The sequence below is a fragment of the Loxodonta africana genome, chromosome 7, assembly GCF_030014295.1.
Source record: "Loxodonta africana isolate mLoxAfr1 chromosome 7, mLoxAfr1.hap2, whole genome shotgun sequence".
Classification (NCBI taxonomy): domain Eukaryota; kingdom Metazoa; phylum Chordata; class Mammalia; order Proboscidea; family Elephantidae; genus Loxodonta; species Loxodonta africana.
Genome location: NC_087348.1, coordinates 25,920,491 through 25,992,579, shown reverse-complemented (window position 1 = coordinate 25,992,579; position 72,089 = coordinate 25,920,491). Strand labels below are relative to the sequence as shown.

Genomic DNA, 72,089 nt, shown 5'->3' with positions numbered 1-72,089 from the left:
TAGTAATTTTAAAGAATTCTATTTGACTCGATGGCACTGGGTTGGATGGGTTTTATTGGAAACATATTGAACAACACAGGAAGCATCAAAATAAGATGGAAGGAATATACAGAGTTATTATACCAAACTGGTCTTAGTTCAACCATTTCAAGAGGTAGCATATGATCAAGAACTGATGATATTCTTGATCATAAGCTGCACTGAAGGCATTAGTGAAAAACAAGACTCCAGGAATTGACCAAATACCAACAGAGATGTTTCAACAAATTGATACAATACTGGAAGCCCTTACTCATCTCTGACAAGAAATTTGGAAGACAGCTAGCTACCTGGCTCACAAACCTAAAGAGATCCATATTTGTGTCCATTCCAAAGAAAGGTGACCTAACAGAATGTGGAAATTATTGAGCAATATAATTAATAAAACAACAAAGTAAAATTTTGGGTGAAGTTAACTCAAAAGTATTTGCAGCAGTACAACAAGGAGAAACTGCCAAAAATTCAAGCAGGATTCAGAAGAGAGCATGTGAGGGCAGATATCATTGCTGATGTCAGAGGGAACTTGGCTGAAAGTGGAGGATATCAGAAAGATGTTTACCTGTGTTGTATTGACTATGTAAAGGCATTTGACTGTGTGGATCATAACAAATTATGGATAAAATTGCTAAGAATGTGAATTTCAGAAAACTTAATTGTGCTCATGAGGAACCTGTACACAGATCAAGAGGCAATCATTCAAACAGAACATGGGGATACTATAATGTGTGGTTTAAAATCAGGAGAGGTGAGTGTTCGGGTTGTATCTTCTCACCATACTTATTCAATCTGTATGTTGAGCAAATAATCGGAGAAGCTAGACTATACAAAGATGAAAGCAGGGTCAGGATTAGAAAGACAAATTAACAACCTGTGATATGCACCTTGCTTGATGAAAGTGAAGATGACTTAAGTGCTTACTGATGAAGATCAAGGAAATCCTGGTGGTGTGGTGGTTAACAGATACAGCTGCTAATGAAAAGGCTGGCAGTTCAAATCCACCAGGCACTCCTTGGAAACACCATGGGGCAATTCTAATCTGTCCTACGGGGTTGCTATGAATAAGAATCAAATTGGTGGTAATTTTTTTTTTTTTCTTGATGAAGATCAAAGACTACAGCCTTCAATATGGATTTCACCTCAACACAAAGAAAAACAAAACAAAACTCCTCACAACTGGACAAATGAGCAATATCGTGATAAACCGAGATAATATTGAAGTTGTTAAGGATTTAATTTCACTTGGATGCACAATCAAAGCCCATGGAAGCAGCAGTCAAGAAACCAAACTACTTATTGCAATGGGCAAAACTTTTGAAAAAGACCTCTTTAGAGAGTTCAATAGTAAAGATGTCACTTTGAGGACTAAGATGCACCTGACCAAAGTCAAGGTATTTTCAAATGGCTCATATGCATTCAAAACCTGGAGAATGAATAAGAAAGGCTGAAGAAGAATTGATGCTCCTGAATTATGGTGTTGGCAAAGAATATTGAATATACCATGGACTGCCAGAAGAATGAACAAATTTGTCCTGGAAGTAGTATAGCCAGAATGCTCCTTTTAAGTGAGGATGGTGAGATTTCTTTTCATATAATTTGGACATGTCCCTAAAGAAGGACATCCTGTTCGGTAAAGTAGAGGGTCAGCAAAAAAGAGAAAGATTTTCAAGGAGATAGATTGACACAGTGGCTGCAACAATGAGCTCAAATACAGCAACCAGTGTGAGAATGGTGTAGGACTGGGCAGTATTACAGTCTGTTGTACATATGGTCACTATGAGTCAGAATTGACTTGAGGGCACCTAACAACAACAATAATATTATAATAGAGTTGGTTATTATAACTGAGGTTGGAACAAATTCTTATAGCCTAAGGTTCTTATTGCCATGCATGATTGTCATATATATTTTAAATTGGTCCATGTTCGTATCACATGTGTTTAAAAAATTGTTAAAACAATCACTTTTACAATTATATATATGTATATATATAGGAATAGCTAAAAGCTGTTTTTTTCCATTTTAAATCTAAATATTTTTGCTGGCGAGTTGAATGAGCCCATCCTGTCAATTGTAAAACAGCAATTATAATGTCATTTGAGAATTTCTTCAACTCATTGATTTAGGAAATTCATGTTGCTGATTCTAATCTTGGTAGAAATTGGAAGATCAAAAATACAGAAAAATAATACAAATTCAAATTAATTTAATGTTAATTCAAATATATTTCTCAAAGAAGTCTTGTTAATGGTACAGGTTGACATTATAGAATACAGTGCATAGAATCATAGAATTAATAATAACAAAATTGAGCCAATACGTGTTAGCCTACAGAGCCTGAGCTGAAGTGTATTCTATAAAAGGTATATTTTCAGAATGTGACATATTTTCCTGGAAATGTTTTAAAACATCTTGAATGAAAAGTAATGAGATTTCTAAAAGAGGAGATAGAATGGGACCTGAATTTTAACTACTCCAAAACACTCTTTAAGTGAGTCACACTACACATGTAACAAAAATTAAAAAAAAAAAAAAATTGAAGTTGAAATCAAATGAGGCTTCTGTTACAATCTCAGAAGTAATTATACAAGGTAGATGCCAAAAGAAAGTCACCAAGATATAATCAAACTGAGCAAAACCAAAGATAAAGAATTTTAAGAGAGCCTAAGATAAACAAAAAGTCACCTACAAAGGAGAATAAACTCAGACTACTCAGCAGAAACCATGCAGGCAAGAAGGCAATGGCATGACATATATAAAGCCTTGAAAGAAAAAAAAAAAAAATGCCAGCAAAGAATGATCTGTCCAGCCAAACTGTCTCTAAGATATGAAGGGGAAATTTGGATGTTTCCAGATAAACAGAATTTTAAGGAATTTGCAAAAACTAATCCAAAACTATAAGAAATGCTAAAGGAAGTTCTCTGGTTAGAAAATCCATAACATCAGATAAAAATCTGACTAAAACACAGGACACAGCAACCAGATATCAACCCAGATAAGGAAATCACAAAAATAAATCAAGATAAAAAAAGATGATCAAAACAGGGAAACAGTGATACAATTATGTAAAAGATGACATTAAATCAATAAAGAGGGACTAAAAAATGTAATCACAGATCTTTCATATGGAGAGAGAATCAAGGCAATATAAAGAGTTGAAAGTGTGGTATAAACTTTGAAAAATAGGGATAAATATGAAAGAAACCACAAAGGAGACTAATAATCCTATACATCAAAATAAAATACAAGGAAAACATAAAGACTCAGCAAAAACAAAATAGACAACAATGAAAAAAAGGAAAAGAAAATGTATAGACAAGAACTACTCAGCCCCCTAAAATTAGTGGAGAAAAGAAACTGTCAACAACATACAAAAAAAAAGACATCAAAACGACAGTGCTAAACTCATACCTATGCATAATCATGGTGAATGTAAACGGACTAAATGGACCAATTAAAGAGACAGAGAGTGGCAGAATGGATAAAAAACCGTGATCCCTCTATATGGTGCCTACAAGAGACACATCTTAGACTTAAAGACAGAAACAAACTAAAACTCAAAGGATGGAAAAAAAAAAAAAATATATATATATATATATACACACACACAAAGAAACAACAATCAAAAAGAGCAGGACTGGCAATATTAATTTCTGACAAAATAGACTTTAAAGTTAAGTCAACCACAAAGCATAAGGAAGGACACTATATAATGATCACAGGAACAATATACCAGGAGGATATACCTATATTAAGTATTTATGCACCCAACCACAGGGCTTTAAGATACATAAAATAAACTCTAACAGCATTGAAAAGTGAGATAGGCAGCTCCAAAATAATAGTAAGAGACTTCAACACACCACTTTCAGTGAAGGCAGAACATCCACAAAGAAGCTCAAAAAAGACAGGGAAGATTTAAATGCCACTATCAACAAATCAGACTTCATAGATATATACAGAACACTCCACCCAGCAGCATCCAAGTATGTTTCTTTTCCAACACACATGGAACATTCTCTAGAATAGACCATATATTAGGTAATAAAGCAAGCCTTAACAGAATCCAAAGCACTGAAATATTACAAATCATCTTCTCTGATTATCAAGCCATAAAATTAGAAATCAATAACAGAAAAATTGAGGAAAAGAAATCAAACACTTGGAAACTGAACAACACCTTGCTCAAAACTAATGGGTTACAGAAGAAATTAAGGACAGAATAAAGAAATGAATAGAATCCAAAGAGAATGAAAACACTTCCTATGAGAACATTTGGGACACAGCTAAAGCAGTGCTCAGAGGTCAAGTTATATAAAAATATGCACACATCCAAAAAGAAGAAATGGCCAAAATCAAAGATATATATATATATATGATCTAATAGAGAGCAACAAAAGAAACTTTCAGGCACCAGAAGAAAGCAAATAATAAAAATTAGAGCAGAAGTAAATGAAATAGAGAACAGAAAAACAATTGAAAGAGTTAACAAAACCAAAAGCTGGTTCTTTGAAAAGATTAACAAAATTGATAACCAGTGGCCAAACTGACAAAAGAAAAAAAGAAAAGGAAGCAAATAACCCAAATAATAAATGAGATGGGCTATATCACAACAGAACCAACTGAAATTAAAAGAATCATATGAGATTACTATGAAAAATTGTACTCTAAACAAATTTGAAAACCTAGAAAAAAGGACAAATTTCTAGAAACACTCTACCTACTAAACTAACACAAACAGAGATAGAACAACTAAATAAACCAATAACAAAGAAGAGATTGATAAGGTAATTAAAAAAACTCCCAACAAAAAAGAGCCCTAGCCTGACAGCTTTGTAGGAGAATTCTACCAAACTTTCAGAGAAGAGTCAGCACCACTACTACTGAGGGTACTACAGAGCATAGAAAAGGTTGGAATACTCCCAAACTCATTTTATGAAGCCAGCATTTCCCTGATACCAAAACCAGTTAAAGCCACCACAAAAAAAGAAAATTACAGAACTATATCCCTCATGAATTTAGATGCAAAAATCCTCAACAAAATTCAAGCCAATAGAATTCAACAACATATCAAAAAAGTAATTTACCATGTCCAAATGGGATTCATACCAAGTATGTAGGGATGGTTCAATATTAGAAAAACAATCAGTGCTATCAATCACACAAATAAAAGACAAGAACCACATGATTTTATCAGTTGATGGAGAAGAAGCGTTTAAAAAGTCCAACACACATTCATGAAAAAAATTCTCAGCAAAATAGGAATAGAAGGAAAATTCCTCAGCATAATAAATGGCATTTAGAAAAAGCCATCATCCAACATCATCCTTAATGGAGAGAGTCTGAAAGCATACCCCCTGAGATGCAGAAGCAGACAAGTATGTCCTTTATCACCACTCTTATTCAACATTGTGGAAGAGGTCCTGGCCAGAGCAATTAGGCTAGAAAAAGAAGTAAAGTGGATCTAAATTGGTAAGGAAGAAGTAAAAGTATCTCTATTTGCAGATGTCATGATCTTATACACAGAAAACCCTAAAGAATCCTCAAGAAAATTACTGAAATGAATAAATGAGTTCAGCAGAGTATCAGGATACAAGACAAACATGCAAAAATCAGTTGGATTCCTCTACACCAACAAAGACAACATCGAAGAAGAAATTACCAAATCAATTTACCATTTACCATAGCCCCCAAGAAGATAAAATACTTAGGAACAAATCTAACAAGAGACCTAAAAAACCTATATAAAGAAAACTACAAGACACTACTGCAAGAAACCAAAAGAGACCTACATAAATGGAAACACATACCTTACTCGTGGATAGGAAGACTCAACATTGTAAAAATGTCTATTTTACCCAAAACGAGCTATAGTTACAATGCAATTCCAACCCAAATTCCAACAACATTTTTTAATGAGGTGGAGAAAGAAATCACCAAATTCATATGGAAAGGAAAGAGGCCCCAGATAAGAAAAACATTACTGAAAAAGAAGAATAAAGTGGGAAGCCTCACACTACCTGATTTCAGAATGTATTATACTGCCACAGTAGTCAAAACAGCCTGGTACTGGTACAACAACAGATACATAGACCAAAGAAACAGAATTGAGAATCCAGACATAAATCCATCCACATATGAGCAGCTGGTATATAACAAAGTTCTGAAGTCTATTAGGTGTGGAAAAAATAGTCTCTTTAACAAACTGTGCTGGCATAACTGGATATCCATCTGCAAAAAAATCAAACAAGGCCCATACCTCACAACATGCACAAAAAATCACTAAAAATGGATCAAAAACCTAAATAAAAGATCTAGAACAATGAAGATCATGGAAGGAAAAATAGGGACTATGCTAGGGCCCTTATAAAGGGCATAAACAGTATACAAAACATTACTAACAATGCATAAATATCAGAAGAGAAACTAGAAAACTGGGAGCTCCTAAAAATGAAATATCTATGCTCATCCAAAGACTTCACCGAAAGAATAAAAAGAGTATCTACCGACTGGGAAAGAGTTTTTGCCTATGACAATTTCGATCAGTGTCTGATCTCTAAAATCTACATGATACTGCAAAAACTCAACAAAAAGACAAATAACCCAATTAAAAAATGGGCAAAGGATAGGAACAAGCACTTCACCAAAGAAGACATTCAGGAGTCTAACAGATACATGAGGAAATGCTCACAATCATTAGCCATTACAGAAATGCAAATCAAAACTACAAGGAGATACCATCTTACCCCAACAAGGCTGGCATTAATTCAAAAAACACAAACTAACAAATGTTGGAGAGGTTGTGGAGAGACTGGAACACTTATACACTGCTGGTACAACCATTTTAGTAATTGATTAGGCACTTCCTTAGAAAGCTAGGAATAGAACTACCATACTATCCAGAAATTCCATTCCTTGGAATATATCCTAGAGAAGTCAGAGCCTTCACACGAACACCCATGTTCATTGCAGCACTGTTTGCAATAGCAAAAAGATGGAAGCAACCAAGGTGCCCATCAAGAGATGAGTGCATAAATAAATTATGGTACATTCACATAATGGAATACTATGCAGTGATTAAAAACAATGATGAATCCATGAAACATCCTATAGCATGGAGCAATCTGGAAGCCATTTATGCTGAGTGAAATTACTCAGTTGTAAAAGAACAAATATTGTTTGAGACCATTATTATAAGAACTCAAGAAAAAGTTTAAACACAGAAGAAAATATTATTTGATGGTTATGAGAGTGCGGGGGAGGGAAGAGGGGTATTCACTGATTAGGAGTATTGACTTAATTCGCTAATTAAGAACTATTTTAGGTGAAAGGAAAGACAAAAAATACAGGGGAGGTCAGCACAACTTGACTAAACCAAAAGCAAAGACGTTTCCTGAGTACAACCAAACACTTCAAAGGCCAGAGTAGCAGGGACGGGGGTATGGAGACCACGGTTTCAAGGGACATCTAGGTCAATTGGCATAATAAAATCTATTAAGAAAACAGTCTGCATCCCACTTTCGAGAGTGGCATCCGGGATCTTAAATGTTAGCAAGCGGCCATCTAAGATGCATCAATTTGTCTCAACCCCCCTGGAGCAAAGGAGAATGAAGAACTGCAAAGACACGAGGTAAATATGAGTGCAAGAGACAGAAAAGGCCACATAAACAGGAGACTACATCGGCCAGAGACTGGAAGGACTACATGGTGCCCTGCTACCCCCCATGACTGCCCTGACAGGAAACACAACAGAGAATCCCTGACGGGGCAGGAGAACAGTGGGATGCAGACCTTAAATTCTCATAAAAAGACCAGATTTAATGGTCTGACTGAGACTGGAGGGACCCCAGAGGTCTTGGTCCCAGGACCCTCTGTTAGCACATGACTGGAACCATTCCCGAAGACAACTCTTCAGACAGGGATTGGATTGGACTATAAGACAGAAAATGATAGTGCTGAGGAGTGAGCTTCTTGACTCAAGCAGACATATGAGACTATGGGGGCATCTCCTGTCTGGAGGACAGATGAGAAGACAGAGGGGGACAGAAGCTGGCTGAATGGACAAGGGCAATATAGGGTGGAGAGGAGGAGTGTGCTGTCTCATCTAGGGGGAAAGCAGCTAGAAGTACACAGCAAGGTATGCATGAGTTTTTGTATGAGAGACTGGCTTGATTCGCAAACTCTCATTTAAAGAAAAGTTTTTTTAAAAGCAAGCAAACAGAAAATGTGATGAAAATAAGATTCAGAGGACCCTCATCGTCCTTATAAAAACACTTACAAATGTACAACATAATGACTGATGTAGAGTGTAATACGTTTTCCATTGGATGAAGTCTGCTCTTCAACAGAATCACACAAGAAAACATTGAAAGAGAAACAAGGAAACTTAGGAATGCTATACCGTTTAACTTGACATCTAAAATATGATGATTGAAATATATTTGGATGAACATAATGAAAACAATCCATTTGTATGTGTTTTATAATTTGCCTTTAGTCTGGAACTAAAGAGAATGTAATTATATACACCAAAAATATTAAGCAGCATTTGCCTTTTTCAAAATTTATTAAAACAATATTATGTATTGAATATCAAATACAAAATTTTCATCGCTTCTTGAAGACCCTATTAATGGCATGTTTTATTTCTTTGTTCCTTAAACTGTAAATGAAAGGGTTCAGCATGGGGATGACTAAAGTGTAAAACACGGACGCCATTTTGTCAGTATCAGAGGAACGAGCAGATTTAGGCTGAAGATACATAAATAACAGAGTTCCATAGAACACAACCACCACTGTCAGATGAGAACCACACGTGGAGAAAGCTTTTTTCCTGCTCTCGGCAGAATTCATTAGAAATACAGCTGTCAGAATCAGCACATAGGAGACCAGGACCACCAGAAGGGAGGAAATTGAATTAACTGCCGCAAATATTATGATCAACAATTCTATTTCTCGTGCATTTGAGCAGAGCAAAGGTATCAAGAGAGCATCATCACAGTAGAAATGACTGATGATGTTAGAGCCACAGAAGGTCGATATAAAAATCTTACTGGTGACCATCAGGGACAGAAAGGTGCTGTAGAGATATGGAATGCCCAAGAGTGCATAGCAAAGTTTCTGGGACATGATAACATTGTAGAGCAGAGGGTTACAGATGGCTGCATAGCGGTCATAGGCCATGGCTGATAGGATGAAGAGCTCACTGATAATGAACAGAATGAAAAAAGCCATTTTTGTGGCACATGCATAATAGGATATGGTATTTTGATCCACAACAAAACCTGCTAGTATCTTGGGATAAATAGCAGTAGAATTACCAAGATCAATGAAGGCCAGGTGTCTGATAAAAAAATACATAGGTGTCTGTAGGTGGGAGTCTGCCTTGGTCAAGATGATCAGGCCCATGTTTCCAACCACTGTGATCAAGTAGATGACAAGGAAGGCTGCCAATAGTGGGAGACGCAGCTCAGGGCGCCTGTGACTCCCACTAGAATGAATTCAGTCAGTACTGTTAGATTCTGTGAGCCCATTTAATCCAGTTCTCTCTTCTAGAAAGAAACAGAGGCATTGGTATTAGCCTTCACGAAGTATTATCTAAACAAATTATACTTGTTACAGATGGAATGGACACGTTTTCTTCCTACTAGAGGATGGGAAAGTAATTGCTACATCTGATTTTACCTAAAATAAACTGCAGAAGGTCCCACTTCCCATGATTGGAGGATACTTCTGAAACATTATAGTCTGGTAAAACAAACCAAGCCCACTGCTGCTGAGTCGATTCTGACTCATCGCAACTCTAGAGGACAGAGTAGAGATTCCAAGGAGTGCCTGGTAGATTTGAACCATCAACCTTTTGGAGAGCAGCCATAGTTCTTAACCACTACACCTCCAGGGTTTCTGATATAACGTAGATTACACTTGAAACTGATTCAGCAATGTTTGCAGAGTACGCATTTATAATAAAACCATGCAGTTGTTAATACTGAGAAAATAATCTTAATTTTATCTACACAATGACACCATGGTTTTCTTTAGTGTACTTCCATTTTCGATTCAGAAACCTTATGAGATTTTCCTATTCTTGTAGAGAGAGGCAGAGATAATGTGAAGTTAATGAAGCTTCAGTTTGAGCTTCTTTAAAGGCCTTGGGTGGGGACTTAGCAATGCAGTCACATAGTGATGTATCTTGTAAAACCTGGGAAGGAACACGTTTCTTCTTTTGTTGGTGTTTGTGATTTTAGCACAATGTTTGTAATTTTAAAAGGTTTTATTACTTCTTCCAACTAAATAATCATGTTTATGGTCAGTTTAAATTTATAATTTTATTAACGTATTCTTATATTGTTTTTTGTTGCTAGCTACCATTGAGTCTATTTTAGGCTCATAGTAACCCATGTGACAGAGTAAAAGTGCCTTGTAGGTTTTCTCGGCTTTAACCATTATGGGAGCAGCTCATGAGGTGTTTTTCCCTCGGAGCTGCTAGATGGGTTCGAACCATCAAAATTTTGGTTAGCAGCTGAGCACTTAACTATCGTGCCATCAGGACTCCTTAAAAAAAAAATTATAATTTTCATAAGCTTCAAGACCCACAAGATCCAGCTCAATATCCACTAGAATCTAGGTTTATATCAGTATTCAAAGATTTTGAGTATTTCATTTTATGTGCTTTATTTAGTTTAATATAACATTGAGGTGATGATGGAATCTATATGGCATTTAAAATATATGTGCATTTATTGTATCATATATTGCCTTTTTTTTCCCCTGGAAACTGTATAATAGAGAAATGAAAGAGAACACCACTGTGATTTTCAAGTATATCACTGGTAAGTCTCATCCCTGTCATCTCTTCTGGTTATATAAGAAAGTCAGTAAAAAAAGGGAAAGTGTCCTGAATGGAGCTAGTGAAGGTGCCATAGTCCAAACCACCTGGATTCCCTTTTAACCATCTCTGACATTCAGGGAGGAGGCCTGGTGGATAACACAGGGGTTAAGCTCTGGGCTGCTAACTGAGAGGTTAGCAGCTAGCTGCTCCTTAGGAGAAAGATGTGGCTGTCTGCTTCCATAAAAATTACAGCCTTAGAAACCCTATGGGGCAGTTCTACTCCAGAGTCACTTTGCAGCAGTTTTCTGGTAAGGATGATTCTCAGTCCCATGACACCCAGAGTGGCAGCCATCAAGGAATCCGATAAATCTTGGTGTCAATTTCGGTGGCTTGATCCAGAAAATTGGGGGGCAGGGGCAAGACAAGACTGGAGTTTGTTAGCCACCTCCACCCTTTCTTCCTAGGTAAACTTGTCTGCTGTTTCTCCACTGAGTCCCACTCTTCTTTCCGGCTCTCTATTCACCACTACATAAGAATGATAAGCCTACGTCTGGACAATTTTACCTGGAATTTACTAATCTCAGGACCTGCTATCATAGGATTTTGCTGTAGGATAGGAGACGCACTGCACTGAGCAAAGGGATTCAGAACTCAGTACCAAGGCTACCACTTTGAGATTTTCAACGTTTTCCTAAATATCATACTAGTGTGTATTGAGTCAATCCCCTTTTTCACTGTCAGTTACTACCTCTCTCTAAGATATCTGGATTCTTTTACTCCTTCCATTCTTCTTGGGTGAAGAAGAGTATCTATGACTTGCTCTGAACATCTTAATGTATACATTTGAGACACCTCCATTCTAAGCAGAGAAGAAACGGAAGTATGGACAGGTGGTGATATAATGTAGGACTGATTTTGGGTTTAGTGTATTCTCCACATTTCTGTAACTTTAAAAAAAACATGCAAAGTACTTTTCAGTCTACTCGGTATGTAATGCCTACTTTGAAAAATCAGACCTATTTGTAGACAATCTACTAAGGAAAACACACAACATACAAACCATACAACAATAGCACTGAACATGACAAAAGGCCATGTTTTTGCATTGTTAACGATTATCTTAAAAGTATTTCTGGTTTATCAATTATTGCATGGTTCATATTTATACTAAGTATATTTATTTCTTAGCAAATATTTGTACACAAAGAACATTTGGTATTAACCAAATATTGCATAGGACATATTTATACTCTAAAAATAATTATCTTTTGATACATAAAATTCAAATTAACTAGATGCTCAGGAAGTTCTAACTTTACCAAGTTCATTTAGGTGAGGTTGATGATGAGTCATTCAGATATTCTCAACTCTTTCTTCACTTGTATGTGAAATATCTCAATAGTACCCAAATGCCACAAGCAGCTCATACAAATCAAAGAGATTTGGGGCACACACTCAGGTAAAAGAACATAATGGCCACCACAAGGACCCAGGAAGCCCCAATTAATAAAGGAGGTAATGAATATCTGTGGTATACTTGAAGGGATGAGCTATACGCTGCCATAAGAGTGTCTACAGTCAGAAGTCATGGGTTATGGGAAATTACCAGGACACAGATGGTAATCCCAGTGAAGGACAATTTTTACCCACTCACCTTTAATAAAAAATTGGATTTTCTTCTTCCAAGATATTGCTTCTTTTTCTTTGGTAGGAAGGATTTATGGCTGTTCTCCCCTTTTGCAATGTTCCCTGAGGAAGCAGGGTATAATTGGTTGATTATGTCAAATTATCTGAGAGACTTAAAAAAAAATATCGACTTTATGTGCTTTCTAATTGACTAGGACACCCTACATATTCCCCAGTCGGAAAAGGTAAGAGGCAATTGCAGGTAAGGAAAAAAAAATGCAAATGATCTGTACTATACCATGGAGACCTGCACATTGGAAAGGTACCTCACTCTTACCATTGAAGTTACAATGGGGGAAAAACAGTTCAATTCCATTAAAACTGGAGAAGTCGCAAAGTCCTGCAGAAATAGTGACTTACATTATCATCATTTCTGTGTGCATGTAGATTCTTTTTAGGGTCTTTGACCTTCTTGGATCAGGATTAACATATTTCATCAGATTTGGAAAATGATTTGCTGATTTTTTTTTTTTTCTCAAATAGATTTTCTGTCTGCTATGTTTGTCTTCTTGTGGAGTTCTAATCATATGTATTTTACATCACATAGTATCGTACCATGGATATAACAAATTTCTCATTTTTCATCTATTTTTTCTTTTATTATTAATACTTAAGTGTAGATCGTTCATATTGCTCTGTATTCAAATTCATTGATGTTCTTTCTCTTCAATGTCCAATCTTCTTTTAAGCCTATCCATTAAAAATTTCATTCCAATATATCTTCGCTCACATACCCAGTCCTGTGCTGCCAGTGAGTTGTGTGTGGTGAAAACATACATAACAGAACATCCACCATTTCAAAAATTTCAACATGTACAATTTAGTGACGTTGATTACATTCTTGAAATTGTGCAACTATTCTCATTAGTTATCCTTTCCCAAATTGTTGCACCACCCTTCACATAAATTCAGTGCCTCCTAAGCAAACCCTCCCCCTTTCCTTCCACCCCTGTTAACCACTAATAATTTTTCAGTTCTGTATGTTCACTGGAAACCCCGGTGGCATAGGGGTTAAGTGCTGCTGCTGCTAACCAAAAGGTCAGCCGTTCGAACCCACCAGGTGCTCCTTGGAAACTCTATGGGGCAGTTCTACTCTGTCCTATAGGGTTGCTATGAGTCAGAATCAACTTGACGGCAGTGGGTTTGGTTTTGGTTTTATACGTTTACTTATTTCACATAAATTAATTCATACAACATATGTCCTTTTGCAACTCACTTGCTTCACTCAGCATGTTTTTAAGGTTCATCCATGAAGTGGCATGCATCAGGATTTCACTTTTCTTTATGGTGGAGTAGTATTCCATTGTGTGTATGTGTATACTCCATTTTGTTTATCCATTCATCTGCTGATGGACATCTCAGTTGTTTCCATCTTTTGGTTATTGTGAAAGGTGCTGCAATGAACATTGGTGTTGAGGTTTCTATTTGCATTCCTGCTTTCACTTCTTCTGAGTATGTGTCTAAAATTTGGATTGTTGGGTCATATAGTAGCTCTGTGTTGACAGTGTCTGTACTAATTTACATTCCCGCAAGCAGTAGAAGAGGGTTTATGTTTCTCCACAACCTCGCCAATACCTGTTGTTTTCTTTTCTTTTTTTGATCATTGCCATTGCAATGGGAGTGAGGAGGTATCTCGTTATAGTTTTGATTTGCATCTCTCTAATGGCTAAAGAGGAAACTCTGGTGGCATAGTGGTTAAGTGCTATGGCTGCTAACCAAAAGATCAGCGGTTCAAATACCAGGCACTCCTTGGGAACTATATGCTGTAGTCCTACTCTGTCCTTTAGGACCGCTATGAATCAGAATCGACTCAATGGCAGTGGATTTTTTTTTTTTTTTGGTTTTAATGGCTAAAGAAAGCAGCCCTGGTGGTGTAGTGGTTAAAGTGCTCTGCCGCCAACCTAAAAGTCAATGATTTGAACCTACCAGCAGCTCCGAGGGAGAAGCATGTGGCAGTCTGCTTCTGTTAAGATTTCGGCCTTAGAAACACAATAGAACAGTTCTATTCTGTCATGTAGTGTCAACGTAAGTCAGAATCGACTCCATGACAATGGGTTTAATAGCTAATGAAGCTGAGCATCTTATCACTATTGGCCATTTGACTGTCTGTTCAAATCCTTTGCCCATTTTTTGATTGGGTCGTTTTTTCTTTTTATTGTTAAGTAGTAGAATTTCTCTTTTTTTACTATATTTTGGATATCAGGCCCTCATCAGATATGTTTCCTGAATATTTTCTCCTAATCAGAAGCAGAGTCATTAAAATCCAAAAATCTCGTTGTATAATAGACAAAAAAAAAAAAAAAGCCTTCAAGAAATGCACATCAGCCTGTTTTTAGCATACTCTTCATTTTTTTTGCCTCCCACAAAGCATCTTCCATTATTTACTATGATTTAACTATCAATTTATCAATTTAAAAGTAAGCTCCATACTTTTAAAGCACCCATTTAGATATTGTCATATATGTGTTCTGGGAGGTATATTTTTTCTAAAAATAAACCTCCAGACATATTTGGTAACCCCTTTGTCTTTTATGTGTAATGTAATGCAAAAAAAAAAAGTATGCAAAGAGTATTAATTTAAATTAAATTAATAAATTAAATATTAATTTAATGAGTGTAAAAATTGAATTTAAACCAAACTTCTAACAGGATTCTTCCAAAATCCATGCTGCATATTAAACTGAAATAGAGCTATGCGACTTGCAGAAATTTCTTTGCATGTTCTGTGTGTGTGTTGCTTCTAAAATTTTTTTTTTTAATAGTAGCTCTTGTCATGCCTTATCTTGCACATTTGCATAAAGGAAAGGTTTGGCCGCAACATAGTAATATAGTTAACCATGTATTATTTAAAAGACTCACTATTTTGTTGAAGACAATTATTTCTGATTACTGTTTCTATTATATTTTACTGAAAGCAACAATTCTCCCACCTATTGCTTGATGTTTTCCTCAACTTTTTAGAACATTTTCTTTAATTGTATGCTTTAGGGAGCTACCTCAGCCATGGGCAAATGTGAAATCCCTTAAGAAACAGAGTATTTCCCAAGGCTTCATTTGTCACTGTGTAATGGCTGCTCAGTGATACTTCACTGGAGGCTGCTGTAGAGAGTATATATTACTCTCCCTTCCTTCCAAATTCGTCCTCTTAGAGAGAATAATGAAATGTGCTAATTTTTTTATTTGTTATTATGTTGTTCTGTAAGTTATGTATTAATGACTAAGATTTACTTTCTAGTATTTTACCTGGAATTATATTTAACTATTTCGAAGGCACTGGGATCGGGACTGGGATTTACTATTTAAAAATATAACGACTGTTTCAGCTAATCTGAAACTGAAATTATTTTTGAGTAAAAGATAAACAAAACAAAATTGGAAATGGACATGAAGTTTCTAAAGCTGAAATTTTAAAACCTTTTGGTAAGTTATTTATTCTGTTAAAATGTTTCCCTTTTTATTAAATGTCTTCAGATTGGTAATAAAGTTTACATATTAAATCAGATAAAGTCACATGAAGGTAAAGGATATGGGGGTTATTTAATGCAACTCCACATCCCACCATTCATTTCTCCTTTGCAACATCACCTCAAACGTGCAGCTTCTGAATAAATAATACAATTGAATTTTTAAATTCCATTCAGAAATACCATTTCCTTCATAATCTTCATAATAAAAACTTTAAAATTGATACACTTTTCTTGGGAAATGTCACTCAATTGATTCTTTAAAAACACAACTATAGGAATGCTTCCAGTCGATGTTAATATATACCAGATTTGCCTGTATCCATAGTAACACACTTTCCTTTTTTTACACTAGATTTCAGGAAAAAAGAATTAACAAATGGCTGAAGAGAATTTGACAGTTGTTACTGAGTTTATTCTTTTAGGACTGACAGATCAGGCTGTATTGAAAATTGTGCTTTTTGGGTTGTTTCTGGTGATTTATGCCATTACCTTGGTGGGGAACCTGGGCATGATCTTCTTAATCCACGTCACTCCCAAGCTCCACACGCCCATGTATTTTTTCCTCAGCTGCCTTTCATTTGTAGACGCCTGCTATTCATCAGTTATTGCACCTAAAATGCTGATCAACTTCTTGGTTGTGAGGGAAACCATTTCGTTCTCCGCCTGTATAGTGCAGCACTTGTTTTTTGGGGTGTTCATTACCACAGAAGGATTCTTACTTTCAGTGATGGCCTATGACCGTCACGTGGCCATTGCGAATCCTTTGCTTTATACAACAGCCATGTCTAAGAGAAAGTGTGTAGGGCTGGTCACTGGGTCTTGCATAGGTGGGATGATTAACTCACTGACACATACAATAAGTTTGGGGAGACTGTCTTTCTGTGGACCAAACGTTGTCAGCCACTTCTTCAGTGATGTTCCTCCACTGCTAAAGCTGTCATGCTCTGATACCTCCATGAATGAGTTGTTGCTGTTAATCTTCTCTGGAGTCATTGCCATGGCCACCTTCTTGATTGTGATCATTTCCTACACCTTCATCCTTGTTGCTATACTGAGGATCCACTCAGCATCAGGCAGACAGAAAGCCTTCTCCACTTGCGCCTCTCACCTGACTGCTGTGACCATATTCTATGGTACCTTGGGCTTTAATTACATTCAGCCAAGTTCCCAGTATTCTGTAGAACAAGAGAAGATAGTTTCTGTGTTCTATACACTAGTGATTCCCATGTTAAACCCATTGATTTATAGTCTGAGAAACAAGGAAGTGAAGGATGCTGTGAAAAGAGTCATAGAAATGAAATACTGCCCCTGTTAATTTCAAGTCACTAGGAACAGTATGAGGGCTCTGGTGACACAATGATTAAGCACTGGGATGCTAACCAAAAGGTCTGTGGTTCAAACCTAGCAGCTGCTCCATAGAAGAAAAGACCTGATTATCTGCTCCCACAGAGGTCACAGCCTTGGAAACATTATAGGGCAGTTCTACTCTGCCCTGTAGGGTCGCTATGAAAAGATATCAACTGGATGTCATGCAACAACAAGAACAACATTAATAGTGTAACATTCCGCAAGCCAGTTCTCCATTTACTAACATTCAAATGATTTCAACGAATTCTAGAGTTTCTAATTATTATACAAATCATTTTTTTCTAAAAGTGACTTTTTAACCCAGAAAAACTAACCTAGAAAGTGGGAGTGACTTTCTGCATAGCTGTGTTTTAGAAAATGGTAGCTTAAAATTCAGCTCTCCTAAGACTGTAGGCCATTAATATTTGAATCTACCAGTCAATCCGCAGAATTGAGTATATCATTTCTGATATGTGAAGAACTGAATACAGACACACTAACATTTAGAAATGTATATAGTTAGATCTTTTCTAAAAGGTATATTTTTTATTTACTCAGAAAATTAAAATAATTTTATAGCTGATATTTGTCTTTGTTTTTAAAACTTGCATTAAAGTTTAAGTATTGGTAAATCTTCGTGTTAGCTAAAAAGGGCAATTTGACTCCAAACAATTTTCCTACTGTCCTAAATCTTCTTAAAACTCAGTGCCTTCAGCAACAAAAGTGGTATTGTCGGAAAATCATTGTATTGTAATTCTCAGCTGGCAATAATGTACTCTTACTAATAAATCCACTTAGAAAATTTAGATACATGTATGGAATGACTCCTAATTATGGAGCAGGTAGAATTCAAAGCCCTTCTTATCTTTTCTTTTAAGAATCTCCTTCACCTTCTTTCAAGACCAAAAATCATATGCCTATCTGGCAATCTTTAAATCAGATGCTGCTTGCTAATACCTGCCTAAAGCATCAATTCTGTGATGATGGATTTCTTGACTTCCTAACTTTCTACCATTTTAGAACTGCTATTCTGTTACCAGAAATGTGCCGTAGATATTATTATTTCAAATAAAAATAACTAATAACAAAGGAACATTTGTATGAATTTTAAAGACATTCATATCTTGGAGACTGATGTCTTGGAGACAATCTGAGGGATTTCAAACTAATTAGAAAGCTCTTGAAATGGACAATTTTATATTTGCTTGTTCATAGTTAACAATGAAGGTACAATCAATGTGCTAGGAAGGATGACAATACTTAGAAAAGGAAAGCTAATTTTTATCTTTCATATTAACAAAAAAATCTTTTCTAAAAGTGGTTGCCTTTATAGGTACATGTTGGAACACAGGACAGGGATATAGGATGATTTAACAGAAATAAGGCATTTATTAACATAAAATATGAATCTCAATCCATACAAATGTATTTCCAAATGAAATTATCTTTGTATTCATCATTGTAATGCTAAATATAGTTAATAAACTAATATATTTAAGTATAACACTTCAACTTTATGAAAAATATTCATATGTATGCATATATATTTTCATGTATATTCATATGTATGGTGGTTAATATGAATAAATTAATGATAAGTGAAAGAAAATCAACTAGTCACAGCTCTTTAAGTAACTGATATTATTTCTGGTTCTGACATGGATTGATCAGGATTATTTCCCATCTGTGTTCTGATAAATGTATGTTATATACATAACAGGTAAAAGCAGTATTCCCTCTGCAAAGAAGGATATGTCAATGTATCTTATTAAATGTATATTCATACTTGGAAGTGTGTTTCTTTTTGTATTCCATAGAAACAATAATTCAGTGGGAAAATCATACTCATGATCTTGGCTATATTTAAGCAAACAGTAGCCTGATGGAGCATTGGTTACACACACACACATACACAGCACACACATATACACACACGCATAAGTGTACAAATAATTATATTTTCAAAACCCCATCTTTGCATCTGTCATATACAAATTCCACTTTTCCATAAATTTTCAAAATACTGGGGAAGATAGGCTAAGAAGACGAGAGCTCTAGAAAGCGAGTAAGAATTCCTTTTGGCAACTAAAATATGCCTTACTCTAAGAATTGCTGAAACTTAATTAAATGGATCACAAAATCAACCAAAAGAAAAATCAAAGAGGTTCTCAACAATGTGGATAATGGTGAAAATGAAACTTTAGACATAAATAAATAATTATTATCAAGGCCCTAGCTCCATGCTGGATACTCTGGTGGCGTACTGGTTAAGAGGTGTGACTGCTAGCCAAAAAGGCCTGAAGTTCGCATCCACCAGGTGCTCCTTGGAAATTTCTGGGGCAGTTCTGCTCTGACCTACAGGGTTGCCATGAATCTGCATTAACTCAATGGCAACAAGATTGGCTTTTGGTTTTTTAGTTCCATGCTGCCCCCCTTAGTCTATACAAGAAATTAGAATGAAAATAACAATAACACCAGGAGAAAATTAACAATGAATTGATAATTCATTAGGAAAACATTTTCCAAACTCTGTGTGGATCTCCATCAAATATATTTTAATTTTATATTTTGCATATAAATATATTTGACATTGAGTTTAACCACAACTACACAAAGACTAGTATAATTGTCCGGGAAGAACAATGTCTCCAGTACTCCTCCTACCATTTGCCTTGTGGCTCCACTGACCAGAAATTAGGAAAGCCAGAAGCAGTGTTGGCCAGCTCACCCACCAAAATCCAGATCAACATTTTTTTACTCTTTAAACTTAAATAATTAGATTTTGGCTCACCCTATGGAAGGCTTTCTAATAGCACTACCATCCTCTCTTACAGGATGTAGAATTAAAGGAGTGATTCTCTTTAGGTGCCTAGTTATTGTCAGTGTTGAACTCATATTCCTCTAGGGAATTCTGTCCTTTGACCAGTTATGGCTACCCACGGCTAAAGAGCAAAACCTCATAACTCAGTTTGGCAAGTTATAGAAAGCACTTAAGCACTGCATCCATTTGTTGAAACATCTCAGTTGGTATCCCGCCAATTCCCAGAACTTTGTGTTTTGCCAACTCCTTCAGTGCAGCTTCGACTTCTTTCTTCAGTACAATCAGTTCCTGATCATATGTTACCTCCTAAAATGGTTGAACTTCGACCATCTCTTTTTGGTACAGTGATTCTGTGCATTCCTTCCGTCTTCTTTTGATGCTTCTTGCATCCTTTAACATTTTCCCAGTAGAATCCTTCAGTACTGCAATTTGAGGTTTGAATTTTTTCTTCAGTTCCTTCATCTTGAGAAATGCTACAAGTGTTCTTCCCTTTTGATTTTCTATCTCCAGATCTTTGCACATGTCATCATAATACTTTACTTTGTCTTCTCGATCTGCCCTTTGAAACCTTCTGTTTCGCTCTTTTACTTCATCATTTTTTCCTTCTGCTTCAGCTATTCAGTGTTCAAGGGCAAGTTTCAGAGTCTCTTCTAACATCCAGTTAGGTCTTTTCTTTCTCTTTTGTCTTTTTAAAGATCTTTAGCTTTCTTCATGAAAAAGATGCCATTCCACAATGTGTCTGGTCTTTGTCCATTAGCATTCAATGGGTCAAATATATTCTTCAGATGGTCTCTAAATTCAGCTCACTAATGCCTAAGATATCAATGTTTATGAGTTTCCTTTCATGTTTGACTATTTCCAATTTTCCTAGATTCATACTCTGTACATTCCAGGCTCCAATTTTTAATAGATGTTTGCAGCTATTTCTTCTTATTTTGAGTCATACCACATCAGCAAATGTAGGTCCTGAAAGCTTGATTCCATTCATGTGATTAAGGTCAACTCTACTTTGAGGAGACAGCTCTTCCCCAGTTGAATTTTGAGTATCTTCCAACCTGAGGGGCTCATCTTTGGGCACTATATCATATAATGTTCTGCTGCTATTCATAAGGTTTTCACTGGCTAATTCTTTTCAGAAGTAGACCACCAGCCCCTTCTTCCTAGTCTGTTTTAGTCTGGAAGCTCAGCTGAAACCTGTTCCCTATGGGTGACCCTACTGGCATTGAATACCAGTAGCATAGCTTCCAGCAACATACCAACACAAGCCCCCACAATATGAAAATCTGACATACACAGTAGGGGAAGAATAACTAGAGGGCATCTATTGCTCTAAAGAACCCATGGGATGGTACATCAGCTGAGACACAAGAAAGAAGAGTAATGGAGGCCATGAAAAGTAACTAAGTTGATTATAGTCACAGTTCTCGTAGATAGAGTGGCATATCACGTCATAACTGGGGAAAAGGTAGCAGCAAATTGGAATTGTAGGAGTAGGTTTATGAATGGCAAGTAGAGTAGGGTTAGCTAGCCTTCTCAAGTTCCCTGGATATGTGGCATTTTGAATAATTCTGCTGGCTTAGGTAGTATAAGCCCTATCACTAATTACTGGGTACCTAGGCCCTGTGGTGATTAAGATAGGTACATAGTTGCCAAGGAGGGTGAAGACCTAATAAGAGGAGTGGGTAGATAGTGGACAAAATCAGCTACTCAAGAAGGGGAGTAGTAGACTTGCATTCAGCCAGAGCCTCAAAACAGTCAACACAGCATTTAATGAAAATGGTATTGCAACTGATCTCTGGATATATATTTTTATTGTACTTTAGACAAAGTTTTATGGAAGAAATTAGTTTCTCATTAAATAATTAATACACATTTTTTTTTATGACATTGGTTGCCAACTCCACGACATGTCAAAACTCTCCCTTTCTCGACCTTGGGTTCCCAATTACCAGTTTTCTTGTCCTCTCCTGCCTTTTTGTCCTTGCCCCTGGGCTAGAGTGCCCATTTAGTCTCCTATGTTTTATAGAACCCAGGAGCAACTTCAGTACTGAGTCAAAAGTGTGTCAGCGGCCATACTCTCGGGGTTTCTCCAGTCTCTGTCAGACCAGTAAGTCTGGTCTTTTTTTGTAAGTTAGATTTTTGTTTTACATTTTTCTCAGGCTCTGTTCAGGACACTCTATTGTGATCCCTGACAGAAAAGTCGGTGGTGGTAGACAGGCACCATCTAATTGTGTTGGGCTCAGTCTGGTAGAAGCTGTGATAGTTGTTCATTAGTCCTTTGGACTAATCTTTCCCTTGTGTCTTTGGCTTTCTCCAATGACCCTTGTTCATGATCGGGTGGGACTAATGGAGTGTCTTAGATGGCTGCTCACAAGCTTTTAAGACCACAGACTTTATGCACCAATTTAAGATTAGAACATTTTCTTTATAAATTGTGTTATGCCAATTGAGGTAGATGTCCCCCAAGACCATGGTCCCCAGCCCTCAGCCCAGTAATTCAGTCCCTCAGAGAGTTTGGATATGTCTATGAAGCTTCCATGACCTTGCCTTGGTCAAGTTGCTTTTACTTCCCCCAGTGACCTCTTGATATTTTGACCTCAATTTTGAGCTTGATTATTTGGGCAACCTGAATGGTCGAAAAGACTTTCAGGTATAGGGCATAAGTTGCCCTAAACATTGTAGAAAATATTTATTATGACAATAAAAATGGAGGAAAACAACTGGAATTATAAAAAGTTTTTTAGATGGGTCTACAATTAATTTTCTCCTTTAGTTGGTATTAGCTAAGCACTCAAATCTGAAGGTTTTGGAATTTCTAAGAATATTTTGGTAGAGTTAAAAGTAACAAGAAAAAAGTCCAATTTATCTAAGTTTCTAGTTCTGAAATAAGAGATTTTTTCATATATAAAGCACTTTAAAAGATGCAGAACCCACTCTTATTCCAGCAGGTACTAAATGTCTTTACGGTTAGAAAAAATCATGAAAATTTAATGACTTTGTAAAAAAATAAAGTCTGGAAAAAAATTCTTATACTTTATTTCTATAGCAATTATTTCAAAATAAGTTCATAAGTTCCATAGAATCAATTGGTTTGATGGTCAAAGAAAAAGTTCATGAAGAAGTGAGTTTTCAAAATGCTAATATTTTCTATGAGAGATTAAACATTGAATTTTTATTTTGCCTACTCTAGGGTCTACTTATTTCTATTGCTCCAAGTAATAAAATAATATTTTGAGCTAAGAATTATGTAAATAGATACATCTGATCTTATGCTTTGCTGTTATTTCATATATTATATTCTGCTTGTTTGCTGGGATTTAAGCAATATAGTATCATACTTAATATTTTTATTCTTCCGATCAAGGAGCCTACATAGGTTGTGGTTGTTAGTTGCTGTAGTATACAGGTAAGACCAGCTATAAATCAAGGTGAACTTATGCTAGAATATGACATAGTGGACCCAGGGAGAAACACCACATGATGTAGTGAAGGGCAAGCCCTTCACAGTTCTAGGATGTATCATTCACGTGTGCTGGAAATTAAAATATCACTCCTCCTATAACTTGACTTCTGAGACTTCCCTACATCACGGTATTTCTGTTCAGCTCTCCTCTTGTTTACTCCTTCTCCAGGGAATCCTGGAATATATGGGTAGCAATTTGTCAATTCCCTCAACTCCTTCTTCTCTGTGGTAAATTCCCTAACAGAAAAACTATGTGCAGATACTATTTGACACATGATAGGAGAGACCAGTCCCTGGAGAAGGACATGATCCTTGGTATAGTAGATGGTTGGCAAAAAAGAGAAAGACCTTATGAAATGGATTGATGCCATGGCTGCAAAAAATGGGGTCAGACATAACAATGATTATGAGGATGGTGCAGGACCAAGCACTGTTTCGTTCTGTTGTACATGAGCTCACTAGGAGTTGGAACAGACTGGATAGCACCTAACAACAACAGTAGTATTGACATTTGTGGGGACCATTAAATGTTTTAATGAACCACGGATCATTCTTATTCTAACTGTAACTATGTTTAATTTCTTTACTCAACCTCCTCAATTAATATTTTCTTGTTGTTTTCTCTCTGTATCTCTGTCTCTCTGCTTGTCTCTCTCTCTTATATTTTCAGTAGCTCCTTCAATGAAAAACTATCCAGGTGAATTCAAAAAAATTATTTTCTTTGGGTTAATGGGTATCCCTGAGTTGTGTGTTGTTCCTTTTGATCTGTATGATCACCATGGTGGGGAGCTCTTGTATGTTTACATTAATCGTGGCGATACCCAATATATTGCACATTTTCAGCCGGATCTTTTACTTCTTAGACTGTATGATTGGCGCAACTTAGAATTCCATGGTAGTCAGTATTTGCAGTTGCTTGTGGTATTCCTGGCTTCCCCCGTTCTATCATCTGGGAATGCTTTTCCTGTGCATGTAATGAAATCCTCAATAAATCAGTGGTTCACTAAATATAAGTATTAGCAAGAAAGAGGGTTTAATTTCTCATTTAAAAAGAAAAAGTCCAGTAGTGGAGTCTGATGTCTCTCATTGGTTCAGTAGCTCAGCACTATCAAGGTTAATATATTTACCAATATCTTGTTCTTAAATTCTCAAAAAATTGAAGTTCCGAAGGGGCAGAACCAACATGGAGCTATAGACAAAAACACCACACAATCTCTCCACAGAGAAGGCCCCCCAAATTATGTAAAACAGACATAAACATCAATCCTGGAACCCTGAGGATCAAATGGAGAAATAAAGAACTCAACCAAGTACTGAATGGAATATGAAACTAACAGAAAACCTAGCGTAAGGGGAGAAACAGAACAGAGGTCCCTTATCAGCTAAGGCAGTATGGATTTGCCATCTTGGACTCCTGTCAGAGATAAGCAGACAGGGAGTATGGGAAAGCAGCTTCACAGAACTCCCAGCAGGAGGCAGCAACTGGTAACCAGTGATACATGCTTTCCTACCCCACCCTTCCTCACAAGTGCTCAGCCTCCACCACTTCCCAGCAGGCTGTGGTCGCTGGGCTGGGAGGCACCACTTGGTGCCACTTGGATTCATTCTGCTCACACCTTCAGTGCCATTTCTTTCCTGCTGGTGTTGGTTTTGTCAGCTTCCTTTGGTTTCTTCCCTGTATCTCACCTCCTCCGCCTCCTTTCTCTCAAACATCTAGCTCCATATGCCACCTTTGCTTCTTCTTGACAGGATGTGAATCACCTGTTGGCTGGGGAACTGCTTCCCCAGACCAGTAGCCACCATGCTGGTGGGATCCCTGGGGCCTTTTTACTATATTTTTCCTTTTTGTTTATCTTCATTTCTAGGTTTCTCATCTCCCTCTTCTTTTCCTGTGTCCTGAATACCTGGTACTGTGTGCTATCTCCGCCCCTTCTAGCTGGGCCGGGAGCCATCTCCCTAGTCTGCATATCTGCCTCAGTGGGAACACTGGGAGCTTTTATTTTTCTTCTTTTTAGTTATTTTTTTTTCTTTTTACTTTTTTTTTCTTCATTTTTCAGTTTCTCATCTCTCTACTTACCTTTTTTTCCTATCTCTTGAATACCTGGTGCTGTGTGCTGTCTACGTCCCTTCTAGCAGGACTGAACAGCTTGGGAACCACTTCCCCATCTTTGCAGTTGCATCAGTGGGATCCCTGAGGATATTTCTTTTTATTTTCTTTAGACTTATTATTGTTTTTCCTCTTTTTCACTATTGTTTTTCTTCATTTCTCAGTTTCTCATTTCTCTCTACTTTCCTTCTTTTCCTGTCTTGTGAAAACCTGGTGCTGTGTACCATTTCTGCCATTTCTCAGGACTGGGATCCATTTCTCCAGTTGCCAGTGGGATCCCTGGGGGCATTTTTATTTTGTTTTCTCTTTTTTTCCTTTTGTTTTTTTCATTTCTAAGTTTCTCATCTGTCTCTATTTTCCTTCTTTCCCTGTCCTCTGAATACTTGGAATTGTGTGCCATCTCTACCCCTTTTAGATAGGATGTGTACCAAGGCCTGGGAGCCAAATCCCCGGTTACCAGTGGGATCCCTGGAGAAATTGTTTTTTCTCTTTTTATTTTCTTTAATTATTTTTCTCTTTTCCTTTTCGTTTTTCTTCATTTCTCAGTTTCTTATCTCTCTACTTCAACAGCAGGCTTCCTCAGAACTGTTTCTTGTTTGGTTTTATTTGGTTGCTATTTCTTCTCTCTTCTTTTCCATAGCCATCTTAGCTTCAGATATCACAACCTCTCAACTCCCTCCTGCCAATCTGTACTGTGTACTGAACATTGCACCCCCGAAAACACAGGCATGGCCTACCAGAACCTGCATTGCACTGATCCTTGGCCTGCCTTGTTCGCCCCAGTATGTGCCACAAACAACCCATCCCAGCCCCTTCCCTTCAGATGGACCTGCCTGGCTGCAACATAGATGAGCGACTGGCCCTGACTATTGAACAAGGAGGTGAAAAATATCATGCCCACAGACAAGCAAACAACAAAGAATGCACAGCTCACCTGCTCAGAAATAGCAAAATAAAACAAAAGCAAGGATGAAACAAACAAATCTACAGTCAATAAATAAAGACAATAACTGCTGAATGTCCCAAAGAAAGCAGACTATATCAAAACATTTAATAAAAAAAGGACAAGGTAGTTCCAATAGACACCCAAAATAAAAACCAGATGACTTTTCAGTAGAAAAAAAGGCACTGGAAGTACATGATGGGAATTCAAATCTCTAATATTCTGAGCTATCCAAGAGTTGAAGCAAAAACAAAGAAAATGAGGAATAAATACACAAATTCATGGAAAAGGTAGAGAAAATCATGGAAAACACAGGCAAAACAATGAAATAATCCAGAAAAACAATGCAAGAATAAAATGCCAAAATAAATGTACAACTAAAAATGAATCAAAAACAACAGTTAGAAATCCAAAGGACAAACAACTAGATTTCAGAAATCGACAGTGTCATAGAAGCTCTGAGGAGCAGATTTGAAACAATGGAAGGGAGAATCAGTGAAATTAAAGATAAATAGTTGGATACCACTTTGAGGAAAAATCAGAAAAAAAAAAGAATGAAGAAAACTGAAAAAAATCTGAGAATTATGTGCGGTACAATCAAAAGCAAAAATTTGTGAGTGGTCGCAGTTCCAGAATAGGGGAAGAAAACAGAAAACACAGAGAGGATCATTGAAGAACTGCTGACAGAAAACTTCCCTAAAATCGTGAAAGATGAAAAGCTGACCATTAAGAAGCTCAACAAATCCCATATAGGACAGACCCCAAGAGAAAAACGGCAAGGCATATGATAATCACACTTGCTAAAACCAAAGACAAAGAAAGACTCCTGAAAGCAACTCAAGAAAAAGGGAAAAGTCACACACAGAGAGGGAACAATAAGACTAAGCTCTGATTACTCTACAGAAATCATGCAAGCAAGAAGACAAATGATGACATATAAAAAACCTTGAAAGAAAAAAAAAAAATCCAACCAATAATAATACATACTACAAAACTCTTGATCAAATATGATGGTGAAATTAGTACATTTCCAGATAAACAGAGAATAAAGGAATGTATAAAAACCAGACTAAAATTACAAGAAGTAGTAAAGGGAGTCTGTCGGTCTAAGAACAAATAACATCTGACCACAGCCTGAATCTAGGGTGCAAGATGTCATCAGAGAGATAACAACCTAGGAAACGAACTCTCAAGAACTATCAAAACTAAAAGATTTACAACAGTGAACCAGAGAGGTTAATCTGCAAATGACAACTTCAGAAAAATAAAAGACAGAATAAATGGTGGAGAGGAAGGCAAGGTGGTACCAAGTAGTAAAAAGCTGGTTAAAACTTAGGAAGACAAGGATAAATTTCAAGGTAACCACAGGAAAGGTAAAAAAAAAAAAAAAAAATTCCCGTCAAAATAAAGAAGAATAACATAAAGTCTGAGTAAAAACAATCTGCAAAAAACAAAACAAATGAAAAAAAAAAAAAAATCCACAAACAAAAGGAATTCAACATAGGGGAGTAAGAAGAACAAAGAAAATGTCAGCACCACAAAAAAAGCATGAAAAAAATGACAGCAATAAACTCACAACTATCAATAATTACACTGAACATAAATGGCCTAAATACACCCAAAAGAGACAGAGAGTGAGAAAATGGATTAAAAAAAAAAAAAACAGAATCCATTAGGTTTTTTGGTTTTTACAAAAGGACACACCTTAGAAACAAAAATGTAAATTTATTAAAAATCAAAAGATGAAACAAAAATATATCAAGCAAGCAGCAACCAAAAAGGAGAAGGAATGGCAACACTAATCTCAGATGAAATGGATTTTAAAACAAAATCCATCATAAAAGACATTGAAGAGCACTCTATAATGATTAAAGGGACTGTCTATCACGAAGACATAACAATAACAAACATCTATGCACCTAATGACAGGGGTTCAAAAAACATTAAAAAACTCTAACAGGAGAAAAAAGAGAGATTGACAGTTCCACAATAATAGCAAGAGATTCAACAATCCTCTCTCAGTAAAGGATAAAATATCTAGAAAGAAACTCAACAAAGATACAGAAGATCTAAAGGTCACAATCAGAGAATTTGAACTCAGACACATATATTGCACCCTCCACCCCAAAACCATAAAGTATGCATTCTTTTCCAACGCACATGGAACTGTTGCCAGAATAGACCACATCTTAGGCCACAAAGTAAAGTTAACAAAATCCAAAAACACTGAGATAATACAAAGTATCTTCCCTGAGTACAACACCATCAAAGTAGAAATTAACAACAGGAAGAACAAGGAAAAAAAAAAAAATCAATTACATGGAAACAGAATAACACCCTGCTTAAAAACCACTGGGTAAAAGAAGAAATCAAAGAAGGAATAAAAAATTTCCTAGAATCAAATAAGAATGAAAACACACACCAAAACCTTTGGGACACAGCAAAGGCAGTGCTCAGAGGTCAATGTATAGCAATAGATACACACATCAGAAAAGAAGAAAGGGACATAATCAAAATATTAGTTACACCACTTGAACAAATAGAAAGAGAACAGCAAAAGAAGCCCGAAGCCACCAGAAGAAAGGATATAATAAACATCAGGGCAGAAATAGAGAATTGAAATAGAGAGCTGAAAAACAATAGAAAGAATCAACAAAACCAAAAGTTGGTTCTTTGAAAGTATCAACAAAATCGAAATGCCAGCAGCCAAATTGACAAAATAAAAACAGGAAAGGATGTAAGTAATCCAAAGAAATGAAATTGAGGACATTAAAACAGACCAAACTAAAATAATAAAAAATCATAACAGAGTATTATAAAAAATTATACACCAACAAATTTGAAAACCTGGAGGAAATTGACAAATTTCTAGAAGCACATTACCTACTGAAACTAACATAAAATGATATTTAAAATCAGAACCAAACCATCAGAGATCAAAAATGTAACAACAACAACAAAAAAAACTCCAACAAAAGAAAGCCCTGGCCCCGACTGCTTCACTGGAGAATTCTATCAGACATTCAGAGACGAGCTTAAACCAGTAGTACTCTAACTATATCAGAACATAGAAAAGGAAGTGATACTTCCAAAGTCATTCTGTGAAGCCAGCTTAACCCTGATACCAAAACCAGGCAAAGACACCGCAAAAATAGAAAATTGCAGACCAATATCTCTCATGAATATAGATGCAAAAATTCTCAACAAAATTCTAACCAACAGAATTCAGTGTCAGATCAAAAAGATAATACACCAAGACCGAGTAGGATTCATACCAGGTATGCAAGCATGGTTCAACAATAGAAAATCAATGAGCATAATTCACCACATAAATAAAAAAATCACATGGTCATCTCAATTGACATAGAAAAGGTACTTGACAAAGCCCAACACCCATTCCTGATTAAAACTCTCAATAAAATAAGTATAGAAGGGAAATTCCTCAACATAATAAAGGACATCTATACAAAACAAATAGCCAACGTCATTCTTAATGGAGAGAGGCTGAAAACCTTTCCCTTGAGAACACGAACAAGACAAGGATGCCTTTTATCACCACTCCTGTTTAACATTTTGCTGGAAGTCCTAGCTAGAGCATTAAGGCAAAAAAAAAAAAAAAAGGAAATAAAGGGGATCCAAATTGGCAATAAAGACATAAAACTTTCCCCTATTTGCAGATGATGTGCTGCTATACATAAAAAACCCAAGACACCATGAGAAAACTACTGGAACTAATAGAAATATTTTGCAGAGTACCAGGATACAAGGTAAACATAGAAAAATCAGTTGGATTCTTATGCACAAATAAAGAGAAGGATGAAAAGGAAATCAGGAAAAAAAATACCATTTATAATAGCCCCTAAAAAAAAAAAACACCTAGAAATAAATCTATCCAGGGATGTAAAAGACCAATACAAAGAAAACTACAAAACATGAGTTGAAGAAATCAAAAGAGATCTACGTATGTGGAAAAACATTCCATGATCATGGATAGGTAGACTTAAAAAAAGACTTAACATTGTGAAAACGACAATTCTGTTCAAAGCAATCTGCAAATACAATTCAATCCTGATTCAAATACTAACGACATTCTTTAAAGAGATGGGAAAACTAATCATGTACTTTATATGGAAAGGGAAGGGGCCCCAAAGAAGTAAAGTACTATTGAAGAAGAAGAATAAAGTAGAGGGACTTACACCACCTGACCTCAGAACCTCCTATACAGCTATGGCAGTCAAAACAGCCTGGTACTGGCACGCTGACAGATACATTGACCAATGGAACAGAATTGAGAACCCAGATGTAAATCCATCCACCAATGGTTAACTAATTTTTGACAAGGGCCCAAAGTCCATCAAATGCAGAAAAGACAGTCATTTTAACAAATGGTGCTGGCAAAATTGGATGTCCATCTGCAAAAAAAAGAAATAGGACCCATGCCTCACATGATATACAAAAACTAATTCAAAATGGATCAAAAGTCTAAATATAAAATGAAAAACTGTAAAGATCCTAGAAGAAAAATTAGGATCAACACTAGAGGCCCTAATACATGGCAGTAACAGAATACAAAACCATAACTAACAACATGAACTCCAGAAGATAATCTAGATGACTAAGATCTTCTAAAAACTAAAGACTTACGCTCATCAATAGACTTCACTAAAAGAGAAAAAGAGAACCTACAGACTGGGGAAAAAAAATTGGCTATTACAAATCAGACAAAGGTCTAATCTCTATGATCTACAAAAAATTCCAACACCTATACAACAAAAAGACAAATAATCCAATTAAAATATGGGCAAAGGAAATGAACAGATACTTTGCCAAAGAAGACATTCAAGTAGCTAACAGACACATGAGGAAATGCTCGCAATCACTAGCCATTAGTGAAATGCAAATCGAAACCACAGTGAGATACCATCTCACCCTGGGACTACTGGCACAAATCAAGAGAACAGAAAATAGCAAATATTGGAGAGGCTGTGATGTGATTGGAACTCTTAATGCACTGCTGGCGGGAATGCAAAATGGAACAACCATGTTGGAAAACAACATGGCACTACCTTAGAAAGCTAGAAATAGAAATACCATATGATCCAGCAATCCCGCTCCTGGGAATATAACCTAGAGAGTTAAGAACTGTCACATGAATAGACATATGCACACCCATGTTCATTGAAGCATTGTTCACAATTACAAAAAGATGGAAACAACCTAGATGTCCATCAATAGATGACTGGGTAAACAAACTATGGTACATACACACAATGGAGTACTATGCAACGGTAAAGGGCAGTGATGAATCTACAAAGCATCTGATAACATGAAGGGGTCTAGAGGGCATTATGCTGAAATGAAATAAGTCAACCACAAAAGGAAAAACATTCTATGAGACCACTACTATAAAAACTCATGACAAAGTTTGCACACAAAAAGAAACAATCTTTGATGCTTTGGGAGGGGAGGGGTGGAAATTGAAAAAACACTAAATAGATAACAATAAGTGGTAACTTTGTGAAGGGTAAAACAGTACACAGTCCTGGGGAAACAAACACAGCTTGTACAAGGCAAAATTATGGAAGCTTCATTGACACATCCAAACTCCCAGAGGGACTGAATTAGTAGGCTGAGGGCTGTGAGGACCATGTTCTCGGGAACATCTAGATCAGTTGGCATAGCATAACATAGTTTATAAAAAATGTTCTACATTTTACTTTGATGAGTGGAGTCTTGGTTGTTAAAAGCCTGTGAGTGGCCCTCTAAGATACTCCACTGGTCTCACCCTTTCCAAAGCAAGAGGAAATGAAAAGAATTAATGACACAAAGGAAGGATTAGTCTGAAAGACTAATGGAAGACAACTGCCATGACCTCCACCAGAATGAGTCCAGTACGACTAGACGGTACCTGGCTACGACCACTGAATGCTCTGACAGGGATCACAGTAGAGGGTCCTGGGGGTGAGAGCTGGAGAAAAATGTAGAATAAAATTCTAACTCACAAAAAAAGACCAGACTTACTGGCCTGACAGAGACCGGAGAAACTGAGAATATGGCCAGCAGACACCCTTTTAGCACAGTAATGAAGTCACTTCCGAGGTTTATTCTTTATCCAAACTTTAGACAGGCCCATAAAACAAAACAAGACTGAAGGGGCACACCAGCCCAGGGGCAGGGACTGGAAGGCAGAAGGGTACAGGAAAGCTGGTAATAGAGAACCCAAGGTATAGAAGGGGGAGTGTTGACATGTTGTGGGGTTGTTACCAATGTCCCCAAACAATATATGTACTGTTTAATAAGAAGCTGGTTTGTTCTGTAAACCTTCATCTAAAGTGCAATGAAAAAAAGAAATTACCTTTCTTCCTGTTCTTAATGCAAGGGTTATAAATACATTTATCGTTTTAAGCTAACAGAGAAATATCAATGTAATACTGTGTTTTGCATTGATTCAAAGATTAATGTGATGGTATCTTTTATATAATGTGGCTGTATGGATTAAATAACTCTCCCTTTCAGGTCAGCCTCCTGGTATGAAAAATAAGTGTACAGAATGAAAGGATCTATACAAACCCTAAAAGCTTTAACATTAATTCATAAAAATCTTGTGAATGTAAGTAACTGAAAACTGATAGAATATTGTAAGATCAAAAGGGAAAATCAACAAGGCAAATGTTTCATTTCTATGGCCCTTTTCACTGCAACATTTACCTCTTTGTTTCTCAGGCTGTAAATCAATGGATTTAACATGGGAATCACTAGTGTGTAGAACACAGCAACCACCTTCTCCTGTTCTACAGAATACTGGGAGCTTGGCTGAATGTAACTAAAGCTCAAGGTACCATAGAATATGGTCACAGCAGTCAGATGAGAGGCGCAGGTGGAGAAGGCTTTCCGTCTGCCTGATGCTGAGCGGATCCTCAGTAGAGCAACAAGGATGAGCATGTAGGAAATGATCACAATCAACAAGGTGGCCATGGCAATGACTCCAGAGAAGGTTAACAGCAACAACTCATTCAAGGAGGTATCCGAACACGACAGCTTTAGCAGTGAGGGGATATCACAGAAGAAGTGGCTGATGACATTTGGACCACAAAAGAACAGTCTGCCCAAACTTATTGTATGTATTAATGAGCTAACTGTTCCACATGCCCATGACCCAGTGACCAATACTATGCACTTTCTCTTAGACATGGCTAGAGTGTAAAGCAAAGGGTTCACAATGGCCACATAACGGTCATAGGCCATTACCGACAGCAAGAAAACTTCTGTGGTAACGAACACCCCGAAACACAAATGCTGCACCATGCAAGCAGGGAAAGAAATGGTTCCCTTCACAACCAGAAGGTTTATCAGCATTTGGGGTGCAATTGCAGATGAATAGCAGGCGTCTACAAATGAAAGGCAGCTGAGGAAAAAGTACATGAGCGTGTGGAGCTTGGGAGTGGTGTGGATTAAGAAGATCATGCCCAGATTCCCCACCAAGGTAATGGCATAAATCACCAGGAATAACCCAAAAAGCACAATTTTCATTTCAGCCTGATCTGTCAGTCCCAAAAGAATAAACTCAGTAACAACTGTCAAATTCTCTGCAGCCATGTGCTTGTTTGTTTTCACAAAATCTGCTGGGAAAAAAGATGCAGGGGTTATAATTTATCAGGCAAAGATGGTAAATACAGATTAAGATCAAGTGCAGAGAATGACTACATTGGTTTTTGAAATAATAATATGTATTTTTCCCATTCTGAGTTTTGTCACCAATAAAATTAATAGCTGGATTAGATGGTCTCAAATTTTCTTTCCAGAAGTCCCTGAGTGTTGCAAAGGGTTAACCTGCTCACTGCTAACTAAAAGGTTGGTGATTCGAGACCACCCAACAGCACCTTAGAAGAAAAGTGTGGTGATCTATTTAAAAAAAATCATCCGTTCAAAACCCTAATGAGCACTCTGACACTCTGACACACACGAGGTTGTCATGAGTTGGGGTCGATGTGATGGAAACTGGTTTGGATTTTGTATTAATTTTCTTCTGAGAAAAATTTTAATTATTATTATATTCCATAGAATCCAATGTGCCAAAAAAACAAAAGTGTCTCTCAAAGTTTTAGCCTGACTTTAAAATGTCTATCTCATTGACAGAGTGATGCTAGCACTAAGAAAACCCAGACAGTCATTGAAACTAGCGAGAGCATACATAATACATGCAGTTAAATAATTAAATCATCACTCAGTGTACCACGTTTCTTTGTTGCTGTTTTTTTGATATTAAATTATTTAGTAGGAAGTCTCCAAAATAATGTTTATTTTTGAAGTTGTATATGGAATTGATCCACAAATGCGTTATTATAGACACCACAGTACCACAAACTGAAAGACGAGTGGTAGATTATAGACATCAAAGAGGCCACCATTATGGCAACATAGCTCAGGTATCTATCAAGTGATGACATTTAAAAGTGTCCAGGAATCTAGCTTGTGGAGCCATCAAAGGCTTTTAGTGGCATTGGCTAACTCTGAAACTCACTACACAAAAGTCTGTCCCTCGTTTGCTACCTTTAAAAGTAGCCACCTTTCTGGTGTCTGGGGAATCCTCTCCAAGGCCATGGTAGAGGAACAGCCCTGCAGAGTTATTAACTCTGGGAATGGATTCAGAAACTTGTGACTTTCATGTCAGGACCAGAAGGAAACTCTGCTTTTCATGAAACCACACATAAATTTATAAAACTAAACAGACTAATTGAAAACACAAATATATATACTCACCAATTGATCTTTGGTACTCCTTCGTATTCTTCATCCTATAATAGATATATAAGAATATTTAAGACTTCCTAAAAAAAACACCATTTCCCTTATATGGCTGGTTACCTACACCTTATATTCAAAGCTGTCCTTATTAAGAACCAACTCTTTCTCCCTCTCTCTGTCTTTCCCTTATTGTCTATTAGAGTGTAGTTTTAGATGTGAGTAGATAACAAATAGTGATGAATTTAACGTGTCTGTATTTTATAGTACTTATTTATTTTGGAGTCCTTGGGAGGTGCAAGCAGAGAACGCACTGGATTGCTAACTTAAAGATTGGAGGCTCAAGTACACGAGAGATGTCTAGAAGAAAAGCCTGACAATCTATTTCTGAAAAATCGACAGTTGAAAACCCTATGGAGTACAGTTCTCTTCTGACACAAAAAGAGTTGCCATGAGTCAGAGTCAACTGGACTATAACTGCTTTTTTTTAATTTATTTCAATTAAAACCTTTTAATTGATACAACAGGAAGGGGGCTTGAATCCTTTAGACAAGTAGCAAATCATACTCCACCCAATAACTGGCTTTATTTTGTTGTAAAAGTTATTTCACTTTTTAGATTCTGGATATAATTATATTTACTTCTCTAACATTGCTGAGGAGTATTGAAGGAGGCAATTCTAACAAATATTTACTGTTGCACTGAGGTCAAATTAAGCACTTTATTAATTAGATAGTTACATAGTTATATGAATTCTAGCTACCTAGTTACCTAGATAGAACTGCTCTATACTTTTAGGGTGTGAAATCTTTGGCTTCAGGGTGATTGATATAAAAGTTTGAAAATATTGTATAATCATGCTGTTTTGTATTTTGGAGCATTCCCACAATAATTAAGTACAGTTTATGTAACTACTTTTATTTTTATTAATTAAATGGACATTCCAAATAATTGTTTACTTAATAGCCTTGTTAAGTGAAAGATAACTAAAATACATATCTGTGTTTTTTCATGATTACCCACAGGTCGGTTGGTTGGTTTGTTTTTAGAGACTATCAACAAATTTGACAATTTGGAAGAGTAAGGTCCACAAACAACTATAAGCCTGAATATTGAAGAACTGCATTTTTATAGATTGAATTTCCATCTGTTCTTTCTTCTGCCACTCTTCTAAGAGTATTGACTGAATATTTTTATCAGTGAAAGAGTAAGGCTTATACATATGAATTTAATTTCAAACTATAATTTAGGAAATAAAATTATTAAAAAATTAGAAATGGACTTATATTAATTACCCAATTATAACACTATATAACTTTGATAGCAAAAGTTGGTGGCAATGATGTAAAAGGTATTAAATAAGAAGATAAGGTGTTGGCTTACGTACTCTTTGATTCCAAAGTCTGATAGAATGCTACATAGTTGAAATTTTCAGTTATCTGAAGAATAATTGCTAAATATAAGAATATTCAAAGAAGTAGGAAGGCAATCAAATAAATAAGTTTAACTTACCAAAGATAGAAGAACGTTTTGGAAACAACTTATTGAGAATGTTCATGTCTATTATCATGGTTTCTTCAAATTTTTTCAGAAAGGGGAAGTGTTTTTTTTAATTTTTTTGAGAATCCAAATGTTCAAAGCTTAAGAGTAGAAAGCTGAAGATTATTTTAGACAAGTTTAGGCTTAATTACAAAATGTACAACCTAATTACAACAGTGGTTTTACATCTGTAATTATTTCCCCACAGAGGGCAAATTTGAAATAAGGGCCAGACAGGTATATACATGTAACTTTTGTTCTAACGAGGCCAGAGTCCCTGCTAATCAGTTCAGACACTGATTAAACTAATACAACCACAAAAACGAAAATTACCCTTTGGACTGAGTTCTGATTTCTCAAGGGACTTTCTCAAGTATCTCCATGGATCTGGTTTCCTCTAAGGTGTGTAATACACCAAATATTACAAAAAGTGGAGGGAATCATGGAGCCAAGGGTAAGAAAATATTAGAAACATCGGTTGTAAATAATTTGTCCGAAAGAAATAGCATTCCATTAAGATGTAATGTGGACTGGGCCTACCTTTGGTAAGGCAGAAATACATAAATGGAATCAGGCTTGATCGCAGCTATTTTCTTCTAATAACTTCTTATAAAGCAACACCCCACCACTCCTACACACACTTCTTTTGATAGCCTAAAGGTGCACTCTATAAATGGCAAAATGGCCACATGCCACGGCTATCAGATATTATATTTATCTTCAATATTATCATTCTTTTTAGAAGTATTGCTTAAGGGACAAATACAAAGTAGACACTGTGTTGCACACTATGAAGATAATGGTTATGAAAAATAAATAAACATACGTAGTTGGACTTCCACTTCTAACAAGATGAGAGACTAGATTTAACTAAAGTCTTCTCCAAAACGTAAATAAATAGATGATAGATAGATAATCAGACTGACAGATGGATAGATAGATAAATGGGAATACTTGAAATACTGCCTATAAGTGTAAAACAGTATAAAATTTATAGATTAACTTATTAAAAACAAAGACTAAATGTCATTGAACTCAAAATGAAGAAAAAGCAAAAACCTGAGGTAAAAACTGACAGTGGTACCGTGATTCTCCTAGAAATTTTGTTAAACTTCATGATTGAGCACATGGAGTTCAATATACGCAAAAAGATGCACATTTTGACCACAGCAGTCATAGAAGCTTCATAGACACATCCAAGTACTCTGAGGCACCGAGTTACTCAGGCTGAGAGCTGGGGACCACTGTCATGGGGGTCATCTAGGTCAACTGACATAACGTAGTTCGTGAAGAGAATGTTCTATGTCCAACTTTGGTGAGTAGCGTCTGAGGTATCGAAAGCCTGTGAGCAGCCATCTAAGATACGTAACGGAGGTCCAGAGGACTAATGGACCACATGAGCCACAGCCTCCACCAGCCTGAGCCTAGAAGATCCAGATGGTGCCTGGTGCCTGGCTACTACCAAGGAAGGGCTCTGACAGAGATCGCAACAGACAGAGCAGGAGAAAAATGGAGAGCAAAATTCAAATTCATACACATACACAAAAACAAACAAACAAAAAACAGACGTACTGGTCTGACAGTGACTGGAGGAACACCCAAGACTATGCCTCCCAGCACCCTTTTCACTCAGAACTGAAAACGCTCCTGTATGTAGCTCACCTCTCAGCCAAAGGTTAAATAGGTCTATAAAACAAATGATAAGACACCTGGGGAACATGCTTCTTAGTTCAGTCATATATAAAACCAAAAAGGGCAACACCTTCCCAAAAGCAAAGACAAGAAGGCAGGAAGGGAGAGGGAAAACACATGGATAGAAACTAGGAACCCAGGATGGGGAAGGGGAGAGTGTTGACACATCACAGGAATTGCAACCAGTGTCAGAATTGCTGAATGAGGAACTAATTTTCTCTAAAAACTTTCACCTAAAGCACAATTAAAAAAAAAAGAAAAAGACGTTAAGACTTTGGCACCACAAAAAAATAAGAAATCTCATTGTAACCCACATGTAAGTGTGTTACCTCTGAAAACATGACATTCTCTTTTCAAATGCTAGCTAAATAAAACTGCTTATAAGCAAAACTTTTCAGTGAGCTTGCCGATCATAACATGGCGCCTTGTTAGGGCAAAGAGCCGCCTCTGAGAACCTGTAACCACAGACTTGGCATCAGGCGAGCTAAAATGTGGATGTTGCTGACCACACAACTAAGGCAACTTCAACCTGGGAAATTAGCTTAGATGTGTTCAGGTTAGTAGCACTGTGGGAGCTCTCACAGGAGCAAATGGTAATCTTCTATGGAGGGATACAATCTCAAACAGCCTTCCAGGATTATCAAGAGGGAAAAATAAGCAAACAAAAAAATCAATAACTACAGTTGCCTTCAGTCAGTTCTCACTCACAGCGACCCCATGTATGTCAGAGGACAACTGGGCTCCATAGGTTACTCGGTGGGTGGTTTTCAGAAGTAGATCACCAGGCCTTTCTTCTGAGGCACTTCTGAATGGACTTGAATGTACAACTTTTAGGTTAGCAGCAGTGTTTTAACAATTTGAGTTGCCAGGGACCCTATCACAAAGAAGGCTCTGTTAAATGTGAACTCACCAAGCAATTGCAAAACAAAGGGAAAGCACATCTCCAAAAGCGAGAGTCCAGAAATTAATAAACATACTTTAAATGTTTAAAGAAGTCAAGGTTGTCAAAACACTTTTTAAAAAGTAAAAGGAATGACACCTTTTCCAAAAAAGACCAGGGTTGCAGAATGAACGAACTGGCTCTATTCTATGCAATGGTTCTGGAAGAGAACAAACAAATACCTACGAATAAACCTAGCTAGACAGAAAGGAGTTGTGTGTTTGTGTGGGAAAGAAATGGTAGCCTATTGCTTTGAGACAGATTAGATCATAGTAAGAAACTCTTCTGTGGAAAGGACGATAAATGGTTCATTTTTTTCTCCAAAATTGTCCTGGCAGGAATATTACCTCCCAATATCACTGCTTCTGACACCAGTCAAGGCCAACACAAATTTCCCCTTAGGTCAGTAGGAAACTTTAGATTATGACTAAAATAAAAATATATGAGGTACAGTGGATGACTACTGCATATACCCTCTTTCTGATGCTCCTTTCTACCTGCTCGTGAACTTAAGGTCTAAAAAAAAAAGGTCTAAAAGGCTTTGAAAAGTGAAGCATCCTGGGAAAAGTTAGAGAGGTTCTGTGCTGGTATGATTGCTTCATGAGGGACATAATGGGATGCGGTGAGAGACTGATGGGAGGTGTGATAATGACAACTGGTATTTTCTCATCTTGATAATGTCCTGCTTTCAATAACTCACCAACATGAGTTATGAGGCTCTGCCCTTTAGCCGTGGGTAACCAGAACTGGCCAAGGGACAGAATTCTCCAGAGGAATATGAGTTTAATACTGAAAATAACTAGGCACCTAAAGAGACTCACTTCTTTAAGTCCACATCCTATAAGAGAGGATGGTAGTGCTATTGGAAAGCCTTCCACGGGTGAGCCAAAATCTAATTATTTAAGTTTAAAGAATAAAAAAATGTTGACTTGGATGTTGGTGAGTGAGCTGGCTAACACTGATTTCTGGCTTATAAACTCAATGTCAAATATATTTACGTGCAAAATACAAAATTAAAATATATTTGATGGAGACCTACACAGAGTTTAGAAAATGTTTTCCTAATTTTCAATTCATTGTTAATTTTCTCCTGGTGTTATTGTTATTTTCATTCTAATTCCTTATATAGACTAAGCAGGGCAGCATGGAGCTAGGGCCCTGATAATAGTTATTTACTTATATCTAAAGTTTCATTTTCACTATTGCTCCCATTGTTGAAAACCTCTTTGATTTTTCTTTTTGATTGATTTTGTGATCCATTTAATTTTCAATAATTCTTAGAGTAAGGCATATATTAGTTGCCAAATGGAATTCTTACTTACTTTGTAAAACTCTCATTTTCTTAGCTTGTCTTCCCCATTGATTTGAAATTTTATGGAAAAGGTAGAATTTGTATATAACAGTTGTGAAGACAGGGTTTAAAAATGTAATTCTTTGTACACTTATGTGTGTGTGTATGTGTGTGTGTAACCGATGCTCCATCAAGCTACTGTTTGCTTAAATATAGCCAAGGTCATAAGTATTATTTTCCCACTGAATCATTGTTTCTATGGAATACAAAAACAAGCACAATGAATAAATATTTAAAAAGATATATTAGCATATCTTTCGTGGTAGAGGGAATACTGTTTTTACCCAACATGCATTTATCAGAACATAGTTGGAAAAAAATCCTGATCAGTCCATGGCAGAACCAGAAATAAAATCAGTTACCTAAAGAGCTGTGACAAGTTGGTTTTCTTTCACTTATCATTAATTTACTCATATTAACCACCATACGTATGAATACACACGAAAATGTAAACACATATATATGCACATATGTCATAAAGTTGAAGTGTTATACTTAAATATATTAGTTGAATAACTATAATTAGCATTACAATGACGTTTATGGTGATCATTCCCTTTGGAAATACATTCGTATAGACTGAGATTCATAGCTCACGTTAGTAAATGTCTTATTTCTTTAATCAACCATCCATATCCCCTGTATTCCAGCATGTACCTGTAAAGGCAATCAGTTTTAGAATAGCTTTTTTTGTTAATACGAAAGATAAAAATTACTTTTCCTTTTCTACAGATTGCCATTCTTGCTAGCACATTGATTGTGCCTTTATTGTTAACTATGAGCTAGCAAATATAAAATTGTTTAATTATTTCAAAAGTTTTCTTACTAGTTTGAAACCCCTCAGATTGTCTCCAAGGTATCAGTGATTAAGAGAGGTTTCAAAATACATACAAATGTTTCTGGTATTAGTCATTTTTATTTGAGATATAAATATTATCCATGGCACGTTTGGTAACAGAATAGCATTTCTAAAATGGTAGAAAGCTATACAATTAAGAAACCCATCATTACAAAATTGATGCTCTAGGCAGGTGTTAGCATGAAGCATCTGATTTAAAGATTGCTGGATAGGCATATATTATTTAATTGTTTGAAAGGAGGTTAATGAAATTTTTAAAAGAAAAGAAGGATTTTGAATTCTACCTACTCCATAATTACTTTAGGGGTCATTCCATACATGTATTTAAATTTGTTAAGTAAATTTCTTAGTAAGAGTATATTATTGCAAACTGAGAATTATATAATACAATGATTTTCCCACAATAACTCTTTTATTGCTGAGGGCACTGAGGTTTAAGAAGAGGAAGGACAGAGGAAAATCTTGTTTCAAATTAAATTCACCTTTTTAGCTAACATGAAGATTTACAGAAGTTTGAATTGTGATTTAAGTTTTAAAAATAAAGGAAAATATCAGGCATAAAATTATTTTAATTTTCTCAGTATATAAAAAAGATTTTTTTAGAAAAAGACCTAACTATATATCTCTAAATCTTAGCATGTGTGTGTATTCAGTTCTTCACGTATCACAAATGATACACTTAACTCAGTGGATTGATTGGTAGATTCAAATATTAATGGCCTACATTCTTAGAAGAGCTGAATTTTAAGCTACCATTTTCTAAAACACAGCTATGCAGAAAGTCACTTCCACTTTTCAGGCTTGTGTTTTGGGTGAACAATTCATATTAAGAAAAAAAAGTTGTATAATAATTAGAAACTCTAGAATTCTTTGAATTCATGTGAACATTCGTAGATGGAGAACTGACCTGTAGAATGTTGTAGTATTAACATTGTTCTTGTTGCATGACATCCAGTTGATTCTGATTCATAGCGACCCTATAGGACAGAGCAGAACTGTCTCATAGGGTGTCTTAGGCTGTGATCTTTATGGGAGCAGATAAGCAGGTCTTTTCTTCCACGGAGCAGCTGCTGGGTTTGAACCACATACTTTTTGCTTAGCATCCCTGGCTTAATCATTTTGCCACCAGGGTCCTTGTACTATGCATTAAAAAAAAAAAAAAAAAAAAAAATTTTTAATTGACTTGAAATTAACAGGGGCAGTATTTCATTTTTATGGCTCTTTTCACAGCATCTTTCACCTCCTTGTTTCTCAGACTATAAATCAATGGGTTTAACATGGGAATCACTAGTGTATAGAACACAGAAACTATCTTCTCTTGTTCTGTAGAATACTGGGAGCTTGGCTGAATGTAATTAAAGCTCAAGGTACCATAGAATATGGTCACAGCAGTCAGGTGAGAGGCACAAGTGGAGAAGGCTTTCCGTCTGCCTGATGCTGAGCAGATCCTCAGTATAGCAACAAGGATGAACATGTAGGAAACGATCACAATCAAGAAGGTGGTCATGGCAATGACTCCAGAGAAGATTAACAGCAGCAACTCATTCATGGAGGTATCAGAACACAACAGCTTTAGCAGTGTGAGAGCATCACAGAAGAAGTGACTGACAACATTTGGTCCACAGAAAGACAGTCTCCCCAAACTTGTTGTATGTATCAATGAGTTAATCATCCCACCAGTGCAAGACCCAACGACCAACCCTACACATTTTCTCTTAGACATGGCTGTTGTATAAAGCAAAGGATTCGCAATGGCCACATGACGGTCATAGGCCATCACTGAAAGTAAGAATCCTTCTGAGGTAATGAACGCCCCCAAAAACAAATGCTGCACTATACAGGCGGAGAACGAAATGGTTTCCCTCACAACCAAGAAGTTGATCAGCATTTTAGGTGCAATAACTGATGAATTACAGGCATCTACAAATGAAAGGCAACTGAGGAAAAAATACATGGGTATGTGGAGCTTGGGAGTGACGTGGATTAAGAAGATCATGCCCAGATTCCCCACCAAGGTAATGGCATAAATCACCAGGAACAACACAAAAAGCACAATTTTCAATACAGCCTGATCCGTCAGTCCCAAAAGAATAAACTCAGTAATAACTGTCAAATTCTCTGCAGCCATTTGTCAATTCTTTTTTCCTGAAATCTAGTGTGAAAAAGGAAAGTGTATTATTATGGATACAGGCATATTTGGCATGTATTAACATCGGCTGGAAGCATTCCTATAGCTGTGTCTTGGATAAATATGATTTTTTTCCCAAACCTAAATTTCCTCATTTATAATATTAAGAGCATGACTAGATTGTCTCAAAATTTTTACATTGTTAGTTATGCTTCTGTCTTACGAGCAAACATGTGGAAAAGCATTTTGAATTTCACAAAATTTTAATGTGTTACTAAAGCGTCTGACTCAATAGAAAGATGGTATTGGCATGAAGAACACTGGTGGCAACTGAAAAGTAACTGTAAAGTTAATTAAATTCTATTTTCAGCTCTTAACTGGGATATAACCCATTGCGTTCGAGTTGACTGTGACTCTTAGTGACCATTTAGGACAGAGTAGAACTGCCCCACAGGATTTCCAAGAAGCTGCTGGTGGGTTTGAACTGCCAACCCTTTGGTTAGCAGCTGCACCTCTTAACCACTGCGCAACCAGGGCTCTCTACAAATTGGTCTATAGACTGAGTAAATGAAAAGATCTAAAATCATATGTGTTATTGATCTGGGTTTTGGGTTATTGATTATGCAGTGAATTTACAGACTCACTATTACACAGCCAGAGAACTAGCCTAGATTATGAGGTACAGGGCCTAATTTCCACAGATGATCCTATGATGTTCATAAAAGTGCCGAAATCTCTGTCTTCTCCCAATTCCTCCTCAGGAGCATCTGTGATGGAGACACTCAGTGGAATCATCCAGCTCTGATACTCACAGAACAAAAAGCTGTGTCTTGCCTATGTGGAATTCAGTTCTTTGAACTATTATTTCAGGTATACAGTAGCCACAGGGACGCACGTTAGAAACTGTGCCACCCATGTGTAACTAGTGACCACTATACTGGGTTTTGGGAAAACCTGCTAGCGTAGTGGTTCAGTGCCACGGCTGCTAGCCAAGAGGTCGGCAGTTCGAATCTGCCAGGCGCTCCTTGGGAACTCTATGGGGCAGTTCTGCTCTGTCCTATAGGGTCGCTATAGGGTTGTTATGAGTCGGAATCGACTCCATGGCACTGGGTTTGGGTTTGGTTTTGGTATATTGAATGTTACAGGTTCTAGCACGACTCCATCACTGCAAAAATTTCCATTGGCTAGAGCGCTCTTCTGACTCTCTGCCTCATCTTTTTAAAGAATCAATGGAGTGACATTTCTCAAGAAAAGTGGATCTATTGTGAAGCTTTTATTGTGAGGATAATTAAGGAAATAGCATTTCTGAATGGAATTTAGAAGTTTAATTGCATTCATTGTCCTGGGGCTGCACATTTGAGGTAATGTTACAAAGGTAATTGAGTGGTAGAAGGCTGAGTTGCATTAAATAACCTCTATATCCTTTACCCTCATCTGACTATCTGATTTAATATGTAAATTTTATTACTAATCTGCTAAATATGAGGACATTTAAATAAAAAGTGAAACATTTTAACAAAATAAATGACTTACCAAAAGGTTTTAAAGTTTTAGCTTTAGAAACTTCATGTCTGTTTCCATGTTTTTTGTCTATCTTTTTCTCTTTTACTGAAAAAGAAATTCAGATTAGCTGAAAGGATCATTAAATATTTACATAGTAAGAAGCTAAACAGAATTCCAGGTAAAATAATTGAAAGTAAATCTTAGTTGTTGATACATAACTAACCGAACAGAAAATAACAATAATTTAGCACGTTTAATTATGCCCTCTAAGAGGACAAATTTGAATAGAAGGGAGAGTGCTATATACTTTCTACAGCAGCCTCCAGTGAGCAATCACTGAGCAACCGCTACACAGTGACATATGAAACGTTGGGATTTCATACTTGCCCATGGACGAGGTAGCTCCCTAAAGTGTACAATTAAAGAAAATTTTTTAAAAAGTTGAGGAAAACATCAAGCAGTAGGTGGGAGAATTCCTATATTCAGTAAAATATAGCAAAAACAACAATCAGAAACAATTTGTGCCAATAAACCTGTGAACTGCTTAAATAATACATGGTTAGATATATTACTATGCTTTTGCTAAACCTTGCCCTTATGCACATTTGCCACATAAGGAATCATGACAGGTGTTTCCATTTTTAAAAACTTCTTTAGAAACAACAACACACACACACACACACACACAGAGCGTGGAAAGGATTTTCTGTGAGTTGAGTAACTCTATTTTCAGTTAAATGTGCAGTGTGGGTTTTGAAAGAATCCTGCTAGAAATCTGTTTTAAATTCAATATTTATATTCATTAAATTATTATGGAGGGATGATAAACTCTTGGCATTTTATTACACATTAAAGATGAAGGGGTTACAAAACATCACTGGGGATTTATTTTTAGAAAAATTGACTTCCCAGAACACATATTTGACAATATCTAAAAATGGTGTTTTAAAATTATGGAGCATCTTACAAGTTGATAGGTAAATCACAACAGATAAAGGAAGACCCTTCTGGAAGAAAAAAAATGAGAAAGATGTAAAAATAAACTAATATGTGCATTGCCTGAAGGCTTTTTTCAATCTCTGTAACTGGCATTTTAGATTTTAATAACTCTGCTTTTGATTAGAAGAAAATTTTCAGGAAACACATATCTGATGAGGGCCTAATATCCAAAGTATATATATAAAGAAAAAAAATTCTCCAACTTAACACTAAAAAGAAAAACAATAAAAAATTGGGCAAAGGATTAGAACAGACAATTCGTTAAAAAGGATATCAAATAGCCAACAAACAAAGATAAGACGCTCAACTTCATTAACCATTAAAACCATTGTCATGGAGTCGATTCTGAATCATAGCAACACTGTAAAACAGAACAGAACTGCCCCATAGTGTTTCCAAGGCTGAAATCTTAACGGAAAAAGACTGCTACATCTTCTGCGGAGCTGCTGGTGGGTTAAAAACACCGACCTTTAATGTTAGCACCCTAGCACTTTAACTATTGAGAAACCAGGGCTCCTTTCTTTAGCCATTAAAAGAAAAAAAAGCCATTAGAGAGATGCAAATCAAAACTACAATGAGAACGTCACTTCATTTCTTCTGTTCGCTTTAGCTACTGTGAGTTTAAGAGCAACTTTCAGAGTCTTTTCTGACAGCCATTTTGGTCTTTTTTTCTTTCTGTCTTTTTAATGACCTTCTGTTTTCTTCATGCCTGATGTCCTTGATGTCATTCCATAACTTGTCTGGTCTTTGAATATTAGTGTTCAATGCACGAAATCTTTTCTGAAGGTAGTCTCTAAATTCAGGAGGGATATAATTGAGGCCGTACTTTGACACTCCTGTACTTGTTTTAATTTTCTTCAACTTCACCTTGCTTAAGAGCAATTGAGGGCCTGTACTTTTTTTTTTTTTTTTGCCATAGTCGGCCCCTGCCTCGTCCTGACTGGTATTACTGAGCTTTTCCATTCTCTTTCCACAGTCGCACTCAATTTGATTCTTGTGTATTCCACCTGGCAAGGTCCTCGTATACAGTCACTGTTTATTTTGTTGAATAAAGGTATTTGTGATAAAGAAGTCATTGATCTTGTAAAATTCTATCATGCAGTCTCAGCATTGTCTTTGTCTCCAAGGCCATATTTTTCACCTGCCAATCTTTCTTCTTTGTTCCTAATTTTTGCATTCCAATTGCCAGTGATTATAAATATATCTTGATTGCATATTTGATCAATTTCAGACTGCCGAAGTTGGTAAAAATCTTCAATTTCTTCATCTTTGACCTTAGTGGTTGGTGCATAAATTTGAATAATAATTATATTAACTGGTCTTCCTCCTAAGGTGTCTGGGTATTATGCTATCACTGATAACGTTTTACTTCAGGATAGATCTTGAAATGTTCTTTTTGATGATAAAGGTGATGCCATTCCTTTTCAATTTATCCTTCCAGGCATAGTAGACCATATAATTGTCTGATTCAAAATGGCCGATAACAGTCCACTTCAGGTCACTATAAGGCTGCTATGAGTTAGAATCAACTTGACGATAACAGGTTTTTTTTTTTTTTTATTTCAAGTGCCTAGGATATCAATTTTTATATGTTCTATTTCATTTTTGATGATTTCCAATTTTCCTAGGTTTGTACTTCGTACATTCCACATTTCCATTATTAATGAATGTTTGCAGCTGTTTTTTCTTATTTGGAGTTGTGCCACATTAGCAAATGAGGTCACAAAAGCTTTACTCTATCCGCGTCATTAAGTTCAACTCTACTTTGAGGGGACAGCTCTTCCCCAGTTGTATTTTGAGTTTCTTCCAACCTGAGGGGCTCATCTTCCAGCACGACAGCAGACACTTTTCTGCTCCTATTCACAAGCTTTTCACTGGAGAGTTTTTTCAGAACTAAACAGCCATGTCCTTCTTCCTAATCTGTCTTAGTCTGGAAGCTCAGCAGAAACTTGTCGACCAACAGTGATCCTGCTCGTATTTGAAATATGTGTGGCAAAGCTTCCAGTATCACAGAAACACACGAGCCACCACAGTGAGCCAAACTGACAGACACATGGTGGATTGTAAATGTAGAACTACTACGTTGTTGTTGTTGTTAGGTGCCGTCGAGTCGGTTCTGACTCATAGCGACCCTATGCACAACAGAACGAAACACCGCCTGGTCCTGAGCCATTCTTACAATTGTTGTTATGCTTGAGCTCATTGTTGCAGCCACTGTGTCAATCCACCTTGTTGAGGGTCTTCCTCTTCTCCGCTGACCCTGTACTCTGCCAAGCATGATATCCTTCTCCAGGGACTGATCCCTCCTGATAAAATGTCCGAAGTACATAAGAGGCAGTCTCGCCATCCTTGCCTCTAAGGAGCATTGTGGCCACACTTCTTCCAAGACAGATTTGTTTGTTCTTTTGGCAGTCCATGGTGTATTCAATATTCTTCGCCAACACCACAATTCAAAGGCGTCAACTCTTCTTCAGTCTTTCTTATTCATTGTCCAGCTTTCACATGCATAGGATGTGATTGAAAATACCACAGTTTGGGTCAGGCGCCCATTTGTCTTCAGGGTGACATCTTTGCTCTTCAACACTTTAAAGAGGTCCTTTGCAGCAGATTTGCCCAATGCAATGCGTCTTTTGATTTCTCGACTGCTGCTTCCATGGCTGTTGATTGTGGATCCAAGTAAAATGAAATCCTTGACAACTTCAATTTTTTCTCCATTTATCATGATGTTGCTCATTGGTCCAAATGTGAGGATTTTGTTTTCTTTACGTTGAGATGTAATCCATACTGAAGGCTGTGGTCTTTGATCTTCATTAGTAAGTGCTTCAAGTCCTCTTCACCTTCAGCAAGCAAGGTTGTGTCATCTGCATAACGCAGGTTGTTAATGAGTCTTCCTCCAAAGCTGATGCCCTGTTCTTCTTCATATAGTCCAGCTTCTTGTATTATTTGTTCAGCATACAGATTAAAAAAGTATGGTGAAAGAATACAACCCTGACACACACCTTTCCTGACTTTAAACCAATCAGTATCCCCTTGTTCTGTCTAAACAACTGCCTCTTGATCCATGTAAAAGTTCCTCATGAGCACAATTAAGTGTTCTGGAATTTCCCATTCTTCGCAGTGTGATCCATAATTTGTTATGATCCACACAGTCGAATGCCTTTGCAGAGTCAATAAAACACAGGTAAACATCCTTCTGGTATTCTCTGCTTTCAGCCAGGATCCATCTGACATCAGCAGTGATATTCCTGGTTCCATGTTCTCTTCTGAAACCAGCCTGGACTTCTGGCAGTTCCCTGTTGATATACTGCTGTAGCCGTTTTTGAATGATCTTCAGCAAAATTTTGCTCCCGTGTGATATTAATGATATTGTTCTATAATTTCCACATTCGGTTGGATCCCCTTTCTTGGGAATAGGCATAAATATGGATCTCTTCGAGTCCATTGGCCAGGAAGCTGTCTTCCATATTTCTTGGCATAGAAGAGTGAGCACCTCCAGCGCTGCATCTGTTTCTTGAAACATCTCAATTGATATTCCACCAAGTCCTGGAGCCTTGTTTTTTGCCAATGCCTTCAGAGCAGCTTGGACTTCTTCCTTCAGTACCATCGGTTCCTGATCATATGCCACCTCTTGAAATGGTTGAATATCAACTAATTCTTTTTGGTATAATGACTCTGTGTATTCCTTCCATCTTCTTTTGATGCTTCCTGCATCATTTAATATTTTCCCCATACAATCCTTCACTATTGCAACTCGAGGCTTGAATTTTTTCTTCAGTTCTTTCAGCCTGAGAAAGGCCGAGTGTGTTCTTCCGTTTTGGTTTTCCATCTCCAGCTCTTTGCACATGTCATTAGAATACTTTACTTTGTTTTCTTGAGAAGCCCTTTGAAATCTTCTGTTCAATTCTTTTACTTCATCAATTCTTCCTTTTGCTTTAGCTGCTCAGTGCTCAAGAGTAAGTTTCAGAGTCTCCTCTGACATCCATCTTGGTCTTTTCTTTCTTTCCTGTGTTTTCAGTGACCTCTTGCTTTCTTCATGGATGATGTCCTCGATGTCATTCCACAACTCGTCTGTGTTCAATGTGTCAAATCTATTCTTCAGATGGTCTCTAAATTCAGGTGGGATATACCCAAGGTCATATTTTGGCTCTCGTGGACTTGTTCTGATTTTCTCCAGTTTCAGCTTGAACTTGCATATGAGCAATTGATGGTCTGTTGCACAGTTGGACCCTGGCCTTGTTCTGACTGAAGATATTGAGCTTTTCCATTGTCTCTTCCCACGGATGTAGTCAATTTGGTTTCTGTGTGTTCCATCTGGCGAGGTCCATGTGTATTGTCTCCGTTTATGTTCGTGAAAGAAGGTATTTGCAATGAAGAGATCATTGGTCCTGCAAAATTCTATCATCTGGTCTCTGGCATTGTTTCTATCACCAAGGCCATATTTTCCAAATACTGATCCTTCTTCTTTGTTTCCAACTTTTGCATTCTAATCGCCAGTATTTATCAATGCATCTTGATTGCATGTTTGATCAATTTCAGACTTCAGCAGCTGATGAAAATCTTCTATTTCTTCATCTTTGCCCCTAGTGGCTGGCGTGTAAATTTGAATAATAGTCATATTAACTGGTCTTCCTTGTAGGAGTATGGATATTATCCTATCATTGACAGCATTGTACTTCAGAATAGATTTTGAAACGTTCTTTTTAACAATGAATGCTACACTTTTCTCTTTGAGTTGTCATTCCCAGCATAGTAGACTATACGACTGTCCAATTCAAAATGGCCAATACCAGTCCATTTCAGCTCACTTATGCCTAGGATATCGACGTTTATGCATTCCATTTCATTTTTGATGATTTCCAATTCTCCTAGATTCATATTTCGTATATTCCAAGGTCCAATTATTAATGGCTGTTTGCAGCTGTTTCTTCTCATTTTGAGTCATGCCACATCAGCAAATGAAGGTCCCAGAAGCTTTACTCCACCCACATCATTAAGGTCGACTCTACTTTAAGGACACAGCTCTTCCCCAATCATCTTTTGAGTGCCTTCCAACCTGGGGAGCTCATCTTCCAGCACTATATCAGACAATGTTCCATTGCTGGTCATAAGGTTTTCACTGGCTAATGCTTTTCAGAAGTAGACTGCCGGGTCCTTCTTCCTAGACTGTCTTAGTCTGAAAGCTCAGCTGAAACCTGTCCTCCGTAGGTGACCCTGCTGGTATCTGAATACCGGTGGCATAGCTTCCAGCATCACAGCAACACACGAGCCCCCACAGTACTACAAACTGACAGACACGTGGGGGGAACTACTATATGACCCAACAATCCCAATCCTAGGTACATACCCAGAACAAATGGAAGGAAGAATGCAAATAGAAACCTGAATACTAATGTCCATTGCAGCACCATTCACAATAGCCAAAAGATGAAATATCCATCAACAGTTGAATGGATAAACAAAATGGAGTATATAAATGCAATGGAACACTACTCAGCCACAAAGAAAAATGAAATTCTGATGCATGCCACTGCGTGAATAAACTTTGAAAACATCATGCTGAGTGAATTAAATCAGTTGCAAAAGGACAAATACTGTAAGTTCTCAGTTACATGAAATAAGTAAATATATGGAAACAAAAGATTATTAGTGGTTAACAGGGGTAGAAGGGAAGGGGGCAGATTTGTTTAGGAGGCACTGAGTTTATGTTAATGGTGACAGAATGATTTGGAAATGGATAACTAATGAGAATAATTGCACAATTTCAAGAATGTAATCAACGTCACTGAATTGTACACGTAGTGATTGTAGATGTTTTGTTACATATATTTTCACCACACGCACACACACACACACACACACACAACTTCACCGGCAGCGCAGGACTTGTTATGTAAGAGAAGAAATAATTTTATTGGTCCTTGGGTGGTGCAAATGGCTTGGGCTCAATTAATAACCTAAAGTTGGTGGCTCAAACCCACCCAGTGGCATTGCAGAAAAATGACTGGTGACCTGTTTCCATAAAGATTATAACCGAGAAAATCCTATGGGACGGTTCTCCTCTATAACACATGAGATCGCCATGAGTGGGAATTGACTCTATGACAATAAGTTTGATTTTGGTTTGACATGAGGTGGGGTGGGACAAGTAAAGCACAATAGTCATGTTAAGATGATGAGATAAAATCGTAATCTGGAAAGTCTGAGGTGGCTATAACACATATGTGAAAATATATTTGAAAACATGACAGCATATCATTTTCCAAATTTGGTGAAATGTGTAAATTCAGATCAAGAAATGTAAAGAAGCTCAAAAAGAATAAGTACACACATACGTATACAAATGATGATAATGTCAATTACACTTTTGCCGTGACTTCGCAGCTATTCCAATTTTAATGGAATTGCACTGACATCTCCCCCACTGCCATGGTAACTTTAACAGTAAGAGTGAAGTATCTTTCCGTCACGCAGGTCTCCATGGGACGGTACGGATCATCTACAGGGTTTTTTTTTTTTTTTTTTTCCCCTGGAATTGCCCCTCATCTTTTCTCTCTGGGGAATGTGTAAGGCATCCTAGTTAATTAGAAACCACAACAAGACAATTTTTATTAAGCCTCTCAGATAGTTTCACATAATCAACCAGTTATGCCCTACTTCCTCAGGGGACACTGTGAAGGGGGAGAACAACCATAAATTCTTCCTACCAAAGAAAGAGAAGCAATAATTTGGGAGAAGAAAATCCAATTTTTTATTAAAGGCAAGTGGGTAAAAATTGTCCCCCACTGAGATTATCACCTGGATCCTGGTCATTTCTCATGATCCATGGCTTCTGACTGTAGACACTCCTATGGCCGCGTATAGCTAATCCCTTCACGTATACCACAGATAGTATCTCCTTTATTAACTGGGGTTCCCTGGGCCCTTACGGGGGTCATTATGTTCTTTTATCTGAGTATCTGCCCCAAATCTACTTGATTTGTATGAGCTGCTGGTGGCATTTGGATACTCCAAGTGAACAGAAGGTTGGGAATATCTGAAAACCTCATCATCAGCATCACTGAAATGAATTGACTCAGGTTAGAGCTTTCAGGACATCTAGTGAATTTGAATTTTATGCATCAAAAGATGATTTTTTTTATTGTAATATGTCCTATGCAATATTTGGTTAATAACAAATGTTCTTTGTGTACAAATATTTGCTAAGAAATAAATACACTTAGTGTAAGTGTGAAGCATGCAATAACTGACAAACTGGGACTAGTTTTAAGATGAGCATTAACAGCACGAAAACATGGCCTTTTGCTGTTTTAAGTGCTACCGCTGTATCACTTGTTTGTTATGTGTTTTCCTTAGTAAATTGTCTACAAATAGGTTTGGTTTTTCAAATAGGCACTGAAACTGAGTAGACTGAAAAATACATTGAGTTTTTTAAAAGTTACAGAACTGCGGAGAACGCACTAAACCTAACATCAATCCAAACTTATATCACTGTGTCCACATACCTTTGCTTCTTGTCTGCTTAGGAGGGAGGTGTCTCAAATGTACACACTAAGATGTTCAGAGCAAGTCATAGGTACTCTTCTTCACGCAAGAAGGATGGGAGGAATAGAACAATCCGGATATTTTAGAGGGAGGTAGTAAGTGACAGTGAAAAAGGAGATTGACTCAATACACACTAGTATGCTTCCTAGGAAAACATTGAAGGCGTCAGAGTGGTAGACTTGGTAGTGAGATCTGAATCCCTTTGCTCAAGGCAGTACAACTCCTATCCTACAGAAAATCCTACGATAGCAGTTCCTGTGATTAGTAAATTCCAGGTAAAATTTGCCAGACATAGGCTTATCATTCTTATATAGTGGTGAATAGAGACCTGGAAGGGAGAATGGGACTCAGTGAAGAAACAGCAGACAAGTTTACCTGAGAAGAGAGGGTGGAAGTGGCTAACAAACTCCAGTATTGTCTTGCCCCTCCGCCCCCAATTTTCTGAATCAGGCTGCCAAAACTGACACCGAGAATTAGCAGATTCCTTGATGGCTGCTACTCCAGGTGTCACAGAACCAAGAATCATCCTTAACAGAAAACTGCTGCAAAGTGACTCTGGACTGCAGCTCTTCCAGTCTGTAAGCGTGAAGCTTCTTGGCAGCTCTGGCAAGATCCAACCTGATGGTTGTGTAGGCTAAACCTTGGCATTCCATTACAGCCTACCTGTAATACCCTGTATTTTATGTCACTGAACTTTTTGAACTCAAGCTACTGTTCCAATTCAAAAAGCATGTTTGCAGAGTTCTAGTGTCATCAAGAGGACATTGAATGTAGGGAAAAGAAAAACAAAAAAGAATTGCCAGGAGTTGATACTAACTTATATCAAGCCTATAGGATAGACTAGAACTGCCCGTTAGGGTTTCCAAGGCTGTAATCTTTATGGAAGCAGACGGCCACATCTTACTCCAAAGGAGCAACTGCTGACTTCTCAGTTAGCACCCCAACATTTAACCTCTGTGTGACCTAACAGGGCTCCTCATTCAATGTGAGAGGTGATTAAAAGGGAATCCAAGTGGTTTAGACTATAGCAGCTCCATTCAGGATATTTTCCCTTTATTTACTGACTTTCTTATGTAACTATAAGTGATGACAGGGCTGGGATTTACAGGTGATATACTGGAAAATCGCAGTGGTGTTCTCTTTCATTTCTCCATTGTACATTTTCCAGGAAAAAAAAATGCAAAACATGGTACAAGAAATGCACGCGTATTTTAAATGCCATACAGACTCCATCATTGCCTCAATCGTATATTAAAGGAAATAAAGCACATAAAATGAAATCCTCAAAATCTTCAAATACTGATAGAAACCTAGATTTTAGTGGCAACAGATCCAGATCTTGTCTTGAACCTTATAAAAAGTATGCTTCTTTTTTTTTTTTTTTAAAGGAGAACTGATGACACACAACTGTCAAGAGCTCAGCTGCTATCAAAAAGGTTGGTGGTTCAAACCTATCCAGTAGCTCTGAAGGAAAAAAGACCTGGCAATCTGCTTCCATAATGACTACAGCCAAGGAAACCCTACAAGGCAGTTTTACTCTGTCACATGGGGTCACTATGACTCTAAAATTGACTCAGTGGTAGCTAGCAACAACAATTTAAAAATAAATTAAAATTATAAATGCAAATTGACCCTAAATGTGAACATTTAGTTAGAAAAAGTAATAAAACACTTTAAAATTATAAACGTACTGCTAAAGTCACAAACAGCAACAAAAGAATAAATGTGTTTCTATCCCAGGTTTTACAAGATATATCAATATGTAACTACATTGCTAAGTTCCCACCCACAACCCTTAAAGAGGCTCAAACTCAAGCTTTATTAACTTCAAATTATCTCTGCCTCTCAATACACGAATAAGAAAATCTCACAAGATTTCTCAAATCAAAACGGAAGTACACTAAAGAAAACTGTGACGTCGTCGTGCAGACGAAATTAAGACTATTAGCTCATTATTAACAACTTCATGGTTTTATTATAAATGTATGTGCTGCAAACATTGCTGAATTGATTTAAAGTGTAATCTATGTTATATCAGACTATAATGTTTCAGAAATATCCTCCAATCATGGGAAGTGGGATCTTCTACAGTTTATTTTAGGTAAAATCAGATGTAGCAATTACTTTTCCATCCTCTAGTAGGAAGAAAACGTGTCCACTCCGTCTACAAGTTTAAGGTAATACTACATGAATGCTGAAACTAATGCCTCTGTTTCTTCCCAGAAGAGAGAACTGGATTAAATGGGCCCACAGAATCTAACAGAACTGACTGAATTCATTCTAGTGGGAGTCACAAGGCACCCTGAGCTGCAGCATCCCCTATTTGTAGCCTTCCTTGCCATCTACATGATCACAGTGGTTGGAAACATGGGCCTGATTGTCTTGACCAAGGCAGACTCCCACCTACAGACACCTATGTATTTTTTTATCAGACACCTGGCCTTCGTCGATCTTGGTAATTCTACTGTTATTTATCCCAAGATGCTAGTAGATTTTGTTGTGGATCAAAATACCATATCCTATTATGTGTGTGCCACACAAATGGCTTTTTACATTCTGTTCATTATCTGTGAGCTCTTCATCCTGTCAGCCGTGGCCTATGACCGCTATGTGGCCATCTGTAACCCTCTGCTCTACAATGTTATCATGTCCCAGAAACTTTGCTATGCACTCGTGGGCATTCCATATCTCTACAGCACCTTTCTGTCCCTGATGGTCACCAGTAAGATTTTTATATCAACCTTCTGTGGCTCTAACATCATCAGTCATTTCTACTGTGATAATACTGCCTTGATACCTTTGCTCTGCTCAAATGCACGAGAAATAGAATTGTTGATCATAATATTTTCAGCACTTAATTTAATTTCCTCTCTTCTGGTAGTCCTGGTCTCCTACATGCTGATTCTGACAGCTATAATTCAAATGAATTCTGCTGAGGGTAGGAAAAAAGCTTTCTCCACATGTGGTTTTCATCTGACAGTTGTGGTTGTGTTCTATGGAACTCTGTTATTTATGTATCTTCAGCCTAAATCTGCTCGTTCCTCTGATACTGACAAAATGGCATCCGTGTTTTACACTTTAGTCATCCCCGTGATAAACCCCTTCATTTACAGTTTAAGGAACAAAGAAGTAAAACATGCCTTTAACAGGGTGTTCAAGAGGCCATGCAAACTTTCTATTTGATACTCAATAGATAATAAAAAAAAAATAGTTTCAATAAATTTTTGAAAATGGCAAATGCCACACAAAAATATTTCTAGTATACACAACTACATTCTCTTTGGTTCCAGAGCAAAGACATAGTATAAAGCACATACAAATGGATTGCTTTCCTTATATCTACCCAAATATATTTTAATCATCGCATTTTTGATCTCAAATTAAATGTTATACCATTCCTGTGTTTCCTTGTTTCTCTTTCAATGTCTCCTTATGTGATTTTGTTGAAAAGCAGACTTTACGCAATGGAATACCTATTACACTCTACAGCAGTAAATTATGTGTGTATATTTGTAAGCGTTTTTGTAAAGATGGTAGGGGTTTCTTGAATCTTATTTTCATCGCATTTTCTGATCCTGAAACAACAGTATAAGCAAAATTGGAGACCAAGAGTTGTTTATGTGTCCCTGTTGATACAATGAATAATTTATGGGCATTGTTTCCTTTCTACTGTGATTATCATTTCTTATTTACACTGTACTCAAATATGTGTAAAGTAAGCTAGAAAATTTTGCTTGGTTATCATTTAATTTGATATCCTTTCTCCTGAGCTAACTAGTGTCTTGTATGGTGATTCTGATTTTGGCTATATTGCAGATGCAGAAACTATCTAGTCAAGAAAAATATTAAAAAAGAATAATAAAAAGGGAATACACTTGGAGAATAGGAGGAAGGGTGAACAAAGATATTATGCATGCCTGATGGGAAGAACTAAAGTATTTATTAAAGGCGATGATTGATGCAGAATCTGATGATAAAAAAGCACTGTAAGAACCAAGAGAACATGTTGATGCATTTTCTGATTCATATTCTCAATACATTGGAGAACATTTACGTGTAAAAAAGGAAGGAAAACACATCAATAGAGCATGTTACCTTAAAGTGAAACAGTTTTATTGCCTAACACCCACATATGTTATTAATGGCAAAATGTGGATTTATGATCATTCATTTATAGAAGATGTATAAAATAATGTTGAGCTCATGTCTACTGAATAAATAGATATTCTACTGAAGTAGTAAATGCTTTTTATGATTATTCACTAAATAATTTTTTGGGACAAATACATAATTTCAAATTCTTCCTTCCAAACAAACAAAATTTGATCCATTTTCCACACTTTGTTCATTTTAGCCAAATATGAGAATAATTACAAAATGATTATCAATCAAGCGCCATAATTTACTGAAAACAAAGACAGAATAGTGTTTACTCTGTGTTCTTTCTTGGCATCAGAGAATTCTAAGAGAAACTTGTAATCTGCTAGATAAAACGGCTGGTAAAATGAATGTAAACAAATTTTAGCATCCTGCTGATAGTCATCACCTGCTGTGGGTTTTGACCTAATCTCCACTAGCACTTGTGCCATAATCCAGAGAAATATAAACTTCAATACATCTAAAGTGCATTTTTCCTTCATTTGCTTGAATATTTAATAATATCTGCCAGAGCTAGAAAACATACACAATACCCAGTACTGAATTGAAACTGAAACTTCATTTGAAATGCAAACTAATTACATATTCTGGAAATAATAGAAACTGTTTAAGAATTTCTAAACATCAAGTTATGTCAGGAAAAAAACAAAACAAAAAACTTTGCCTTCAAGTCGATTCCAACTCATAGCGACCGTATAGGAGAGTAGGACTGCCCCAAAGGGTTTCCAAGGAGCAGCTGGTTGATTCAAAATTCAAACTGCCGTCATTCCGGTTAGCAGCGAAGCTCTTAATCACTGTGCCACCAGGGCTCCCCGTCAGAAAAGCTACTGTAATTAAACAGGTAATCAGAAAATTAAGTATGAAATCATAACATCACGGTTATTAGTAAGATTACAGATTTAGGGATAGATTTAATTTGGGATATTATTTAATATAATAATATTTCTCTACATGTAGCTTATATACTCTATATGATTATATGTGCATATATAATCATATATATGATTTAAGGCTACATTGCATTGACGAAAAAGAGATACTATGACCTCAAAATAAACACATTTCATAAAAAATAAATACAGGTAGTCCCCAACTTATGATGTATTTTAGTTAAGACAGACTGCATTTAAGACCATCCATTTCTGAATGTACATTTTATTAATAGTAATATATACTACATAAATGCTGCAGGGTATAATTTATAGATGATTTTTTTTTTATAATTCTCAGATATTCATTCACAGATATTCAATTTTATGATTTACTGTTCAAAACACTGCCACATAGATTTAATTTTCTAAATTAAATCTGGGGCTTCAGTTTGAAAACTAGACACTGATACCTTTGCTAAAGTTGCTAGGCAGATTCTGGAAGCAGTGAGATGTTACAGCAAAATGTATGAAGAAAAAAAGAAATGCACCATACAAACAACTAAAATTTTCTGACCAGAAATGCCATCCACAGTCCCAGGGACAATCCAGGTGAACCAGAACTTCCACGTGTAGAGTTACCACTGCAAATGACAAAATGCGAACATTGACAAGTTTTCTCCATTGCAGAGTAAACTATTATGATTTGTGTATTTTTTTTATAGGTATGTATGTATTGGAGCCTTGGTTGCATAGTGGTTAAGAGCTTGGTTGCTAACCAAAAGGTCAGCATTTTCAATTCACCAGCCGCTCCTTGGAAGCCCTATGAGCCAGTTCTACTCTGTCATATAGGGTTGCTGTGAGTCGGAATGAACTTGGTGACCAAGGGTTCGGTTATTTTTTTTTTTTTAATGTATTAGGAGACCTGGTGGTTTAATGGTTATAGCACTCAACTGCTAACAAAAAATTGCCCGTTTGAACCCATCAGCCTCTCCATGGAAGAAAGATGCAGCAGTCTGCTTCCATAAAGATTTACAGCCTTAGAAACACTTTGGAGCAGTTCTACCTTGTCCTATAGTGTCACTATGAGTTGAAATCGACTTGACAGCAATAGGTTTGGTTGGGTGTTTTGGTTCACTCAATATAAAACTCAAAAAACCAAACCCATTGCCATCAAATCAATTCTGACTCATATGGACCCTATAGGACAGAGTAGAACTGGCCTCTAGGGTTTTCAAGGAACTGATGGTCATTTGAACTGCCAACATTTTGATTAGCAGATGAGCTCTTAACCACTAAGCCACTAGAGCTCCATTCATTATAAGCATTTATTCATTAAGCCAAACTTCAAGAATCAATACCCCATTAAATTTATATTTTACTATATTATTTAGGAAGTAAATGCTGGTGGCACAGTGGTTAAGAGCTTGGCTGTTGACCAAAAGTTTAGCTGTTCAACTCCACCAGCTATTCCTTGGGAACCCTAAGGGGCAGTTCTATTCTGTGCTATAGGGTCACTATGAGTTGGAATTGACTCAATGGCAACAGGTTTGGTTTGGTTTGGGTTATTTCAGAAATAACACAATTCTTAAAATCCTAGCACTCAGAAGAAAGGAATAAATTGAAGAATGTGATAAAGCATTAATAGGCAAAATACATACTAAAGGAAACCCTAGTGGCATAGTGGTTAACAGCTATGGCTGCTAACCAAAAGGAAGGCAGTTTGAATCCACCAGGCACTCCTTGGAAACCCTATGGGGCAGTTCTACTCTGTCTTATAGGGTCGCTATGAGTCGGAATCGACTTGAAGGCAACGTGTTTGGTTTTGGTATTTTTATACATATTAAATAGTTGATATATGCATTTATCAACTATTTAATATGTATACTGGGTGGATGGAGTAAAGCTTTCAGGACCTTCCTTTGCTGATGTGGCACGACTTAAAATGAGAAGAAACAACTGCAAACATCCATTAATAATCGGAACCTGGAATGTATAAACTATGAATCTAGGAAAATTGGAAATCGTCAGAAATGAAATGGAACACATAAACATCAATATCCTAGGCATTAGTGAGCTGAAATGGACTGGTATTGGCCATTTTGAATTGGGTAATCATATAGCCTACTATGCTGGGAATGACAACTTGAAGAGGAATGGTGTTGCATTCATCATCAAAAAGAACATTTCAAGATCTATCCTGAAGTACAACACTGTCAGTGATAGGATAATATCCATACAGCTACAAGGAAAACCAGTTAATACGGCTAATATTCAAATTTATGCACCATCATTAGGGCCAAATATGAATAGAAGATTTTTATCAGCTGCTGCAGCCTGAAATTGATTGAACATGCAATCAAGATGCATTGATAATTACTGGCCATTGGAACGCAAAAGTTGGAAACAAAGAAGAAGGATCGGTACTTGGAAAATATGTCCTTGGTCATAGAAACAATGCCAGCGAGTGAATGATAGAATTTTGCAAGACGAACGACTTCTTTATTACAAATACCTTCTTTCACCAACATGAACGGCAACTATATGCATGGAACTCATCAGAAGGAAAACATAGAAATCAAATTGACTACATCTGTGGAAAGAGACGATGGAAAAGCTCAATATCATCAGTCAGAACAAGGCCAGGGGCCGACTGTGGAATAGACCATAGGTTGCTCATAAGGACGTTCAAGCTGAAACTGAAGAAAATCAGAACAAGTCCACGAGAACCAAAATATGACCTTGAGTATATCCCACCTGAATTTAGAGACCATCTGAAGAGTAGATTTAATGCATTGAACACTAGTGATTGAAGTCCAGATGAGTTGTGGGAGGACATCAAGGAGATCATACATGAAGAAAGCAAGAGGTCATTGAAACGAAAGGAAAGAAAAAAAAAAAAAAGACCAAGATGAATGTCAGAGGAGACTCTAAAACTTGCAAAAGGATGAAATGATGAAGTAAAAGAAATGATCAGAAGATTACAGAGGGTGGTTCGAGAAGACAAAGTAAAGTATTATAATGGCATGTGCAAAGAGCTGGAGATGGAAAACCAAAAGGGAAGAACACCCTTGGCATTTCTCAAGCTGAAAGAACTGAAGAAAAATTCAAGCCTCGAGTTGCAATAGTGAAGGATTCCATGGGGAATATATTAAACGACACAGGAAGAATCAAAAGAAGATGGAAGGAATACACAGAGTCATTACACCAAAAAGAATTTCTGGATGTTCAACCATTTCAAGAGGTAGCATATGATCAGGAATCAATGGCACTGAAGGAAGAAGTCCAAGCTGCACTGAAGGCATTGGCAAAACACAAGGCTCCAGGAATTGATGGAATATCAATTGAGATGTTTCAACAAACAGATGCAGCACTGGAGGTGTTCACTCATCTATGCCAAGAAATATGGAAGACAGCTTCCTGGCCAACGGACTGGGAGAGATCCGTATTTATGCCTATTCCCAAGAAAGGTGATCCAACCAAATGTGGAAATTATAGGACGATATCATTAATATCACACACAAGCAAAATTTTGCTGAAGATCATTCAGAAACGGCTGCAGCAGTATATCGACAGGGAACCATCAGAAATTCAGGCTGGTTTCAGAAGAGGACGTGGAACCAGGAATATCATTGCCGATGTCAGATGGATCCCGGCTGAAAGCAGAGAATACCAGAAGGATGTTTACCTGTGTTTTAGTGACTTTGCAAAGGCATTTGACTGTGTGGATCATAAGAAATTATGGGTAACATTGCATAGAGTGGGAATTCCAGAATACTTAACTGTGCTTATGAGGAACCTCTACATAGAATAAGAGGCAGATGTTCAGACAGAACAATGGGATACTGACTGGTTTAAAGTCAGGAAAGGTGTGAGTCAGGGTTGAATTCTTTCACCATACCTGTTCAATCTGTATACTGAACAAATAATACGAGAAGCTGGACTATATGAAGAAGAACAGGACATCAAGATTGGAGCAAGGCTCGTTAACAACCTGCATTATGCAGGTGACACAACCTTGCTTGCTGAAGGTGAAGAGGACTTGAAGCACTTACTAATGAAGATCAAAGACCACAGCCTTCAGTATGGATTACACCTCAACATAAAGAAAACAAAAATCCTCAGAACTGGGCCAATGAGTAACATCATGATAAACGGAGAAAAGATTGACGTTATCCAGGATTTCATTTTATTTGGATCCACAATCAGCACCCATGGAAGCAGCAGCCAAGAAACCAAGAGACGCATTGCATTGGGTAAATCTGCTGCAAAGGACCTCTTTAAAGTGTTGAAGAGCAAAGATGTCACCTTGAAGACTAAAGTGCGCCTGACCCAAGCCATGGTATTTTCAGTTGCATCATATGCATGTGAAAGCTGAACAATGAATAAGGAAGACTGAAGGAAAATTGACACCTTTGAATTGTGGTGTTGGTGAAGAATATTGAACGTACCAACCTAAAAACCTAGTGCCGCTGAGTTCATTGAACATACCGTGGACTGCCAAAAGAACGAATAAATCTGTCTTGGAAGAAGAACAACCAGAATGCTCCTTAGATGCAAGGATGGCGAAACTGGGTGTTACATACTTTGGACATGTTGTCAGGAGGGATCAGCCCCTGGAGAAGGACATCGTGCTTATCAAAGTAGAAGATCAGGGGAAAAGAGGAAAACACGCAATGAGGTGGATTGATACAGTGGCTGCAACAATGAGCTCAAGCATAACGATGCTTGTAAGGATGGCTCAGGACCGAGAAGTGTTTCGTTCTGTTGTGCATAGGGTTTCTATGAGTCAGAACTGGCTCGATGACACCTAAAAACAACAACAATGACAACATATGCACTTACAATATTTTTTTATTGAGGCAAAACTGAAAAAACATAAAATTAATCATTTAAAAGTGTGTATTCAGTGGCTTTCAGTCTATTCACAATGCTGTGCACCCATCACTTTATCTAGCTCCAAAATATTTCCACCACCCCTAGACACGACTCTATATGGATTAAGAAATGTCTCCTCAACCTCTCTAACCCCACTCAGCCCCTGACAACCACTAATCTGCTTCCTATGGGTTTTCCTATTCTGGTTAGTTAATATAAGTGAAAACATTGAATATGTGACCTATTGTTGCTGGTTTCTCTCACATGGCATGAGTTTCCCAGGTTGAACCACAGCATAGCAAGTATCAGTGCTTCATTTTTTTACGACTGAATAATATTTCATTGCAGACCTTTTGGTTAGTAGTCGTGTTCTTAACTACTGTACCAACAGGATTCCATTTTGTTGCACGGATATGCCATTTCTTTTTTAATCTATTTACCTGTTGATGGTCATTTGGGTTGTTTTTACTTGTTTTGCTCTTGCGACTACTGCTGCTATGAACATTTGTGCACAAGTGTTTGTTTGAATACCTGTTCTCAATTCTTTTAGGCATATACCTAACAGAGGATTTGCTGTGTTAAAAGGTAATTCTGTATTTATCTTATTGTGGAACTATCAAATGGTTTTCCATGGTGGCTGCAAAGTTTACAATCTCACCAACAGTGTATGAGGCTTCCAGTTTCTCCCAACTCTCTTAAACACTTTATTTTTAATTATTGCATTCATTCTCATTGGTGTGAAATGGTATCTCATTGTGATATTTACTTGAGTTTCTATAATGGTGGCATAGTGGTTAAGTTCTAAGGCTGCTAACCAAAGGGTCGGCAGTTCGAATCCACCAGGCACTCCTTGGAAACTCTATGGGGCAGTTTTACTCTGTCCTATAGGGTCGCTATGAGTCGGAATCAACTTGACGGCACTGGGTTCTGGGTTTATAATGTCTAAAGGAAACCCTGGTGCATAGTGGTTAAGTGCTACGGCTGCTCACCAACGGGTCAGCAGTTCAAATGCACCAGGCGCTCCTTGGAAACTCTATGGGGCAGTTCTACTCTGTTCTATAGGGTCGCTATGAGTCAGAATCGACTCGAAGCTACTGGGTTTGTTATTTTGGGTTTTTTTTTTTTATAATGTCTAATGAACACCTTTTCATGTTCTTATTGACCATAATGTATACTTTCTTTGGAAATTTTTTTTTTATGTTCTTGCTAATTTTTTAATTGGGTCTTTTTGTGGTTAAGTGGTGTTTTTTATATAATCTGAATTAAAAAAAAAATTGCCATTGAGTTGATTCTGACTCATAGTGACTGTATAGGACAGAGTAGAACTGCCCCATAGAGTTTCCAGGGACAGCCTGGTGAATTTGAACTGCTGACCTTTTGGTTAGCAGCCAAGCGCTTAACCACTATACCACCAGGGTTTTCAGTGACCCTGTTTTTTTTATTATGAACCCTAATTAGATGTATGATTTGCAAATATATTTTCCAATGTCTTTTCACTTTTTTTGTATTAGAAAAACTTTATTTTTTATTTTTTTATTTTGGTTTGGTTTCTATAGTTTTGGAATATGTTTTGAAATTGCAAATTCTCCAAACTTGCTCTCCTTTCTCTAGATTGTTAGAGTTATCTGAGCCTATTTCCATCATGTATGGATTTTAGGATCATCTTTTTTCTTTTTTTTTAAAAAAAGAAACTATTGACATTTTACTAGGGACTGCATTAAATATAGAGAAATTTTACATTTGGAGAGTATCATCAACACTTTGTAGTTTTCAGTGTATAAGTCCTGCAAATTTTTTGTTAAATTTATCAACATTTATTTTATCTTCATTGATAATATTTTTAATATATTGTGCCCTTGATTGTGTTTTCATATTGTACAGCACTAGTATGTAGAAATGCAACTGATTTATGAGTGTTAATATTACATACTACAACTTTGCTGAATACTTTTTGTAAGCGCAACACTTTTTTCTAGATTCTTTAAGATTTTTCTATTTATTAGACCACACCATCTACAAAAAGAGATCATTTTATTTTCCCTCTCCAATTTGATTCCTTTAATCTTTTTCTTGCCTAATATACAATAGAAACGGCAGAATTTGTACTGTTGTCTTGTTCCTGAACTTGGGAGAAAACTTACCATCAGCTTTATAACCTTCACATCCCTTTCTGTGGTTCCTAATATTTAATAAAAACAATTTTAGTTTCTCATTATATAATATGTAGTTACTAAGTACCTTAACAGAATTGGTTGTAGTTCCAGGCACCATCAACTGTCAGTTTGTCATACTGCAGTGGCTTGCATGTTACTGCGATACTAGAAGCTACGCCACTGGTATTTCAAATACCAGCAAGGTCACCCATGGTGGACAGGTTTCATCAGTGCTTCCATTCTAAGGTAGACTAGAAAAAGAACCTACCTACCTACTTCTGAAAAAACGGGCTAGTGAACGCCTTATGGATAGCACATACTTTGGACACGTTTCCAGATGGGGCCAGTGCCCAGAGGACATCATGCTTGGTAAAGTAGAGGGTCAGCAAAAACGAGGAAGACCCTCAATGAAATGGATTGACACGGTGGCTGGAACAATGGGCTCAAACGTAGCACTAATTGTGAGGTTGGTGCAAGACTGGGAACTGTTTCATTCTGTTGTACATAGGGTCACTATGAGTAAGACCCAACTCGACGGTATTTAACAACAACAACAATTCCAGGCAAAATAGTTGACGATAAGTCATAGTCATGAATATAAACAAACAGAACAATAAACTAACCTACAAAGTTTGACAAACTTAATTATTTCCTCTGAAAGGAAAAGTTTAGAAAGATGGGGTAGCTAAATATACATTTAATAGTAATCTCTAATGAGCTCTATAACTTATTAAACATTGTTATTGCTGGATTGGGAAAGACTCATTAACAACCTGCTATATGCAGATGATACAACCATGCTTGCTGAAAGTGAAGTGGACATAAAGCACTTACTGAGGAAGATCAAAGACTATAGCCTTCAGTGTGGGTTATACCTCAACATAAAAAAGACAAAAATCCTCACAACTGGACCAATGAGCAACATCATGAAAAATGGAGAAAATATTGATGTTGTTAAGAATTTCATTTTACTTGGCTACATAATCAACAATCATGGAAACAGCAGTTAAGAAATCAAACAACTTATTGCATTCAACATATCTGCTGCAAAACACTACATCAAATTTTTAGAAAGTGAATGTGTCAATTTGAGGACTAAGGTGCACCTTACCCAAGGCATGCTATATTTAATCATCTCATATGCATGAGTAAGCTAGACAATGGATATAGAAGAGCAGAGAATAATTGATACCTTTGAATTACAGTATTGGGGAAGAATATTGAATATAACATGGACTGCCAGAATAATAAACAAAACTGTCTTGGAAGAAGCACAGCCAGAAAAAGAACGTAAGAATGGTGAGATTTCATCTCATATTCTTTGAACATGTTATCAGGAGGGACTTATCCTTGGAGAAGGACATCATGCTTGGTCAGCAAAAGAGAGAGAGACCTTCACTGAGTTGGACTGACACAGTGGCTGCAACAACGGGCTCAAGCACTGCAACTATTGTGAGGATAGCCCAGGATGGGGAGTGTTTCGTTTTGTGGTACCTAGGGTCTCTGTGAGTTGTTACCAATTTGAATGCACCTAACAACAACAGTGATGTTATTACTATATTACAATTATATGGTTTTATTATAAATGTATGTGCTCCAAACGTTGCTGAATCTATGTCATACCAGTGTATAATAAGTTTCATGTGTGTCCTCCAATTTTGGGAAGTAGGATCTTCTATAATCTAGTTTAAAATCACACAGGGGAATTATTTTTTCTATACTAAGAAAGAGTCTCCATTCTGTCTACAAGCAATATAATTTGTTTAGATAATGCCTTATGAAAACTAATATCAATACCTCTGTTTCTTCCTGGAAGAGATTTCTAGACTAAATGGGACAGCAGAATCTAACAATGCGACTACATTCATTATACTGACAGTCACAGAGCAAACTGAAATACAGTTCCCTCTTTTTGGCAGCTTCCTCGTCTTCTACATGATCACACTGTTGGGCAACCTAGGCATGATCATCTTGACCTAGGTGGTCTCCCACCTACACACATCTATGTATTTTTTTTTTATCAGAAACTTGGCCTTGATTGATCTTGACAACTCTACTGTTGTTTATCCCAAGATGTTAGTTAATTTAATTTTGAATCAAAATACCATTTCCTATTATGCATGTGCCAGACAAATAGTTTTCTTCCTCTTGTACATTATTTGTGTATTTTATGTCCTGGCAACCACTGCCTATGACCACTATGTGACCACCTGTAACCCAATGCTCTACAATACTATCTTGTCCCAGAGACTTTGTCATGTGCTTGTTGGTATTCCACACCTCTTCAGTACCTTTTAGTCTCTGATTCTCAACAGTAAGGTATTTACATTGACCTTCTGTGATACTTACGTCGTTGTTCGTTTCTATTGTGATGATGTTCCCTTGATACCTTTTCTCTACTTGAATGCATGAGAAATTGAATTATTGATCGTAATGTGTTCAGCATTTAATGTGATTTCAACCCTCGTGGAATCGACTCGACAGCAGTGGGTTAGTGGGTTGGTGGGAGTGTTTGCTGACTTATGCCGATTCTGATAGCCATATTTCAAATGCATTCTGCTGAGGGCAGGAAAAAAGCTTTCTCCACATGTGGTTCTCATCTGAAAGTGATGGTTTTGTTCTATAGGTCTATACTATTATGTACCTGCAGCCTGAATCTGCTCATTCTTATCATAACAAAAAAAATAACTTCTGTGTTTTACACTTTATCCATTCTTATGTTTAACCCCTTCATATACAGCTTAAGGAACAAAGAGGTAAAAAGTTCTTCCCAATCATCTTTAAGAATCAATGCAAAATTTGTATTTCACACTCAATATGCAATATTTTCTAATAACCTATGAAAAATGCAAATGTCACTTGATAATATTTTAGCAGAAGTAACTGCATTCTCACATTGGATATTTTAAATTAAATGTCTTTTCCTTCCCAAGATTTTTTATAGATGATAACTTATAGAGAACATTATGGTGAAAAACTATTGTCAGAGCCAGAAGAACTTTTACACATTTTCTAGTTCATACTTCCAATGAATTTAGATAATTTTATATTAGTAAATATGAAAAGCATCATATAAACAGGACAAATAAGTAAGTCTAGGATGATTTTTTTTTTTTACTGAATACTATATGCCATACAAAAAGCATTATGTTAAAAATGGTAACATTCTGAATTTATACACATTCTTATGAAGTAATATACACTTCTGCCATTATTTTATCTTGTTGTTTCTGTTAGATGCTATTGAGATGCCTCCAGCTCACAACGATCTTCTGTACAACAAAATAATACGTCCCCCGATCTTGCACACCTTCATGATTGTTGGTACTTTTGAGTCCATTGTTGCATCGTAGTCACTATAAATTTTTAGGCTTAGTTACCATAAATCTTTGGGGACAAATATTTGTTTTATTTGAAGTTTTTGTTCCTTTCAAACAAACAAATATCTTCCTATAGTTGTATTGTTGTTTTTGTTAGTCACCATCGAGTTGGTTCCGACTCGCAGCGACCACATGTACCACGGAAGGAAACACTGCTGGTCCTGCACCATCCTTACAATCGTTGACCCCATTGTTGCAGCCACTGTGTCAATCTCTCTTGTTGAGGGTCTTCTCTTTTCCACTGACCCTGTACTTTATCAAGCATGATGTCCTTCTCCAGGGACTGATCCCTCCTGGCAACATGTCCAAAGTATGTAAGATGCAGTCTCACCATCCTTGCTACTAAGGAGCATTCTGGTTGTACTTCTTCCAAGGCAGATTTGTTCATTCTTTTGCCAGTCTATGGTATATTCAATGTACTTCACTAACACCACAATTCAAAGGCATCAATTCTTCGTCGGTCTTCATTATTTATTGTCCAGCATTCACATGCGTATGATGAGATTGAAAATACCATGCCTTGGGTCAGGCGCATCTTAGTCTTCAAGGTGACATTTTTGCTTTTCAACACTTTAAAAAGGTCCTTTGTGCAAATTTGCCCAATAGGGTCGTTATGAGTTGGAATTGACTGAACGACAATGAATTTGCTTTGGTTTCCTATAGTTAGTACTTTTTTAATCTTAGATACATAAGAATATAATTACAAGAGAAAATTCTCAAACAAGCTCCGATCTTTATACACACATGCACAAAATAAAAGTTTTTTACTTCCTATTTAGGCTTGGCATAGAATGAATTCTGAGAAAAACTTGTGAACTAATAAAAATGATGACTAGTAAAACAAGCACGTAGATAAATTTTACCATAATACTGGCAGTCTTTCTTACCCTGTTTGTTGACTTTGGCCTCGTCTCCACAGGAACTTGTGCCACTAATCTAGAGAAGTACAAAGTTTGATACATCCAAAGTGCATTTTCCTTCATTTCCTTGGGAATCAAACAATATTTAACACAGCTAGAAAATACACACAATACCCAATAATGAACTAAAACAGAGACATCATCATAAATATGGAAAGATAATACAGCTTTAATATAGATAGATATGTGGATAATACATCATAAATATAGAAAGATAATAGAAGTACAAATTAAAACAGTTTGAGCAATCAGAATGACAAGCTTGGGAAACTACTGTAGGAACACAGAGGTAAACAGAAATCTATTTACCTGTAACCTTATCACCAACTTTATTAATAAAATTACAGATTTACGGAGAGTTTTAATTTGCATTATTAAGGAGTATAGGGATACTACTCTACATGTGGTATACATATAATACATAGAGTTAGCACATAAATAATTAGAGGAATCCAAAATAAAATTTAGACAAATATGGTCTTTGGCATTTGAGACTGTATTAACAAACTAAAAAAATTAATCAAAAAGAAAAATATGAGCTCAAGGGAATTTAACTTTAGTTAGTACAATACTGTGACAAATTTCAGCTACTATGGTCTCCCCAAAGTCCAGTGTGTGTGCCCTGGGTTCAAAGAGCTCATTCTTCCTTGCTTGGAGTGCCCTGAAGTCCAGAAGTGCCTGAATTCCAGTAAGTGGCTCAGTCCAGGTTACCAGGAATGTCTTGGGGCTTACCTCCGTTGTTCTCTGTCTCTTAGGAATCAAGTTCCTATTCTACTTGAAGAATGTCTGAATACTTTTGTCTCCTACATTTTTTTTTTTTTTTGCAATTTTCTAGTTGTTTGTGGAAATAAGTCTGATCCTAAAAAACCAAGGCCAACCCAGTTTATCACTGAGTAAATTCTGACTCATAGCAACCCCATGTGTGTCAGAGTAGAGCTGTACTCCTCACAATTTTCAATGGCTGATTTTTCAGGAAAAGATCACAACACCTTTCTACTGAGATGTCTCTGCCAACCTATTTGTTAGTAACCCAGCATTTAACCATCTACATCACCCAGAGATTCCTAGTGACATAATGGAAGGGAATACAAACCTGAAAATTTTTATTAGAAATATGTATACCTTTTTCTAATTCCAGACAGAAATCTTAAACTTTTAAAAAGATAACAGATGTTCGGTGCATGATATAAGTCCTTCAATACAGTGGTTGATGACTAGTAAGGCTTAGGCTAAAAAACTGAAAGTACTCTGTGTGGGGAAAAGACAGGAATTTAATTAATTCTCAGAGTGGAAGAAAGAAGCCAGAGCTGTGGAGAGGCAATGCAATGACTCTCACTCTAGTCTCATAAATATCCAATAAATTTACACAATTCAAGAAATTATTTGATTAGCCATTCATTTTTATTGAAATAAAGAATGACCTGTGTTAAGTAGGTTGGCCAATTAAATATGTTAATTTGAAGAATGAAAATGCTCAATAAAGCCTTAGAACAGAAGTCAGAGTGTTTTTAAACTCACTTTATTAATTCCCTTTATCTATAGTCTCATTTTTTTTGTTCTTAGAATTAGTATGAATAAAGGGACGTTAGTGAAAATGGTGAAGTCCAAAGCTACAAAGGCATGTTCCTCCATAGAAACACTAAAAAAAAAAAAAAAAAAGCCCCAATAAAACTTGTCAGGACTCTAAAAAGTAATCCAAAGTTTATCAAAGCCAGATGAAGCTGAATCAAGAAAA

The 72,089-nt window shown here is 36.8% G+C and overlaps 5 protein-coding genes across 5 annotated transcripts; 2 read left to right on the top strand and 3 right to left on the bottom strand.

Annotated features, from left to right (window-relative positions):
* Positions 1–8,560: 8,560 nt before the first annotated feature.
* On the bottom strand, positions 8,561–9,444 carry LOC135232067 (olfactory receptor 8K5-like). The gene has a single exon (XM_064289352.1). The coding sequence runs from the start codon at positions 9,442–9,444 to the stop codon at positions 8,644–8,646; it is 801 nt and encodes a 266-aa protein (XP_064145422.1). The 3' UTR covers positions 8,561–8,643.
* Positions 9,445–16,107: 6,663 nt separating this feature from the next.
* On the top strand, positions 16,108–18,272 carry LOC100673736 (olfactory receptor 5J3-like). The gene has a single exon (XM_010602110.3). The coding sequence runs from the start codon at positions 16,397–16,399 to the stop codon at positions 17,333–17,335; it is 939 nt and encodes a 312-aa protein (XP_010600412.2). The 5' UTR covers positions 16,108–16,396; the 3' UTR covers positions 17,336–18,272.
* A 14,987-nt stretch (positions 18,273–33,259) lies between these two features.
* LOC100661513 (olfactory receptor 5J3-like) lies at positions 33,260–36,786 on the bottom strand. The gene has a single exon (XM_023542321.2). The coding sequence runs from the start codon at positions 34,295–34,297 to the stop codon at positions 33,359–33,361; it is 939 nt and encodes a 312-aa protein (XP_023398089.2). The 5' UTR covers positions 34,298–36,786; the 3' UTR covers positions 33,260–33,358.
* A 6,227-nt stretch (positions 36,787–43,013) lies between these two features.
* Positions 43,014–44,464, bottom strand: LOC135231869 (olfactory receptor 5J3-like). Its single transcript, XM_064289067.1, has one exon. The coding sequence runs from the start codon at positions 43,950–43,952 to the stop codon at positions 43,014–43,016; it is 939 nt and encodes a 312-aa protein (XP_064145137.1). The 5' UTR covers positions 43,953–44,464.
* Positions 44,465–56,237: 11,773 nt separating this feature from the next.
* LOC100667862 (olfactory receptor 8K5-like) lies at positions 56,238–57,179 on the top strand. The gene has a single exon (XM_003423659.3). It carries the CDS (start codon positions 56,238–56,240, stop codon positions 57,177–57,179), a length of 942 nt encoding a protein of 313 aa, XP_003423707.2.
* Positions 57,180–72,089: the final 14,910 nt, after the last annotated feature.

Coding starts and splice junctions, on each gene's coding strand:
- LOC135232067 (XM_064289352.1), bottom strand. CDS start 9,444: ATGGGCCTGATCATCTTGACCAAGGCAGACTCCCACCTACAGACACCT.
- LOC100673736 (XM_010602110.3), top strand. CDS start 16,397: ATGGCTGAAGAGAATTTGACAGTTGTTACTGAGTTTATTCTTTTAGGA.
- LOC100661513 (XM_023542321.2), bottom strand. CDS start 34,297: ATGGCTGCAGAGAATTTGACAGTTGTTACTGAGTTTATTCTTTTGGGA.
- LOC135231869 (XM_064289067.1), bottom strand. CDS start 43,952: ATGGCTGCAGAGAATTTGACAGTTATTACTGAGTTTATTCTTTTGGGA.
- LOC100667862 (XM_003423659.3), top strand. CDS start 56,238: ATGGGCCCACAGAATCTAACAGAACTGACTGAATTCATTCTAGTGGGA.